The sequence below is a fragment of the Larus michahellis genome, chromosome 1 (assembly GCF_964199755.1).
Source record: "Larus michahellis chromosome 1, bLarMic1.1, whole genome shotgun sequence".
In the NCBI taxonomy this organism is placed as follows: domain Eukaryota; kingdom Metazoa; phylum Chordata; class Aves; order Charadriiformes; family Laridae; genus Larus; species Larus michahellis.
In genome coordinates this window covers 118,768,030-118,840,118 of record NC_133896.1, presented here as the reverse complement: position 1 = coordinate 118,840,118, position 72,089 = coordinate 118,768,030, and positions in this window count along the sequence as shown.

Sequence of the window (72,089 nt, the reverse complement as noted above, 5' to 3'; positions counted from 1 at the left end):
AATATAGTTTGGACACATACCTCAGTAAGACAGCTGAGTATCAAGTTCAGAAATACTGATTGATAATTAACAACATATTTCTTCATTATTTCAATAGAAAAAATATCAATATCACTCATTGAGATACTCAGAAATAAAGTTTAGAATTAAAATTGAACAAATAGGACTTTCCATCATCAGTAAGGTTCCAAAAATTAATTTGATACTTTGCATAGGTTGTCTCATTTATGCAAAGTTCTATACGCTTATTGATTTTCACTGAGTAGGACTGCTAATATCAGTGCTAAGCATCTGCATGAATCTTTTTATAATGAAACCTCAATTTTGAGTGTCAAGTCTTTCACAAGTTAATTTTCCTTGCCATAAATGACAAATATTCACTAACGTCACCAACAAAGTGAAAGACAAATATTTACAACACAAGAAGTTAAAAATCTAGGTTTCTTGATAAATTCACTGCCATTTGAGACAAACTGATACATTTTAGTTATTATGCTTTAGGGGAACTGGTTTTATTTTTTAGCAAAATCTTGAACCACTTTGTACCAATAAAACTATGACACCTTGCCCCACTTTCAGAGACACCAATAATTCTGCAAATGGGTTGTTAATTTCTTTTTTTCTGCATTTCAGTTTTATTATAAAAATAATGGATATTTTAAAATTATTTTTTAAGTCAACAAACTTGTTTACAGCTACTCCCACACTGTCTTTTATTATTATTGTCTGTCTGCTGTAGCCTTAGGCACCTATTTTTGTATTCATATTTAAAATCATAATGGATCTTATCTAACCGTTTTCTTAAGGAACTTTTACGTGGCATCTATTAGACTGGAACGCTCAAAAATACTTCTGAAAGAAGCTCCAACTCTTATCTAATGCCCCTACGGAATCTCTGGGGCACTTTTGAACATACCATCTGTGGATGCCATTTCCTGATATTTAGCTCTGCTCACTGTGCAGGTGAACACTTATGTATCTTTTGTTCTGAGACTCAAATTTTAAAGTGACTTACGTTGACTAATTTAGGTTGACTTCAGTGAGACTACCCTACACTTAAATTTATTCGTGAATTAACACACTTTCCAAAACTGGAAATTTGATTGGGGTGATTTCATTAAATTAAATATTTGCAGGCACAAGAGAAATTTGCTAATAAAACATTTTAAGTGGAACTTTTAAATAGTGAGTGAAACTAACAGCATCAGGCCAAATTTTTCTCCTTTGGACAACATAACAAAGTACACTCTCTGGATTTGGTATTTGTCTACTATTTGTTCAATATCAGACACGTTGAAAATAAAGCAATAAATGACAGTGTGTGATATAGAAAGAAAAAGCCTTTAGCATATTTCCTAATATTAGGAAATACAACTAAAATTGCAAATATCAAATGTAAATTAAGTCTAGACAGTCAAAGTAATAACAGAAGTAATAAATATAATAAGTTAATGTCTGCTAAAGTCAGCAAGACTGTAGTCTTAGAAACACAGAACTTAAAAATATTCACACTTTAGTCTCCCTTATTATATTCTGCACAGCAGCGTGCTGTACTACATGACAGCTGTATTAAGTGCTAATGGAACTTGAAAAAGAGTTCATCACTTTGCTGCTTCTTCATTAAAGCTCACTCAAATCAATTTTAATGCAGTATAAAGATTTGCAGGATGATATTCTGTCTGATAGCGAAGACAGAAAAGCAAGAAGAAGAGAAAAGGACTACAACGTGACATTTAAAAAGTGTAAAGAACTTTATAAAGTGATACCCAGAATCATTATGGGGAAAAAAGTAAAGGAGCAGACTTGTACTGGAGAGTATTCAACAAAATTTGTAAAGGCTTGGCTTTTAAAAAGTGTCTCTAAAGTACCAGAAATCAAAAGCAAAAGTGGCTAACAATGAAGGTTTTTGAAGTGTTCACCTTGTGCCATACTACTGGAAAATGCATTTAACAAATTCTGTAAATCAGTATAAATAAAAAAAAAAATCAATATTTTTTTGTTTTGTTTCAAATCACTTGTAAAGAATTTTGTGGATCCATTATTCACCTATAGCAGTATTATAGTATCCAAATATAAAAAGTGCAAATATTTCAGTGTTTTGAGTAGGTTTACACTTTTTTTTTTAAGCCAGGCACTTTTAATCATTTCTGAGCAATAAAAGTACTTCATTGAGATGCTCTGAGTCAGTTGATAATCAAATATTGTATCTATCTGCAACTATTCATTTTTCATATTTCAAAAATAATTGCTAGGTGTTCAAAAAGTAGAGTTACAAAACACAATATTGCACCATAAACAAAGTCCGTGTCTGTGGAAAACGGATAACCTTGGCTAGCTAAGTATTTTCTATTCAATTTGTGGCATTAGCCATCAATTTATCTTTTTATTTGCTGCTTATTTTTCATCCATAGCATCCTGACACTGTTCAAACAGACAAATCTTAAAACTGATGAAGTCTTTATGTTCGTCAAAAGCAGCACTTTTTATGTCACATAACACCTCATTTTCAATTGGCTCTTCTTGAATTTTTCAACTCCAAATGAGGAATATTCACCCCTCAAGAGTGTACAGACACCCCAGTAGTAGAATACCAGTATAGTAGAATACAGCCAGCACCAACCTGCATTCTCGCCCAGCTTTAAGAAATAACATCAGAGTTGCACTAAATTTGAAGTAGAGGAGAAAGTAAGGTGGCCTATATAATGTCCCAGATCTTTAAAAGCGGGGAACCAAACAGCTTTGTGCTGCTGACAGCTAACTTCCCCTTTGATTTAACATTTGCAAATTCAGTGTGATGTTACTTGTAAATGAAATAACATTCAAAAAGATGCCTCTTCAGATGACTCGTTGACTCGCTCTTCCAAGATACACATGTATATCAAGAGGTTTAAAACATCCAGTCTAAACAGGGACAGTGCTATTACTGGAGATTGCTGCGGTAGACAGAGAATGTTAGAGAGGCTCTTCAGTGACCAGCAGAGCTGACGGTGAATCCTGGTTAAATGTGGAAGTTAATATCCTATAAACGTGTAATAATATTAGTGTTCCTGCAGTGCCTGGGGGACCCATTTCCACATTGTTCTCCTTGAGGAGACACTGTCTGAACACAGTCTAGCGAGAAAATGGTTTTCTTATCCTACTGAAATCGTCCCGTATGAGATCAAACTTTGTTATCCTTAGGTGCCTTGGTATATTTTAAATTATCCTAATACTCATTCTAATCCAGTCTTCCATTACACTCTTCACTTTCAAAAATGACGAAGTTAGGTCTCTACCTTTATAGAGCCAGATATCTGCCCTTCTAGAACCATGTGCATTTATTTTATGTGGGTATATTTTATATAGATTTAAATTGCTGAACTAGAATGGGTTCACAAGAGGATACAGAAACAGTTTTTTGAACTAGTTTTGATTCACCTGGAATTTCACCACGTTTGCCTTAAGTGCACAGTTCAAAGAAAATTTCAGTGGTGCCTTCCAAATTTGCCTTGGGTGAGATCCAAAACCATAAATCCTTTGTCCTTTGTACAAATGTATTAGGGTACTCTCCTACGCTCTGCAAGGTGGTGCACTCAGAACTCAGCCCAGGTCTTTTGAAAGTTTGTTTGAAGCAAGGTCAAAATTTGGGGCTATAGTTAAACCAGAATTGAGGCAGGTTTGGCTGTAATTTGCATTTGATTGTGAATGATTTGCAGAATCCTAGAAGGTGCTATATAGGCCTTCTTTTTACTTTATTTACCAGCGTGCTTTAGCGGGAGATGTGAAGGAGGAAGTCACGTTGGTCTGATTCTCTCTGGTAGATGTAAATGCACTTTCTCCCAGGCATCTATACAATCTTCTTGGTGAAGTTTGTTTAGAGGAAAGGTTAGTCTTGCACAGAAAAAAGATGAACTTTGTTGCATCTACTTTTGAATTTAATAAGCAATATCAGAATATGAGTTAAGATAAAGCCCTGGAAATAAAGAATACATTTTCATGACTTTTTTCCTTATTCCCTATGCTTTTGATTTATTGTCAGAGCAATAAAACTCAGTATTCTTGAATACGTAAACATATGCTTTTGATTTTAGGTCACATCTTTGACCACCTCAGAATTAATGTTTTCATTGCTCCTGTACTATGAACTGTCTTTTTCTGTTTGTGTTTAGTACTCATATTATACAATTAGAGACAATTAAAGAAAGGAGATACTCTGTTCTGTAATACTTGCACTTTAGTGTTAGATTCAGCCACTTCTTACTGAATTGCCTTAACATATAGGTGTTCTTCTTGGACTACAGCCTTCCACTGACATAAATAAGGTAACATTCAGACGAAGAGTACCATTTCATCTACTGTATTCTTATGCAGCAAATATCCATTTTACTCATTTTAATTTCAGCACCAGGCAAGCATGCACATAATTTTTTACTGTATTAAATTTTAATTCTGATATAGCCAGTTTGAGTTAAAAGGTAGCTGGTCATTTTTTCCAGAACACTGATCCACATGCATGTTTTCTGCCTTAGCTTGTTTGAGCTTTCCATCACGAGAAAGCTCCATGGCAACTCAGTGTATGGAAACAGATGTGAGGTCACACAGTGCCTATGGAGTGAAACCTGAAGACAATGGAAAAAAATCTTTCAAGTCAATACACTCTGGCAATTTGCTCAGCTTAACAAATAAAAAAGCTTTAAAGATGTTTAATGCAAGAGTTCAGTACAGTTAAATAATCGCTAAAAGATTCAGTCAACCTTTTTTCATGTGAAAAGATAGCGTTTCAGAGTACACTCATCTTTCTTACCTTCCCTTCTTCGCCTCCCTCAGAGATCCTCTATTTCAAATGCATTTTAAGAATCTTCTTAGCATGGCTTCTTTAGGAAAACTGAAATGCTGGCTACAGAATATTGTCTCCACTTAAAAAAAACTAGTAAAATTTCAGAAGCAGTTAAGTCTTATTGACTATCAAAGAGATAACAGACCTCAAATCAGGTAAGTCACTTTTCTAAAGAAGCTGTGTGTTCTTTCATCATACAGGTACTTTGAAGATCTCTCTGCAAGATCTCTTACTATTCAGAATATTCAGAAATGTAAAGTGAGGTTTAATGTTACCACTCATTAAGTCTGTGAGTCAGCTTTCAGAACTTAGTTTATGTGCTACAAGGTAGATTCTTTGCAACTGGCCAACAAAACTCACTCCCACATGCAGTAGTATTTAATTTCCTAAAATCATATTTTTTACAGAAAGGTAATCTGAGTTTAAATTTACATTTCAGTTTTATGTACATTCTTGCGTTTATGTGTTAAATTGCCTGTACAGGAAAGATCAACATTTGCCTATCTAGTTTCCACATAAATATCAGTGATTTTATCTTTTTCCTGGGCTGCTTTGATACATGCTGAGGGTTTTTTTCACCCTGAGGTCACAGGTGTGTTTACATAATACTTATCTAACTTACATTTAGCGTTCTTAAAAACTTTTAGGCAAAACCAGACACCTGCTCTTCTTTAAACCAAGTGATGTGTCAATTGTATGAGTGGAGCCTTGCATTTCAGACAAAAAAAGACCATTGCAGGCCCTTGGGTCAATAAGGAAGTAATATTTGGATCTGGATGGAATTTATTTAGTGCAAAAGGACTGGGAAAAGTCTTTAAATTATTGAGATATCTCTTCTAAAGTGAAACCTCTTCTAAAGTGATCAGAAGTTTTCTGTTAATTCTGAAGCAGTAATGGACTATTAAAAGTAAAGGAATAACAGTGACAGCACCACTAGAAAACTGTATATTGTCTCAGAGGTGAAGACAATAAGGGGCCTGGGCCACTTATCCAGCCCAGAGGCAACCACAAAGGAGTGATACAGCTTTGGCTCCTATTTCTACAAGTAAGAGAGAATGCTTAGAGAGCCCTCAGAAAAGCCTAGAGCTAAGGAAATCAGTGATGTGCAAGTCAAAAACGTTTAGAGGAAGTGTGACTAAACAGATCAAAGGAAACTATGTAAAAACAGAACAAATATCCCTGATTTTTTTGTCTCTTTAGAGAGAGAAGCTGTTCTTATATCCCATCACTATTTGAACAAACTTACAGGCTATAGAAGCCTGGCAGAATAGCGTCTTAGAGAATTTCTGAGCACATAGAGAACAGGTAGGCAGAAACCTAGACAAACACATTTTCTGGTCAACTGTGCAATGTCGTAATAATATTTTTCCTAGTTTTCTGTATTTAGCAAGAAGTATTTCACCTTGACAGCATTTGAAGAGAAGAGCACTAAGAATATCCTTCTGAATAATTTGCCAATGGCATACCAGAAGCAGTGTGACAAATTATGTTGACATTTGTATATAAATAATGATCCCCAGGGCTTGCAATTTACTGAAGATCTTCGGGTAATTTAGAAATAAATAAAACAAAGCTGCTTCCCTTGAGCCTGTCTCCACATTTCAACGGGAGTTATTTTCTCTAGAAAGATAGTCTCTGAAGAGCCTCTCCCAGCAATGTTAGGTCTTCTAGAAAAGTGAGGCAGGCAAGTCATCTTCTGACACTTTGTCCTTTTTTCCTCTGCACAAGTCAGCATGAGCACAGTTTCAACTCTGTGTACCAAGTAGCATCTGAGGTAATGAAAAGGAACAGCTGATTTTCTAGAAATGTAAAGCTTCTGTACTAAACCTATGTTAAGCCTCAAAAACCTCTAAATTAGCTGCTGAATGTTTCAGAAATGTAGACATGTACATAATTTTGTCAGTCTCTAATGCTTATGAATAGAATTCCTAAAGTCTCAGCTGTTTATAGTTTTCATAAATGGCAAACAAATGTGCAACCTTGTAACACTGAGAAGTAAGTTAATTCTCCAGGCTGAGTTAAGCTGCTCAAGATGTGATGAGTAACAAACTGTGTGGGAAAGATGTGAAAATCCTGGGAATAGATGGAGAGATTCACTTCCTTGCAGAAAGGACCTCAAAATAGGAAAAGCAAAGTAAGCAAGATTCAGAAGTATCCCTATTCAGTGTTCAGAAAGAGATCAGGAAGACATAACTCTTAGTGTGCATCATCCACAGAGAACGGGGGGAAAACTTCAAAAAACAAGCTTATATTTGGGGAACACATTTTATCAGCAGTTGGAACAAATAGATTAACTTTCAGCCTTTATAGAGTGTGGGAAAGTGAATGTAGCTATCTCAATACTGGACCCCACAGGACTAGGGCAAACACTGAAGACTTTGGACAGCAAAAATAAAACAGAAGAGTTTTGCTTCTTTAAACATTGAGTTGCACTCTTTTTTCTTCTTCTTTTTGAAGAGAAATTGTAGATACCCTTGTAACTAGTGGGCCTGATAGTACTATCTGCTACAGAAATTGCCTTTTGCTTCCATTGTAAAACTTTGTCTTTGGCATTCATAACTTTGTTGAAATTCCATTTTCTGGTGTCTTATATCCAGGTTTCTATATAAAACTTGATTTTTTGTTTCACAGTGTTGATTTGTGGGGCAATACAGGAAAAAGGCTAATGTGTGGAATACAATTGCTAGAAGGAGAATAAAGAAAGTATCTCCTAACTTTACAAAAATATGTTGGCATATTTTTCATTGAGAAAAATTCTAGCCCTTTCTTGTTTAAGAATGGAAACTCAGAGTTTTACAAAGATGGACCATCTCTATGAGAGTTTTTTGTTGGTTGATTGGTTGGCTCGTTTGTTTTGCTATGCCTGTGCATGAAAATCGTGTTTCTTGTGATTTTCTTAGTTCCAAGAAATGGATGGGAATAGGGTGTACTTGCTGCCTATAAATCATTAGATCAGCAAAAAGAGAGCTTTGTGAGTTTGTAAACTCAGCTAGTCCAAGAAAGATGAGTCTACATTGACCCTGAGCTCATTCTACCAGAAAACAAGATAATTGCTAACCCAGTAAACGTGGTCAAGTTTCTGCAACCAAAATTATCAAATACAAACACAGTAACAAAGTCCAACTATAAAATAGAAAGCAGAAGCATTCTCACCATTCTTGAGAGGTTAGCAATGGCCTTATTTCTTCATCTGCCCTCCGTCTGGGACCAGAGAGCACCAACAGATGCAGTAGAGGCTTTGGGGAAAAAAAAAATTAAAATCATCATTCACCTTGTGCAAGCACAATAGGAACAGGAGCAGAGGAAACTTTCACTCCTGTCCCTCCCACCGAAAAGGCAGCAGGGCTATTTTCTCCTGTCCTTCCTGTGGAGGGCTGAGGTTAGGGAAAGGGGGAAATGCCCCTTTTATGCCTTGGAGTGCAGATCTGCTGCATTCTTGGCAGATTAGGTAAAGTGACGGTGGGGTGTGAAGGGGCCACGGGATGGGGAGCACAGGAGAAGGAAGAAAACTGAGAGTGCTTACAGAGAACGGGGTTTTTAATAGAGTGAGGCTTCTCCGAGGAGAGGGTGATGCTGCAGGGAGCCTGTATTTTGTTTTACTCCTTTTTGCATTTACTCCATCAAAGCCTGGCAATTGGAGTGAGTTGGGAAACACTATTTCTGAACCACCATTTCCACGGGTACACTGGCTCTGTCTGCTGCCCTGTACCTATTTCTGAGAATGCTGGCATAGACATGAAGGGGCAGAGCAGGCTGGCTGCCCCCCAAAGAGTATGAAAATCTCTGCTGTGAACCATGCAGATAAATACAAACACACAGTGTGAGGCATGCAGTGACTCGCACCCCTGGTGAGTGACAGCCAAGAAGACCTGTGTGAACCTGAGCCCAAGAATTCCTCACATGAAGAAGTCAGTTCTCCTTAAGCTACGTCTAGCCTTTATTTATCAACTATATCCAGGCTTGAGCAAATCATAAATGGGCATTTTCCTATCTGCAGGGCTGGGAAGCGTCGATAGCAACCTGCCTACCCCACGCACCTCACAAGAGCATTGGACAGCTCTGTTGATTATTTTGTTAATAATCCATGGTCAATAAATCACAGAATTATCTTATAGAAATAGTTTTCACCTTGCATAGCAATGATTTGAAGAGCTCATGTCTTTCATTATTGTTCCTCTAATGATTTATTTGTAAAGGGTGAATGCAATTTTATACGTTGGAGTTGATTTGGATCCTAATATAGGATAATTTAGCTATATTTTTTCCCTATTAGATTTTGAAAACCATAGCAACTCTTAAGTGTCATCTGGATATAATACATTTTTACTACTTTTAGAAAGTCTTTTAGTATATAGAAGCAATATTATAATAAAACAATTTATTAATAAATGCTGAAAAATCTGATTTAACTAAACAAAGTTTCTTCCCCTTCTCTTCCAAGTATTATGTTTCTTATGAAGGCAGGCGTATAAGATGCTCATTGACATTGACAAGTTATGAACTTTGTTTCCAGTTTTGCAACACGTAATAAGCATATCTTTACTGACACACATGATGCTCTGTAGAGATAGCAAAGATAGCACTGAACAGGAACAAAAAAAGCTGGAAAACAAGTTTTTACTGAAAGCGGTTTTGTGTAACTCTACTTTCTGGTACTCAAACTAGCCAAAAAATAGAGCTAAATTTGGTATTTTGAAACTGCACCACAAGGAATAGCCTTTTAAAGATTCCTATAAAGCCTATTGGAGCCCATAGGCTGTTTCCTGATAATATGGTCTCTGAATCTTTATTTACTTAGTAAATGTGGAAAGACTGGGCATTTCAGGCACAACTGAAGAAACATTTCAGACTATGGGTCTATTATCCCTGTTGAGAAAAATATGTCAGGCATGTAGTTGTACACATAATGTATGTTAAACGCTTTCCTGAATTAGGATAGTTTCCTCAGGACAGGTCCTAATGGTAATTAAATGTTTCTTACTAAGACTGGAAAAGGGTAACTAAATACTTTCAAACTGAGACAATACATGTAATACATATTTGCTTTTTTCAAGTGAAAAGAACTGTTCTAAAAAGTTTGCTTGCTTTTTTCCTCTAGTTCTGTTACAGGCCTCTCCGTCGCGTGTAAATAATCACACAATTCACACTTAGAAATTAAAGAGGAGATTCATAGATTGTCCGTGTGGCACACAGGTCTGTTTATGCTGAGCTGCCCAGCCACAGCTACAGCTCAGCTCCTCGGAGAGACCCGTTCACCCGTCAGAGCCCATGTGCAGAACGCTTTGGAGCCATGGGCAAAGTTAGGATTCCTGGCAGCCACTGTGAGAATGTTTTTAATGTATGTATATACACAATTTTCATCTGTTCTACTTTTCAATATGTTACCTAATTGTAGGGGAGTTCATACTTTCCATTTTCTTCCTTTTCCATTATTTTGTTCCCATCATGCCTAATTCAATATACCAATGCTAATTCACCCCTGCTAGTTCCCATCATGCAATTCAATATCAATATAATTCTGATTTATGATGCCATGTATGTTAGAATTGCAAATTTATGGCACCTCTTTATAGGCAATAAAGAGTCATACTACTTATGATATTTTCCTTTTTAGTTTCCTCAGTATATCAACAGTCAGCCAAGAAATCAGAAGCCATGAAAATGGCAAAACAAGTAAATAATTTTGAGGTTGCATTGCTGAATCAAACTATATAATGTAAAAAAGTTTGAATGAAATTCTGACACATTTTGCATAATCTCAGCTAGGAGAGTTCCAGTAGAAATTGTTTTGTTTTGAATAATATCTGAAATTCCAATATGTAAACACCCTCTGATTTGATTAGCTGTTTTTTTTCCCCTGAAATTCTCAGGCTTTTTATCAATTCACAACTTCACAAAGCTGTTGAAAGAACAGGCAGTTGAATATATAAACTTATATCACAGAATCGTAGAATGGTTAGAGTTGGAAAGGACCTTAAAGATCGTCTAGTTCTAACCCCCCTGCCATGGGCAACTTCCACTAGACTCAAAGCCCCATCCAGCCTGTCCTTGAACACCTCCAGGGATGGGGCAGCCACAACTTCTCTGGGCAACCTGTTCCCGTGTCTCACCACCCTCATAATAACAAATTTCTTCCTAATAGCTAATCTAAACCTCCCCTCTTTTTGTTTGAAACCGCTACCCCTCATCCTATTGCTCCACTCTCTGATGAAGAGTCCGTCCCCAACCCTCCTGTAGGCACCCTTTAATACTGGAAGGCTGCTATATGGTCTCCCTGGAGCCTTCTCTTCTACAAGCTAAACCACCCCAACTCTTTCAGCCTGTCTTCATAAGGGAGGTGCTCCAGCTCTCTGATCATTTTCATGGCTCTCCTCTGGACTCCAACAGGTCCTTGTCCTTCTTATGCTGGGGGCCCCAGGGCTGGATGCAGTACTCCAGGTGGGGTCTCATGAGAGCAGAGTAGAGGGGCAGAATAACCTCCCTCATCCTGCTCTCCACGTTTCTTTTGATGCAGCCCAGGTTGCAAGCATGCATTGATGGGTCATTTTGAGCTTTCATCAACCAAGCCCTTCTCCCCAGGGCTGCTGTCTATCCATTCTCCACCCAGCCTGTATTTGTGCTTGGGATTGCCCTGACCATGTGCAGGACCCTGCCCTTGGCCTGGTTGAACTTCATGAGATTTTATATAATACATTTTTGAAAGGAGATGTGAGTGACATGAAATATGACTTGTGAGAAATTCCTCCTTTAAAGAGGAAATATATAGGTTGTCATGAATATTTTGACTAAGCTAAAGGCACTGCTGCTGAAAGGTTATTTTGTCACTGCATAAAGGAACTCCTTATTTTAGTGGCTCTCAAACGAGGTCTGTGAGGCCATCACAAGCAAACTATAGATCATTCACTTTTGTACTGTTTTCAGTTCTAGTCTTCAAAATGCGTGTTCATAGCTTGTGAAATGGTGAATAGTCATCTAAAATATTTGGGACCCACTGCTGTATTGCTCTTGGTGTTTCAGTATGTAAAAAGTTGTGTCTATAAGGTTCAAAAAGAACAAAACACTGATAGGTGGTAAACTGTCAGCATGGGGACTGATCTTATGAAAAGATAGCAGCAAAGAGTGAAGAATTATAAAAGAGTTAAATGTGAAAGCTTGTGGTATCTACAGTGGTAGTCTGTAAGGAAGCAAAGACACTTATCCTTAAACACATGGCAACACTTTGAATAATTTTTTTTCTTGTTCCAAAGAACAAACAGAAGAGTGGAAGGATGGTGCTTGTCTGGCACGGTATTCCCTGCCCTATGATTTTGTTGGCAGGCTAATTGCTGTGACTGACATCAGCAGCAAGTCAGGTAGCTTACAATAGAAGAGCACTGAATCTTGGCAGTCCACCCAGCAGTAAGGACACAGACATTTCTAGTTTAATTAGTGAAATAAAGTAGCAAACCACTCATTTTCCCCAGAGAACCTTGGAGTAAGTGACTCATCAGATCATTGTTGGAGCTTATGTCGTCATTCACAATTTGAAAGGTTGATGACCGCTATGCTTTTGTACGCCATGCTCTACTGCTGGGAACAGCAACTTAATTCCCCTAAGAACATTGTTGAAGTATTGTCACGGAAACACGCAAATAAAAGGGAACCGCTATCTTATGATTACAGAAAGGTTACAGGGAAGTCGTTCTGGAGATTCATTCCTAAAGAAAGCACAGAAAATTAAAAAAAAAAAACCCACACGCATGTACACTTCATTCTTCTCTTTGTTCTACCATTTTAATGTACTGATATTTAAGAGGAAGAGCTTTTACAGAACCAAAGGGCACTTGAAACTTTAGGTAATCTTGCTCAGCCTGATTTCTGCCAATTTGATTTTCTCCTTGCAGATGAGGAAAATAAAAAAGGAAAAAGGAGTTGCAATATGATTCTGATCACAGAAGCTACTTGTGGGTTGTAGTACTCTCTGTGCTTCTCTCAAACTGTTCAGTTTTATAAGGTTTTTTTTCTGAGAATTTGTAGGCTGATATCCATTTTATTGCTGCTTTTTTTTTTCCTGACAAATGACTGTGTCTCCCACATAGTGGATTTCCTGTAAGACATTACAGTTGTAGTGAGGTGATCTTTTGTTTCAGCTGATATTTCCCAGGTATATATTCACACAGTGAGAGAACTGGAGTAGACTTTTGAGTAAATACGAAATAAACCATATCATAAGACTCATGAAAAGTGTACAAATTTTGATTATAGCTGCTGTATTAATAGTTGAAGCAGATAATAAGATTTCTTTTACATTTGGAGGTCAATGAAGCAAAAGATGTAACAGTGCTACACATACTATTGTCTAGAGAACTAGGTCACTTTGCTAACAAAAAATTAATGAACTGCTACATTTGGTTGGCTGGCAGAAGTCGTGACAGTTATGCTGCTAGTGTAAACAAGTTGATAATTTTTTTTTACAAAACCATCATGTGGTGTTCTTAGAACCATTTTAGTTTAAAATACGAGTATCGTAAAACGATTAATCAGACCCATGGGTTTGCATCCGTAATGCAGTCATAAGCTGTTTCTTGTGAATCAGAGTCACTGAAGAGGTCAGGACACAGCAGCCAGTACCCAGAGTACCTGCCATGCTCTGTCAGGTCACCAGTCACCTGCAGATCTCAAGATGAGTGACACTGCTCCAGAGAAGGCTTGCCCACGTGTACATTTTTAATATAAACAGCTTTTCTGAGTATTGCCAGGTAGGAGGCTCTTGGTATGATCAGTATTATGTACATTGCTGGCTCCAAACATTGTGGTTAGCACATGGCAAGTGAGGTAAAAGGCAGTATGCCTGTCTCAGGGAATGTTTGCAGGAAGTCTCCAGGTGGCACCAGTAAGCAAATGTGTGCGGCAGATGATAAGTAGGGCCTAATCTGAGACACAATACAAGCAGTTGTATTAAACAAGGACTTGAATTCTCATTTTCACTGAGGAAGAATATAAACTGACGTAGCTGAGCCATGAATTAAGCAAAGATAGAGGAGAGAGAAGAAAAAGAAGAAGTATAGGTGCCAAGTATGAAAAAGCCAATATTTTCACATAAACTGCTGAATTATATTGCTTTGAAAAAGAAGTATGATAAATTACAATGGCAGTCTGTAGTGAGGATCAGATGTCGCCTGAGTGTCCCAGTGCACAAGTGGAATGATCCTGCAGTTGCAAAGTTGCAAAAAGTGTGTTCAGGCTGGTCGTCAGAGTACAAGTGGTAGAGTCATGGCTAAGAAAACAGAAAGGCCGCTTCACTTATAACTGAACACCACCTTTAATCTCCGTAATCCCTACAGTGAACTGATGTTTTGATTCAAGTTACTGGCTGCTGCGGCTTTGAGAGAGATGGGTTTATATGTCCCTAGTGTATTATTGCACAATGTGCATTTTATACACAAAGCTAAGAGAGCTGCAGTTACTCATCTGACAGATATGAAAATTACATTAGCATTCCTTCCCTACATGCCCTCAAACTCTGTCCTCTGTTTTTTACTAGAAAAGCCAATGTTTCACTAACAAAGTCATTCTGAGGTTACAGGTCAATGATTTAACTGTCTCCAAATCGCTCCCCCGGTGATCTCCGTGACTAGCTCCTGCTCACGTGAGACAGTTTAGAACCACAGGTTAAATTTTAATGAAACACCTCTAACTCGGTGTTTAACTTCAAATTGATGATATACTGCTTCTGTGGGAATAAAGCAAGGCGAGTGTCATCTGCAGCTTTATCTTCATTCTAGATAACAGCTGGAGACAAATAGACATATTTTTAAGTGGCAATGGAGTACCGTGAATGCCACTATCACTAAATACTGACAGCTTCCAGAGAGTTCACAGGAGAAGAAACATCTTTGTGCAGCTAAATGTAACTAAAATTATTTATGGCTCACCATCTCTGTCTGCATCCTGTGAGTGTGTGTGGAGACAGGCATGGAGTTGTAGAGAATGCAGAAACTGGGGAAAACTTTTGTTTTGCCTGATGTGACTGCATGTAAAAGATTCCTGGTTTGCATTTAGAGATCATACTCAGGGATGAGTACATTGTGCCTCTTTTCTCTGATTTGAGGAAGAAAACTTACCCCTCGATTTCCCTTGATTTTCAATTTGTGTGGCAAGAGTACTGCTTGAAGTAGTGACTCACTTTAACTACAGCTTGAATTGATTGTGGCCTGAGCTATATATTTAAAAAATGGATATATGAAGCATTGAAGAGTGCTACAATGTTTGTTACTTGTTCTTACCAGTAATTCGTCTATGGGGATACAATGAAGACACTGTGGTATCTGACTGCATTTAAATACAGGAGGAAGTCATCATCATTTTTAAGAACTGGAAGAACTAGGAAAACACCTCAGAGCTAATAATTTTAAGAGATACTTTTAGCACTGCTTTTGACAGTGAATGCCCAATGTGTGCAGAACCAGGTTTCTGCAGGGTACTTACTCTTTAAATTATTTGTCAAATACATTATGCAAATATATTTTGGTCGATTTGAGAGGTTCATTGTGACCATCAAAAATGTGAGGTTTTACAATTGAGTATGAATCACTTGTTGTTGCTTCTATTTCTTGATTGTATGAGAATAATTTTAACATTAAAATTCTCAGAACCAGTTCCAACCAAATCAATATTAAAATGTGAAAATATGAACCATCATTTTGGTAAAATGTCCAAGGATCAATTTTTGACTCATGTCAATACCACAAAAAAATAGGTGGTTTCCTGAAGTTTAACACCTGACCTTTAAAATATAAATGGGTTACCTTATTTCATTGGGATATTCGCCTAATGGAATGACTTTAAGCTAACCTATCAGAAAATGATTCATATGACATAGATGCAGCCTTTCCATCTTCTTCTGCAGCTTCTGTAACTCCCAGAGCACAGTCACTAATTTGTTGCAATATCTCTGAAAGAGAATTAGAAAGAGCAAACAGGTAGCAAAGAGCTCAACACTCACCAGCAAAGGCGACTCTCCATATGAGTGTGAAAAAATCTAAAGTCTGAAAGGAAAACCACAGATGAAGGCTAAGTCTGAGAATTCTTTACTGAATTCTGCAGCCCGTTCTTCAGACTTGGCGTAACTTCCATAATCAGGTATATGTGCTGGAATACCTGCGAAAAGGAAATCTGCACAGAGGAATATTTCTAACCTTCTCCACAGTTTATAACGCAATCACTTCAAAAACAATAAGCACAAAGCATAAAGGTTAGTTTATTTTAATATGAGAGACTAATACTCTGAGAAATGTGAATCTCAGGGTTCTTGGGCTACCAATTAAGTGAAATATGGGATATAAGATATTATAAACAAATTTCTAGAGTGACCAAGTATGCTAACAGAGTATTTGAGATGTTTAAATCATGTATTTTTGGATTTTCAAATAGATAACTCAAATGGCAAATTTCTCACAAGTGAAGGTTCATATCTGGTAGAATCTTAAAGTACCATAGTCAGACAGCAGCTCTGTGCATTAGCAAGTGTGTGATGCCTGTATGCTCTAAATCACAGTTATTTTGTAATACTAAAAGAGGATGAACAACTAACCCAAGACCAGTCATAGGTAGCAAATTCCCTTCAGATACAGCTACATAAGTTTTGTTGGTATGTATGTGTGTTGCTGTCAGGTAAAAACAAGTTGGCTAGCATTGCTCTGAAAGTTTTTCAAAGCAGAGAGTCCCCATTTTATCTTTCACTGTAGGTAGACCTTGAACCTTCAGTACTGAGGAGTTTTTAAGATCAGAAAATAGAGAAAAGTATCAACCTGGAATCTTTTCTCTGCTATGCAGAGCAGAGGAGAGGAGGGAATATTCGTAAAGCCTGGGCAAAGATATGAAACCAAATGGCCAACATTATCATCTGTGAACAATCTGTTTAACATGTTGTTCTCCAATGGGTAAGACAATTCTGATTGATAGAATTTTAAATTATATTAATAGCTACTATCTTTTCATACATCCTCTGCCTCATATCACGCAAAGAAGTGAGGAATTGCTATGACCAACTATTTAATCTTTTATTTTCTTTTTGGTTGCTTATAGTATGCCATCAGGGTTGGGGTTTTTTTGTTTGAAGTTTTTTTCCCAAGGCTACTTTTAATTAAAAAAAAAAATATATATATTTAAAACATTTTACAAGTAAGATTTTATTTTTATAGTATTCTACCTCTTACTCCACCTTCATCTCACTGCTATTCTTACTATCCGGGTTCCACTTCTCCAGTTGTTGGGTTGAACTTGACCAGTAATGTTCTGCCAGATTATGCCTGTTATCAGAATCCAAATGTGTGATGGGAACCTGCCCATCCTGAAGTACTGGTGCTCTGAGACTTACAGCTTCATAGTTTTTGCTTCATGGACTATTGCATGATCTTCCCCTAGGCTGCTGCCAGCTCTTCAGCAGATCACAGACTAGTTACTGGTGTTTCCTGAAGTCTCAGGATCATGTTTCCATGGACAAATCAGAGGTGAGGCTTGCAAGACTGCTGTAGTATTAGGACATTGAAACAATTACCTATAGAAACTTCAAAATGTGTTACAAAAATGCCCTATCATTAAATATTTTGATGGAAGTTCTGATTACAAAAAAAGTTATTCCACTTGTTTCCTATATTTTCTTATTTTTTCTCAGTCTCACAGCCTTAAAAATCCTAGTCTAACTGATCACAGGATTCACTGATCTAATCTTCACTCTTAGACGGTTGCCTTTCTCCTCCTCCCTTCAACTATTTGATAGATAGCTCATTTGTGCCCTCTTCCCACATTTGTTCTTAGCCTTAGTCTTCCTGAATCTCAGTTTCTCCCCATGCACTACTTACTAGTTGCCCACATCCTACTTCCTGTCTCCAATACAAGCTGTGTTTTGGTTTGTGCCTGGTTTACCTGTTTCTTTTCCTCCCTAATGCCAACTCTTGCTTCTAGTCTTTCCAGATCACATTCTTTGTCCCACCTGTAGTTTCAGATCCTCTAAAAAATTCTTGTCTTTCTAAAATTGCTTTTATTCCAACCTGTTGAAACAAGTGACATACATAGAAACTGAAAAGATGGAAGAGTCTGAACTTCAGTTATGGTTCAGTGCCCAGATGCAACACAGACTGGTAGTGCAAAACTCAGAGAGAAGTCTGCATTACAGTCACCTAAGATATTTTTCCTAGGCATGAACAAACTTTTTAAAAAAGTAAGTCTTTGCCACAATGGGGACATTTTCGGGGGCTAGTAGAATATAGATCTTTGACAAATAGCTTATCTTCCTTTGTCATTTCACAATTCTGCTCCAAACCACTGAGGAGTCTGAGCTTTCAGGAAAGAGGGTGGGTTAAAAAGGGGGAAACTCAATGGATTTCTCAGAAAAAATTGAATCATATGGTTTGCATTTCCCAAGGCATTCAGAAACCTGCTATGGAAATATCTTTCCAAATGTTTTGGTAAAAAGCTTGAGACATGAAAGTGGGGTCTTCTCTTGGGAAGTATTAGCTGATCTAAAAAAGAAGAGATGCCACTAGCTTCACCTACAATTAGTCAGAGGAAGGTTTTACTTATGAAGCCACTTGTCATAGTTTGTCCTTGACAGAATGCTATGGTGGAATTATTACCCCATAATTTACCAGTAAAGTGCTAGTACATGATTAGTAACTGTGGATTGTGTTTCTTCGAAACTATCATCTCCCTCCACACATGCATAAAAACCAAAGCTAACTAGGAAATGCAAGATCAAACATCTGTGAACCATATTTTATGCTGCATTCTACTCAGTTCTGTTTTGTTCTAGCATTAACTATACCACATGAATTCAATGTTATGTAACCTCATAAAATGCAAGAAATAACACATATCACCCATGTGTAAGTGGTGGTAAGCATCAATTAAATCTCTGTTTAATGGATGTTCAAATCATTGTGCTAGCTGTTAAGAATCTGGTCTGCGTTACATCATTTACTTAGTGACAATAAATTAAGTTGTCTGCAAGGTGACACTTTTAAAGGTTTATTAGACCATTCTTCAGGGACCTATTTCAGTTTGGTCTTAAATAACTCAAATCAATGCTCATCAGGCTAGTGAAACAAATAGGTTTTCCTCATTGGCCAACTTCCAAATTCCTATTCCCTTCATCCTCTGAATCTTCTGAAATATGTCTCAGATCTAGAGAAAGATTTTTATGACAGGATGCCAAGAGTAACTATGAAGGAAGACAACAGACTACTTTAACTTGTCCACTGAAGAGAAAGGGAAAGGTTCTTGTTATTTCCATGCAAAATGTTTGCCAAGGAGCATGAATCATTAGGATTATGAATTGAGAGAACTAGAGTTGTTGGAAGTCATCTAAACTGCAACAGAATTTTTCAAGTCTCATTTAGTCTCACCGACACGTATAATGCATAATTATGGGTATCATGTCAACTGAATACGACTACATTCCAAGAATCTGATGAAGATGCAAGGAATAACACATATACAGCAGCAAGGACTACAAAAGGGTCAGTAGGTTTGATTTGTGTGACAGATGGCATTTTCAAGGATGAACTGACAGCTGGACTAAGTATCTTTGACAAAATAATTTAGGGGAAAGTATAAGTTTGAGAGCCTTGAGAAGTATCTAGGGAAAAAAAATCAAAGCACACAGCCATGTCTCTATGTTACATTAATGAGTTCATTCATCTGATGGTGAAATTGCCCATGGGGACATGTCTATGTAAAATGGTTGTTATCTTTTTAAATGTTGCCAAAGACTGGGAAAAAAAGCTATGTGAGGAATGCAATTAAGAAGGAACAACTGTTCGGATTATCATCACAGAACTTGATGTTTTACTCTGTTAAGAAAGATATTAATGACTTTGAGTCACCAAGAATATCATCATCTTGTTTTGGAAGGCTAGAGACCACCTCCTGCAAACAGTCAAATGATAGACCACAGAAATGAACTGAATAAATGTGCTTAAAGCAGTCTATCTGTAGAGAGGCTAGAAAGGAATCAGGAGAGTTGGACCCACAGCATCCTTTTGTCTAGTGGCAGTAGCTAGCAGCTAACTACTTCAGTGTCTGAAGTAGTTAGCTGTGGCTGAATCAGAAGTGATGACAAGAAGCTTCAAAAGGCATGCAGCATCAAATCCAGTCTGAGGGATAGTTGGTAATTTTGTTCATGTTGGCTGCAGGAGGAAACTCTTCCTACCCACCAATGAGTTATTTTAAACTTTTCCTCCACTTTGAGGTAGCCTTTGTCTCAGGACTAGAGACATGTCTCTATGTCTCAATTTTTCAGGAACCTCTGAAAGGCACTCTACCCATTTAAATGCCTTACTGTATAGACATTTTCCTTGAATTGCAAATGCATAATGATTGTTTGTATAGCTGCTGGGTAGGAAACAGACATCAGGAGCATTATTTTGTACAGGATATTGCTTGTAGCTCATGCAAATAAAGAGGAGTTTCACCAGAAAAGGGGAGAGCAACACAGTGACTTTGGAGATATACACATGAAAACATACAACTTCTATTGGGAATTTTTCATGGAAATCTTTAATAAGCTTCTGTGTTCTAAGTAGTAAAGGGAATTCCCTGCCTCCCCGCAAATGCAGAAGCACACAGAAGTTTAACATCTCTGCCTGAAGGACAGAAAGGTTAAATGGTTTAAACAGACAGATGTTAGAAGGACAGATGTTAGAGAGAACAGACAAAAGAACAAGAAGGGAGAGAAGGCACAAACAGATATAGGGAGAAAAGAAACATAAATAAAAAAGAAGATAAGGAAAAGATTTATGGACATTGCTATGGCAAGGAGTAAAATAGGCTAGAACCAGGATAGCAATAGTATGTCTGGGTAACTAATGCATGACATCCAATCAAAGGAAAAAGAATGACTGAAAGAATTAAAGGTGCATGAAGAGGAAATTAAGAATTTCTTGGCTTAGTGTCAGTGCAGCATGCATGCAAGATGATAAAACCCCCTAAGATTTATCACTTTTAAGCAGCACTAATATGCCTATCATACTGTATGTGATGATAATGAAAATTCCAAGCGATAAAGCTGATTTGTATTTTTGTTTTACTGTACTACCAGCCAATTAAGATTTTCTAACTTTTGGCACAGCTCAGCTGACTTGTCTTCTCTGATTATATGCACTGCATATTAAAATAAAAGTATATCTATCCTGAAAACATGCAAAAAAAAAGTATAGTTCTTTAGTCATAACACTTTTCACCATATGGCTATTGGCATTTATTTACTTCATTAAATATACTTAACAACAACAACATCAAAAAAAAATCACCCAGTACAGTATCTCAAAAAATATGTGATATCCTCCGTTCATCGTGCTGGATTGTTCTCAAAAATACAGGGATAATTGTTAATTAACATTAATTGCACATTATTTGCAGGCTTATTCCACTTCCTTAAACTACCCTTCAGCCAGCTTTGCCTTTCACAGTGTATTTATGGCACACCAATCAAGTATTTTGAATTACCAGTCTGTGCACATGCAAGACTAACATGGAGAATATTTTATCTCTAAAATAAACCCAAGTAATATTAAGTTAAGTAATTACTACTAGCCTCTAGTGTTAGTCTTTTCAACTTTTAACATAATATAATTTCTTACAGAAGATGCAAAAATCAGGGACCTCACCACATCCTTTGTTGCTTTTACACTTCAAGAAAAAGAGATACTTGAAGACACTCTTTTAAGTGATCTGCCTTGCCTAGTCACACCTGGCCTGTTCCCCTGAGAAGTCCAGATTTTTCTTAGTAACAGTAGTGAAACTCAGACAGTACTAATCACAATAATTTCATTTCTCTTTCACCTTTGGTAATTACCTTTCCAACAAAACTATTCAGAAGAACTGATTTGGAGAGTCAACTATGTATATAATATCATACAGCAGAAGCTTTTCAAACTACACATAGTTAAACGCTTAAATAATATTCCCTCTGGAGTAATATTTTGACTCCTAATAAAAGTAAGACGAATAAAACTGAATTTCCTCCAGACATTCTGGTATTAGCTGGACCTGGGTTGAGAAATTTAAATATTTATATGTAGAATTATGCAATCAGTCAGGCTGGAAGGGACCTCAGGAGGTCTCTAGTCCAAAATCCTGTCCAAAACAGGGTCAAAACTGAATTCAGACCAGGTTGCTCAGGGCGTTGTCAGTCAAGCCTTGAAAATGTCCAAAATCAGAGTTTGCACAAACTTTCAGTAGGGAAAACATCCTCCTGATGAAAACTTTTTACTTAGAACCTGTAATAATTTCCCATTTCAGTTTATGACCAGTGTCTGCCGTTCTCCCACCATGCACCACTGAGAAGAACTCCACTTCCTGGATGAAATCTCTGTAAGTGCTAGAAGGATGGGCAGAAAGTTCCCCTGCAGCAGTTTCTTCTTCGGGCTAACACACCTTTCCTCACTAAGCAAGTGCTGCAACCCCAGCTGTCTTGGTGGCCCTCTGTTGAACTTGCTCCAGTTTATTGATGCCTTCATATATTGCAGATTGGACACAAAACTGAGTGTGGTATTCCACATTAAAGAGGAATAATCATATTGCTTGATCTGCTGGCTGTGCTCCTATTAAAACAGCCCAGGATGCTGTTGGCTGTCTTAGCTAATAGTGCACTTCTAATTCATGTCTAGCTTCCTGTTCACAAGGACCTCTGGTGCCTCTTCAGACTCTACCCAGGTCCTAGCCTGTACCATTGTAGGGCAGGACTTTGCATCTGTCCCAGATGAATTTGATAAAGTTCCTGTTGGCCCATCCCTTCAGCTTGCCAAGGTCCCCCTATCCCTGCCCTTGGGCATGTCATCTATTACCCCCACCTTGGACTTGTCAACCAATTCAATGGGGACAAATGCCTTCTCCTCCTCTATATCACTGGCAAAGTTATAAAGCAGAACAGGTCCAAGGACTGACCCTTGAAGAACTCCACATGTAATGAGCCTCCAGGTGGAGGACTAGTCTTTAATCCCCTACACTTTGAGACCAACAATCCAATCAATTTTTCACTATTATGTTTCATGCCCCATCCCTGGAATTTTTTAAGACCAGGCTGGATGGGCCTCTGAGCAACCTGGTCTAGTCGGAGGTTTCCCTGCCCATGGCAGGGGGGATGGAACTAGATGATCTTTAAGGTCCCTTCCAACCCTAACAATTCCATGATTCTATGATTCTATGATGTCTAGAAGATGTTACTAGGTTCATCTTGGTTAAAAAAAAAAAACAAAAAAACAAACAAAAAAAAAAAAAAACAGAAAAAAAATCAAAAAAGGGGGAAAACCCCTAGAAATCACTTGTGGCGTAACTGTGTTTGGAAAGGATACTAGGCACACAGTGCTGATAAATTATGTTAATGAAATGCAATACAATACATTTAATGTTAGAGTAAAATGAAGCTAATGCATGACTTCAAATATTTAGTATTAAAAGAGAAAATATTTTGTTCCTTGTCACTCTTCCCTGGTACTAGGTGATGTACCATTACTACTTTATCTACGATTTTACAGGAACAATCTTAACAAGATCAAAGATTTAGCAGGTAGGCAACAGTTCGGTGCTGTTAATGAGTACTGCCTTTCCTGCGAGGAAAACTTCCTGAGATACATAAGCACTAGAAACAAATCTGCAAAATACAGGAAACCCAGATGTGACACCAGCACACCTAGTTTTGTTCAAGTAGAAGCCAGATGTACCTAAACAGACAGTGGCCAAGCATACCGAGATTTACCAGTGTTTTGCAGTTTCAGCCATAACTCATGTACTTGTTGGGTTACTGAGATTAAAGGACTCGCCATGTGAAAAGGATAAACAGTACTGTACTGTTGGGACTTTGCTCCAAGACTTAAATAATAACAGTGCAGGGAGGGCTATGCTATATGCTTAGCTCCAGAAGTTGAGATATTTCATGAAAAACCTAGTTTTCTTTTTAATAGAAAAAAATGGAAAAAAAGAGCCAACACTTATGCTTTTGATTTGTGTAGTGACACAAAAAAAAAAGAGTCTAAAATAATGACCAGATGGTACTTTATCATCTCAGAAATAACAACACAAAGAAAAAAGAGACCACAACATACCTTTTTAAAATTCTATTTATTTTTCTTTTTAGCATTCAGGACTTTTAAGACAGGATTTTGATTATTTTGTGGCTTCATTTGTGATTTTCAATGCTTATGGTTGTCAATTTTTGTGAACTGATTGAAGATAGAGAATGAAAACCCAGATATAAAGTCAAATTTGAATATGGGTTAACCTACCAACATCACTGTCAAAATCTAGCGATGGTTGAATAAGTTCTGATACATCTGAACTTTGTTCCATATATCAAACTTGAAATTAACCTTTTGTGGAGGAATTTTATTACAATGTTTGGTTCTTTTTTTTATTATTAAATTCATATTCATTTACATTTTCCAGTTAGAGCCAGGTCTGAAGGAGAATTGCCAAAATACATAAAAGTATGGGTTCTTATGGTATTTTTGGCCTCATTTGTCCTATTTTGGCACGTTAGATCGGCTGTAATGGATTTATATTTCTGTCCTTTAACATTTCTGTGGTTTTACTCCCAATTTGCAATTCTTCTACAGATGCCTTTTGGACCACTTGTCCTCTCTCAGGATTTGTCCATTTCTGATTGGCTTGCTTGCCACAGTAGCTCACGTTACCTGCGGCGTGAACATATAATAAATATTAATTCATTTACAAAAATAGATACAAGGGAAAAAAAATCATTTTTGCCATAGTTTCCTGACTTCTCTACCCTGTGTCCCCTTGATGACTCTCACCTCCTCAGCAGCTCGGATCTGATGAAGCACTTTCACAGAAGTACTCCTTTTAAAACCCAGCTGTTTATTTTGGCACTTTGCAGAAACAGCAATCTGGTTCTTAGGAGAGGAAAGACTAACCACATCACAGAGCTGATCAGAAGGACTGCCAGCTGCACCGCGGGGCAGGCCTGTAAGCCAATCCCCACGCTTGCCTCCACTTGTGCACACAGTTTACCTGCAAACTCTCTTGGAGGCAAGGTTAAGGAAAAGCATTAAGAACAGAAGAAAAAAAATAAAGAAGGAAGAATAGCTTCTTATTAACGATATCCTGAAGATTTTATGAAAGACCGAGGAAGAATACATTTAGAAAGTTTTATACTTTAAGTGACCTCAACTCACAATCAAAACACTTTCTAGTGTGGTCTATGCTGAAGCATTTTTGTAGGTCAGCACACTAGATTCTGTATTTTTCATATAAAGTAGACAGGGAATTTTATTTTTTGTTATTTTGATAGTATGCTTTAGAATTTCAAGACAGAATTAAAGAGAAGAAGGCAGTGGAAGTGTTGGTAATATTGTTCTTTCAAATTCTCCACATCTTCAATTTATAGTATTTTAGTGTGTTTATAGATCATATATAGATATGCACATAAAGAACTACTTATGCTGATTGCATAACAAAACTGGATTAAAGAAATAAAAATTTGTTTTAGAAGCACTCCTGAGAGTAACCTAGATCTTATAAATTATTCCCATTATAATTTTGATTCAAAGGCCTTTGTTGCAAAATTGCGAGTGACTCCAACCCCTTACAGCATACGATACGTATCAGGTTATCCAGGTTGGGGTGGGACCAATGATACCATGAGGCAAGCACTAGAAATATTTACACAGAAATGCAATTGATCTTAAAACACAATTTAAGGTTAATTTTTCAGTTATTTCCTTCAGCTACGCCAGTGGTAGTGCCATATTTAAACAAAATTGTCCCAGGTACACAGAAGTTTTTGGACTCAGTGCCTTTTCCTCAGTCCTCTATATTCCTCTATTTACTTCCCACCACAGGGTATACTTGCCAGGGCAGACAAGGAAATGGTGTAATCATGGAAGTTTGATACCCCATTTCTAACCATGACTGGGGTACAGCCTGGAAGCTTGATTTGTTCCCTTAATGATCTGATCTTTTCTTAAAGACCGACGTAACTCATTTGGGTCTTGAGAACACCATTTCCAGTTGTGTTTTTGCAATGATAATCTTCTAAAAGACAGAGATCCAAATCATTGCCTGGCACAGTTTGCCACCTCAGGTAAAGTGTAGGATGCTTAATGTGCACAAAGCGGACACGCAGTGTTTGAAAAGAAGCTCTAAACTTGAGTAGACAAATGCAGTCATGGCATTTGCATACAGCTAACCAAAACAAATCAGGGACATATTCTGGAAAGTGAGAGATTTTGGTTCGGGACTGTACTAAACACTCATTTTGCTGGATTCTATTCATTTTAAATAGTGAAACTGCTTCATAGTTTATTTAGCAATTTCTGTTATCCTTGTACAACATGTGTTCATACTAATGTTGAGGCAGCAGTATTGCATTTCGTTTTAATAGCCAACTGTTTTTCTAAGTCTTGTTTTAACATACATGGCGTACTCACACACGCTATTCATTGCCTTGCCTCTCTGCTTCTCAATAAGAGAAACTGGTTCTCACAGACTCTACAGATTATCACGTCTGTTTTTATGTCACATAAAGAACAGTCTTTAGAGGATTTTGAATCCAGAGGGATCTTGACTTTTCAGCCTTCCTAACGCTATTACTCAGCTAGCTTTGTCATACACTGCCACAAATGCAACAGAAACAAATACCCTACCTGGTATGGATGACAACTGACACCTGAAACACTTTGCAAAGATTTAATTTAACAAGAGCATTTTCTGAATTTACCTCTGTCAAATCTATGAACATATCTAAAGGAGATAACGGGGGTTTATCAGTGGTTTTTTTTATATTATTATTTCTGTAGTTGATTTTTTTATTTATCTCAATATTCTTCTTGTGTGGCTCCAACTTGTTGACTGGGGACTTGTGTCAAATTTAGATTTTTAGCTGAACTAATTTGGGAAACAAATGGAAAACTAATCTTCAACAGCCTCATAAAGTGTTGCTTAAGTGAGGTGAATAAGCAGTAATGAGTAGTGAATGTTAGCAGAGGTGGGGGAAGAGAAACATTACTAGCCTATAATTCCGACTTCTGAAAGTGAGTCGGAAGCATGCAAATCAGAGTTTTGGGGACCAGCCATGGAAATATTGACATTTTATTAATGACTGTACATTAAAAGAACAAAAGCACATCCTATTTTATTTAAATCTGACAGTCAGTCAGCAGGATCATTAAAGTTCTTGAGCCCTGTGACATTTTGCATCTAAGAGAGGTGCCTGTGGGTGTGGGATCTTGCCTAAAGCACCAAGTACGCAAACTTTTTAAGACATGGAACAATTCCAGGAAAAACATGAGTCTAGCCAATGGAAGAATCATGCTTTCCTGCTCAACCATCTCAGAGTATCCTAGGTACAAGCGAGGTTACCAAAGATGAGGAAACAGATTAGGCATACTTGACACCCACAAATCCATGGGCCCTGATAGGATGCACGCACAAGCGCTGAGGGAGCTGGCACACATTATTGTGAAGCCACTCTCCATCATCTTTGAAAGGTCATGGAGAACAGAGAAAGTGCCTGAGGACTGGAGGAAAGCCATTGTCACTCCAGTCTTCAAAAAGGGCGAGAAGGAAACAACAGGCCAGTCAGCCTTACCTCCATCCCTGAAAAGGTGACGGAACAGCTCATTCTGGATGTCATCACCAAGCATGTAGAGGAAAAGAAGATTATTGGGAGTGGTCAACGTGGATTCACCAATGGGAATCATGCTTGACCAACATGATAGATGAGGGGAGAGCAGTGGACATTGTCTATCTTGACTTCAGTAAGGCTTTTGACACTGTCTCCTGTAACATCCTCATAGGTAAGCTTAGGAAGTGTGGGTTAAATGAGTGGACAACGAGGCAGATGATTGAGAACTGACAGAATGGCAGAGGTCAGAGGGTTGTGAAGAGCAGCACAGTCTAGTTGGAGGCCTGTAACTAGTGGTGTTCCCCTGGAGTCAGTACTGGGTCCAGTCTTGTTCAACATATTCATCAATGACCTGGATGAGAGGGTTGAGTACACCCTCATCAAGTTTGCTGGTGACACAAAGCTGGGAGGAGTGGCTCACACACCAGAAGGCTGTGCTGCCATACAGCAAGACACGGACCTGCTAAAGAGTTTGGTGAAGAGGAACCTAATGAAGTTCAATAAAGGCAAGTGTAGGGTCTTTCACCTGGGAGGAATAACCCCATACACGAGTACAGGTTTGGGGCTGACCAGCTGGAAAGCAGCTCTGCAGAGAAGGACCTGGGAGTCCTGGTAGACAACAAGTTGACCATGAGGCAGCAATATGCCCTCGTGGCCAAGAAGGCCAGTGGTATCCATGGGGTGCATTAAAAAGAGCAATTAATTAAAAAGAGGTTATCCTCCCCCTCTACTCTGCCCTGGTGAGGCCACATCTGAAGTACTGTGTCCAGTTCTGGGCTCCCAAGTTCAAGAAAGACAAGGAACTACTGGAGAGAGTCCAGTGGAGGGCTACAAAGATGATCAAGGAATCGGAGCATCTCTCTTACGACGAAAGGCTGAGAGCCCTGGCTCTGTTTAGCCTGGAGAAGGGAAGACTGAGAGGGGATCTCATCAATGCTTATAAATATCTAAAGGGTGTGTGTCAAGAAGATGGGGCCAGACTCTTTTCAGTGGTGCCCAGAGACAGGACAAGAGGCAATGGGCATAAACTGGAACACAGGAAATTGCATCTCAACATGAGGAAAAACTTCTTTACTTTGAGGATGACAGAGCACTGGAACAGGCTGCCCAGAGAAGCTGTGGAGTCTCCTTCTCTGGAGATATTCAAAATCCACCTGGATATGATTCTGTCCAACCTGCTCTAGGTGAACCTGCTTTGGCAGGGAGGTTGGAGTAGATGATCTCCAAAGGTCCCTTCCAACTCCTACCATTCTGTGATTCTGTGAAATACTTCATTAAGGCACTCTAACTTCCTCAGAGATATTCTTCAAAGGGCAGTGCTAATGGTTTAACTGTAGTTCTGCTTGGTAGTCATCCTACTTGGTGATGCATTAGGTATCTTAAATTCTATATATATATGTCTCATATATTAAACACCAAGTATGTAGAATAGCAAGAATATCTGTTTCCTGTGTTCTAAAATGATAAAACCCCCCTCTGGCTTGTATTCTAAAATGTGTATCTACTACACAAACTACAGACTTTTCATTGCCCCAGGTTGCACTCATACCCAGGGAGATGAGGACTTACAGGTCTAGACGTCAGGAACAGGAAAATAACAAATGGACACACACACTCGCATGCACAAACATGCATGACACAAACATACATGTATATTATTCCTGAGAATCTTTACTTTACTGTGGTCATGTGGAGACAGATGATACATTATATCAAGATTTCTATGCCTAACCATAAAGTTTGTAAGTCTTAAGATTTTCTGGGAAACAGAAGGCTAGAGGAAGAAGACTGAGTCAAGACCACCCAGTTACAAAGATGGGTATTCCACTGTAATAATGGAACGTGACTGAGGGCTGGACAGAGGGCAATTTTATTTCGCTCAGCTGCTGATTCTAATCAGGAATAACTCCAAAAATGCTTTTTTGCAAACATCCCTTCTCCACCCTCTCCTTCCTATTTTGAAGTCCTCTTTCAACTAGCAAAAGAGACTAATTTTTAACTGCCACAAGTTTTCCGTGATAATAAAATGTCTACTTTCAACCCTACAACTTTAGAAAATTCTAATGTGATTCAAATGTTAAATCCCAAATTTTACTGCCATGAAATATACAACAATAAATATAGAGATCAGACCACATGCCTACCTACTTTGTTGCCTGGTTTGTTGTGAGACTTTTTAAGTGCTGACTTATTTCGAAAGAGTACGTGGTAAGCAAGAAACTGTGTATATTCCACATAGGACTATGTTCTGGAATTGATAGTATTGCCAACTCTGAAGACTGATGCAGTTCAAAAAAGTAATGATCTTTAAAATTAACAAAAAACTTTCACTTGCTTCTGATGTCAACAACTAAATCTAGCAGCATAAAGGCTATTGCTGAAATTAAGTCATTGTCAGATATGCTGACCAGTCTCCCTTGCCTGTACAATCTGTGGTATGTATTCAGCCTGTTTGTCCTGTTCCTAAATTTTAAGGAACTTTGGATCTCCTTTTCAACTTTATTTTTAACAGCACCTAGCACAATGAGGCCCAAGTCCATAACTAGGGTTCGTGGGCACCTTGATAAAATTCAAGTGGTAGTAATAATAATAAATTACACATTTTCAGTGTTGGTGAAAAAATAGCTGACATAAGGAAAGCATATGTGTTCCAGGCCACAGCAAAATGTTTAATACGTAGTCACTATAAATCCCAGAAGCGATCAATTTATAATGAGAAATGTTTGTATATATGAGTAGTGCTGCCATGCCACTGAAATGTAACACAATGATTCAGTATGCGCACAGAACTGCAGTGGACAAATGCGTACAGATTTGCTCCACGCTGTACAGACATTTTTACACAAATTTTCTTAATTGCTAACAGAAATAACACCGTCTACTGTAGCTTGATTTTCTTTAGCTAAGTTCCTTGTGTCAGTAACACATTTGCAGCAGCAGACTTCATCCAAGTTCTCGCCTTGTTGATTTTTGATCTTTGAAATTTATTCTGATGCTCCTAGCCTAAGTGCTTTCTTTTGCAGAAAACAAAGTAATCAGATTTCATGAGAGCTGGGTTATTGCACACTTGTATGTAGCTCTTGGAGGAAGCTCCTAAAGGAAATAAAAGTCTGGAACATGCTCCAAATTCCCTTCAGGGCCTCTGGTTCTTTGATTTAATCTTGAAACAGTCAAGACTTTTAGCCATTCTTCAGACACAAATAGGCTGTGGCTTCAAATTCACTTTAAGGAAGCACATTGTGACTTTGTACTGATCTCTGGTATAGCTAAATATGTTTTCTCCCACCTTTTATAAGCTTCCACTCATATCATCAGTACTGAAAATTTAATTTAACAGAAGTGATAGCTGATACTTTTAAGAAATTGGAGGAAAAATCTAAATGAAATATTACACTCTCAATGAGGCATTTTGTTCTGAACCTCCCTATATTTGAGATTTACTTTTAAATGGATAAAATGAAAGAAATCTGTTGGTAACTTGGTCTGCTTGGTAATTTTTGATTATTGATTAAATAGAACATGCTCCTAGATATCATGAAAACTCTATTTTGCTTTTAAAACAAACAACCCATTTTGCAAATTACCAACAGACATATGTTTGCATTTTTTCATTATGCAGAGGGAAGACACATTAAATTCAGGCCATATTTTTGTCTGAAAAAAAAAAGCATCAATACGTTTTGGGGGTTTTTTTGTTCTGTTTTGGTTTGTTTTTTCCTTTAAGAATAGTTCTTCAGCATTAGCGTGTTATGTAAGTTTCATATGTCCTTAAGACCTGTTCCCTGGAGGTTACCAGCGGGGTGGCATCTTTCAGTAGTTCCCAGGATTACTTAGATAAAGGGAAAGACTACTTTTTCCTCCTACCCCCAAGGTGTATACATAGGAACCTTAAACAGGACACACTTAGATGATAATACTCGTGAGATATACTTGAGATGTATGGCTGTGTGTTTGTATGTATGCATGTATGCATGTTTTCCAGCATACTGAGCTTGCACACAAGACCAGATTTCACATACAAAGTGTTTGGGGTTTTTTTTCTCAGGCACCATCATGCTGATAAAGGTGTCTAATTAAAACATCATGTCATGCTCCACACTCCTAATGCATTCCTGCTATCCTCAGTACTCATGCTTGGTAACTTCACAGTGTGGAGAGCTAAGGAAGGGTTTTCTCTTACTGCAACAAACTCACATTAAAATCATTTAATGATGTGCAGCTTACCACAGGGCTCTTCTCAACACACTTTGTACCTTTTTAGAGACTGAAAGTAAGAAGATGAAACAAGAGATAGAGAGAGGATAGAAGAGTTTTTTGTACTAACATTTACAACGTAGTTACAGGTTTTCCTTAAATGAAGTGCCTATAACCAGGATGTCATTAAGTATTGATTGGTATTGGAACAGGGCAAGATATTTATAATTCTATTCTTATTCTCTCATTTTTAGTCTTCTCTTCCAGGATTTTTCCACTTATAGAGATATACAATTTCACCACCCTTTTTTGTATGTTCCCCCCAAATTCATACATTCGATTGCTTCAGGACAATCTGGTCCCATTTGTGGATTGCTTGGAAAGTTTGCTTCAGGTGTTCTAGGTGATTGTGGGTCATTTATCTAGGCCACGTGGCATGAGTCTGCTCCCTGAGTAGGTAATGCCTGGGGCACTGCAGGGGTCTCACAGGGAAACTGAAAATGCTAAAAAAGCCATTGTGGAAGAAATTCAGTGAGCTGAGAATAATGGTTGAAGATTCTGCTCCCTCCCCAGCCCTGCTTTAGAACAATTTTTTTGCTGCTATTTTTTATGTGCTGAGCTCTGACTACAAAACTTGGGTATTATGCTTAGAAATAGAATAGTGACAGAAACCTGGGAAAGAAATGATAATTTGAATTCCTGTTTCCTTTATAATCAACCAGAATAAACTAGGCTACTTGTTTATTAAACTATGCTACTACTACTACATACAGATATCTTTCTGGAGATGTGTTCTTCATGTATGTTGGAACAGTTCAGTCAGGTTTATGTTGAGTTCATATTAAGACACGAGCCATATGGTCTGATATAAAGCCCATCAAAACTGAAAGGAGTTTTCACTTTAATCTCAGGGATCTTTAAGTGAGAGTCACAGGATCCCTTGAGTTCCAGGGGCCACAAATCGTTTCAGAATTAACAAAGTACAAACATTTTGTTTCTGGTCTTTAGAGTCTCAGAACAGAAGCTTGAAACACTGATTCATAGAGGTGGCTTCTGCAGGGAACAAAAGAAAGTACTGGAGATATGACTATCAATTTTTCTGGAGACATGGCTGTCCACTCTTAGGGACCTATGCTGCATCAAGTTTGTAATGTGGGGCAAGTGGGGAGTGTGGAGGGGTGGTATAGGAAATTTCTGAGCAGAAGGAGTATGAGAAAGCTTAAGACTCCAGGACTCTTAATTTAAATCTGCGTGTGCTCAGTAGGAGCTATCCAGTAGTAAATGGCACATTGGAAAGGGCTTGAAGATGAACTATCAACTTCTTATTCTAAAAGTTTCATCTGTATGAATACAGTGAAGAAATTAACAATTGCAAGTCTGAGATAATGGCACTTGTTGGAGCTCTGTAAATCATCTTATTTAAAGGCATGATTCAAATCCCAGTTTTTACTGGGATTTACTTGAAGCCCTTCAGGGACTGAGTCTTACCTGATTTACTCCTGTGTACATTAAAGAGCACTCTGTTGTCAGTTGGAGATTCACAACTGTTAAATTTGTCAGAACAGAAATTACTCCTATCACTCTGTGGCAAATTTTAATTAGATTTATCATGGACTCATCAGACATCCTCTGATGGTTCTTTTATCCACATTGATAAGTTTATTTCTTTCTAAATCAGAAGACAAAAAATATTCAAAGTCCAGCAGGTGGGAGAATCTGTGATTTTTATATTCATTTTAGCTGAAAGTTTTATTAAAAGTAAGATAATGCAGAGTTCAAAAGCCAAAGTCATTTGTCATGTTACTAAAATACCAAGGAATTGGGTTTTTTGAACTCAGTGCTTCCTTCTGCAAAGGTGGGATGAAAAAAAAATTAATAAAAATAGGTGTTTTTAATGGATGGAAAAATTGGCATGCATTACTCTGTTTTTATTATGAACATATGATGTAAGTACTAGTAAGACAGAGGAGCGCAATGCATCTTCCATTTCTTTATATAAAGGTACTTCCTTTGAAATAAGCATTTTTCCTGGTTACAAGAAATAATCTGCAAAATAACTATCAGAAAACATACATATATTATCACTGCAGAGTGCCAGAACTGGTTTAACCTGGACGCTTTTCCAATTTTTTCAGAATATATTCATCAAACTAAATTTAAAAGCTGTGCTTTTAAATCGGTCATAACAGTAACCACCATATGCAATGTACAGTTGTAAATAATAGTGCTTAATCAAATGTTGTGGCTTATAAAAGATTAATATTTATCTGTCCCCTGAATTTCCACATCCATAACTACTTTGTTAAAAACAGACATATTAGTTTGCTTCTTCTGAAGTCTTTGTATATAATGTGCACTTAACAAATAGAAGCTTATTATTTTCCACTTTGTTCTACATATATCTGTATATAAATTAGACTATATATTTGTCTCAGAGATCTCATATATATTGAAACATAGAATCATAGAATCATAGAACCATAGAATCATATAATGTGTTGGGTTGGAAGGGACCTTTAAAGGTCATCTAGTCCAACCCCCCTGCAGTAAGCAGGGACATCTTTAACTAGATCAGGTTGCTCAGGGCCTCATCAAGCCTGGCCTTGAATGTCTCCAGGGATGGGGCCTCCACCACCTCTCTGGGCAACCTGTTCCAGTGTCTCACCACCCACATTTTAATGAACTTCTTCATAAAATCTAATCTAAATCTACCCTCTTTCAGTTTAAAACTCTTACCCCTTGTCCTATCACTCCACTTCCTGACAAAGAGTCCCTCCCCATCTTTCCTACAGGCCCACTTGAGGTACTGGAAGGCTGCTATAAGGTCTCCCTGGAGCCTTCTCTTCTCCAGGCTGGACAACCCCAACTCTCTCAGCCTGTCTTCACAGGAGAGGTGCTCCAGCCCTCTGATCATCTTCATGGCCCTCAGTTGCTGAGAACTTTACATACCTTGTACTGTATAGGAATCCTTTTCTCATCTTTATGTATTAGGTATACAAGAATCAGATTTCCAAATTTGCGTAGGTAAAGTACTCCAAGCTCAGAAATCAAAGACTCCGTTTTTTTTTAATATTCAAAGTAATTCAGGATCATAGATCTGGTAGGTCGCAGGTCACAGCTCAAATTGACCACAAATCCAGGAACTCAAGAATTGTGGCAAATAAATATATATCAATCTGTAGTAAAACTAATAAATAGATGTAAGCTATGGATTGTTTAAAATAATTCCTTTTAAAACATTTTACTGCTATCATGATCAAACTCATAAAATGTCTCAGCTCACTGGATAAAAAGATGAAACACAAAAGGCGAGCAGATAAGCCGGAGTTCAAAAAACAAAAGCTCTAATTTGACATACCTAATGCTATCCTAAAACAAATGAATTATTCCGGTTGAGAAGTTCACAAAAGGTTAATATTTTTGTTTTCCTAATATACCAGATTTGTGCATTCAATTGTTGCTGCAAAATTTAGAAGTATTTTGTTTCTTCTACGTAAATTCAAACTCATTTTTTATTCTCAAACTTCTTCTCAAAGTATTTTTAAAGAAAAAAGAAAAACACATAAGGGCTACACTCTAATAACATCTGTCAAAAGAAAGGATGTTTTATGGGAAGGTGTTCATAAACTTTTTTTTCTGTGATGATCAATTCATCATGACGGAGGTTCAAATGAAGACCACATTGGTTAATATATGCCAAATCTTTTCTTTTTTTCTTTTTTTTGTATTTTTGTATTTTTTATAGCTGCTCTAAGTACTTGTCTAAGTTTATTCATAGTCAGTACCAATTGGGAATTTCATTTGAAGGTTCAGCAGAAAAAGCCAGAAAAAACCCAAGTCAGAGAGAGAACTGAGCTCTCTTAGGAATGACTCTTCCCATGCAAGCAGAGCTGATGACCTCAATCCTTGATCACAATTTTCAGTGCATTTTGACCTTAATATATGCTCAGGAGCTGAGTGCAGTAAAGGAGAGTTTCTCGTTGGAGCCAAGTAAAATGTTTTGGGCTAAAGTTTTCTGATGTGACAGATCTGAGAGACTTTAGTTTTTGAATGTTGCTTGAAAGCTTCACCTACCTTTGATGCCAGTGCTACCAACTCTCTTGCTAGGTATTGAAGGCACTAAAAAATACCCCAAAGAATCAGGGAGTTAACCATAACATTTTGTTCTTAGTTTTTTCCCATTGTTTCCACATTTGGCAGTATATTTAGAAATGATTAAATATAGGCTCTTTGATAGCACTTGCAAAGTATTAAGATAAGAGGTAACTATAATTTATGGCCCAAGAGGTAATCTGTAAGTTTAGACTGTTCAAGCTCCATGAATGTCACTTAGTAAATGCTGTCAGATTTTACAGAAAGTGCTGTAAAAATAACATTTTCTTATTTGGGAAATAAGAACACTACACTTCTCGGAAGCAAAGCACTGAAATCATAGCTTGAGAGACAGGGAGGCTCAGATATCTTTAAGTCCCCTTTCCCATTCTGATCCTCTGTAGGTGTTGGAAATGGTCTAGTGCAAAACAAGGAGCTCTTCTCCATTGCAGATCTGTCCTCACAGATGCTAAACACCCATCCTACAGCCTCCAGCAACTGTGGATTCATGGAAGTTCACAGAGAGCTTGCTCCCAACCTCACTTCCCCCAAAACCTTTCTTTCTAACAAGGCAGAAACTCCACTTTGCTACTACCCTGAAGATAATTCAAGCCATTCCATAACCATTCCTCCACTTCCCTTTCTACACCACGAAGGTACATCTGAGAGTACTGGAACAACACAGAGTTGAAATTTTCAAGTGCTCGACTGAGTGGGATACTCCTGATCTTATTTTTTCTGGTGCATAAAATAACTGCTCCTCAAAACTCAGTGTAAAATGAAAACAGCATGACATACAACAAAGCAGTTTTGGTCTTGGTGTACATGTAAAATTCTTCTGCAGCATGCATTTTAGTTAAAAGCTGTTGTCTAAAATCCTGTGATTCTGACATTCCCACATCACATCTTCTAACAAGCTATTTCTAAAGTATTGACAAAGCAAATGCTTCTCATAAGGGATTTATTCTCACAGTATTACTAGGCAAGAGCTTTGCTGCTTGATAAGTAAGAGCTATTTCATTCATTTAGTTTTCTTTTAGTACTGCAAATGGGTATGAACCTATTAAAACCTGAGCATCTGCTTAGCTTCACCTTAGGAGTGCCTTACTAAGTTCAGCGGAACCCAACGGTTATCTGTGTTTCAAGTGCAAATATAGCTACGTGATTTGTTGCACAAGGAAATGTTAAGGGCGTGAAGTCAATAACTGATGATTGTGCACTTCCTTTCAGAGAGTACTAAACAATGTTGAATTAGGCCTTTATGTATGTAGTGACATTCCTTTATAATAGAGTGAGCTAAAATATGCCTTGATGCTGAGGTCTGTGTAATGAATAACTTATTCTGCATACGTAGAGTCTGCCTTTCTTCACCCAGTACCTGTGGGCAAGTTGTGATTTCCTCAGATTAATTTTATGTTATTTTGTTCAGGTTTTCGAAATGTTACGGTTTGAACTTGAATCCCTTTCTCCGTGATTAGTAGGAAGTGTGTCAGTAGATGAGTAAACAGAATTCCTTCATATTCATTGGAGAAATTCAGCAGTATTTTTGACATGAATACTTTTGGGCGTAAACATTAAAGGTATTTTGGTAATTAAATAAGTCATCAAGATAGAATTACTTTTCCACACTCATTCATGACAATAAGACAAGATCATTGCAAAGTTTGCAATAATTAAATGCACTATGTAACTGAAAACATTTAATTCCAAATGATATTTACAAAAAAATATTTTTAACTTCTGAATTAGCCAGCAGTTTTGTTCATTTTTCTATGCAAGTGAGTTCAAAGCCTTAGGCTCCGTGAGGCACTATGTTTCATTATGAAGAGTCATTGATCCTAGACTATTGGAAAGAAATACATACGAAGGATCAATTTAACACCTGAAACATTTAGAGATCAAAAATCAAGAGAGAAAGATATCTCTTAAAAACCTATCCCACTCAACATCTCATAAAGATTTTTCTGATACTTTCCAAAAGGTCAAATCTATGAAAACATTCACTTTTTGTATGTTTAATTCTAGTTAATTTTCATGATCACGTTAAGTTACCTACTGTTTTTTAAGGCTTAACTGACTACTTCAAAGGATCATCCCTCACAGTAGATCAAATTTTTGCTTTACCTATGCTGAGACAAAAAGTGGGATAAAGAAACCTTTCCTTCTTCTTTTCTTGTGGTAAGTTTGCCTACTGTTGTTTGAGAAGTAGCTTTGGGCAAAGGCTCAAGAAAGCTGGTGAACAGACTTTGTATTTTTAGACTGTGAGTGTTAATGTAACTGCAAAACAATGCACTATACAACTAACTAAATAGGACACAGACATTGGAATACACAAATTACCCAAAAAGGGGACCAAGGAGATCAAAAATGAATTTTACAGATTACTCTGGAGAGGAAATGAAGTATTTTAGTAAGACAAAAATAGAACAGAATAAGCATTTGGAAACAGTGAAACTACTACGGTATTTGCTTGCAATTTCCCTGCAGTGCTTCCATGTGATGGATCAGTGTTTGTCTTTCTATCTGTTCTGAACCACTGCATATAACTGTTTCTTCAGGCTTGCAAACTTGCAGGTCAGGTGAGACCAGGTTCAGGTAACTTCCTACATGATATGAACAACACAGAAAATATATGGCTCTTAGGTGTTTTGCTCATGAAACTTGTAAGACCGTAAGAAAGCTTTCAGCTCCATCACATCAACCTAGAAGCCAGTCCTTTGTTTTGATTTAGATTTTACAGTGTTCTAAGATGCGTGTGTATGTATGTACATGCAAATGGTGACTTGAATATACAGGGTAAAAATAGCCTATAATAAAACCGCATTTGGTATTGGTGAATCAGATTGTAGAGCATACAGTTTTATTTCGCATAAAGTACCTACTTTGTGAGCCAGTTTTCTTAGGATGGTAATAATGAGAAGGAGGCTTTGATGCCTAGGTGACTACGGTTCAGGTGTGAGCCAGATGAAGAATACCTTCTTCATACGTGGATTATGCTTCTTTTTTTATGATACCTGTTGAGCCTAGATAACTGCTAGAGGCTGAAAAAAATGAATAAAAAGACAGCTAAGATCTTTGTTTGCCAGTAAAATTATCCAGATATAAATTACCAGGTAAAACAAACAGGTATGAGAAAACAGTCAGATTATTTGTGGAATTACTTAGACACACATTCATTTTAAGCCATAAATGGGAATTTTGCAATAACTATGAGAATACATGACAAAGCTCAGAAATTTAATCTGCTTGGAACTTCTTGTGTCTTCTTTTCAGTTATTCTAGTGTCAACAGGAATTCCATTGGTCTGTTTTTAGTGTATTGGTCTCTTTTTAAAAAGGGTCACCCATTTTTGAAAAGGGAAAAAAGAAAGACCTAGGGAACTACAGGCCAGTCAATTTCACCACTGTGCCGAGCAGGATCATGGAGCGGGTCCTCCTGGAAACTATACTTAGGCACATGTAAAATAAGGAGGGGATTGGTGACAGCCAACATGGCTTCAGTAACGACAAATCATGCCTGACAAATTTGGTGGCCTTCTACAACAGGGTTACAGCGTTGGCGGATGAGGGAAGAGCAACAGACATCATCCACCTGGACCTGTGCAAAGCATTCAACACTGTCCCTCAAGACATCCTTGTTTCTAAATTGGAGAGATGTGGATTTGACAGATGGACTACTCAGTGGATAAGGAATTGGCTGGATGGTTTCACTCAAAAGGTTGTGGTCAACAGCTCAATGTCCAAGTGGAGACCAGTGACGAGTGGCATACCTCAGGGGTCAGTATTGGGACTGGTGTTGTTTAACATCTTAATTGGCGACATGGACAGTGGGATTGAGTGCACCCTCAGCAAGTTTGCCGATAACACAAAGTTGTGTGGTGTGGCAACACACTGGAGGGAAGGGATGCCATCCAGAAGGACCTGGATAAACTTGAGAAGTAGGCCCGTGCAAACCTCATGAAGATCAACCAGGCCAGCTGCAAGGTCCTGCACCTGGGTCACAGCAACACAGGCTGGGTGGAGAATGGGCTGAGAGCAGCCCCGAGGAAAAGGACTTGGGGGTGCTGATTGACAAGAAGCTCAACATGAGCGAGCAATGTGTGCTTGCAGCCCAGAAAGCCAACCATATCCTGGGCTGCATCAAAAGCAGCATGGCCAGCAGGTCGAGGGAGATGATTCTGCCCCTCTGCTCCGCTCTCGTGATACCCCACCTGGAGTACCGTGTCCAGCTCTGGACTCCCAACATAGGAAGGATATGGAACTGCTGGAAAAGGTCCAGAGGAGGGATGGAGCACCTCTCCATCTCCAAGATGGTCAGAGGGCTGGAGCACCTCTCCTGTGAAGACAGGCTGAGAGAGTTGGGGTTGTTCAGCCTGGAGAAGAGAAGGCTCCAGGGAGACCTCATAGTGACCTTCCAGTACCTCAAGTGGGCCTGTAGGAAAGATGGGGAGGGACTCTTTATCAGGGAGTGGAGCGATAGGATGAGGGGTAATGGCTTTAAAGGGAAAGAGGGTAGATTTAGATTAGATATTAGGAAGAAATTCTTTATTGTGAGGGTGGTGAGACACTGGAACAGGTTGCCCAGAGAAGTAGTGGCTGCCCCATATCTGGAAGCGTTCAAGGCCAGGCTGGATGGGGCTTTGAGCAGCCTGGTCTAGGGGGAGGTGTCCCTGCCTGTGGCAGGGGGTTGGAACTAGGTGATCCTTAAGGTCCCTTCCAATCCAAACCATTCTGTGATTCTGTGATTCTGTGATTCTATGATTTTGATGATCTTACAGTGGAGCAATTATAGAAGTTTTGGGTCCATTAGTCACCTTTAGCTGCAAATGTATTTGGTTTTCTACAAGTCACATCCGCGTGCATTGAATAACCATAGACATCTGTAGAATTCACTTGTGCTTTCCTGTATATAAGAAAAAAAGTAAATATTTGAAGAAAAAAAAAGAGTAATGTTAAAAAAGAAAGGCATAAAAAATTAAATGCTGCTTTAGAGTAAACATTTAGACAATGAGGAAGCTATACTCTGCTAAAGTATAGGAAAGAAATAGCACGGGAAAGGGATGGGATCAGGATGTTTTAAATGGCATTTCATTTATCTGAATTCTCTTAACTATGAGTTTTAAGAGGGACCCAAATTTAATTTTAGAAATTAAATACTATAACTAGAGTCGCTTGAGGATTGGAGGAAGGAGGGCTGCAGAGGGGGAGGAAAGAAGAGGGAATTTCTCCTTGAGCGCACTGTAAATAGCTTTTGAATCAACGGTATGGTAACAATTAGATGGTGGTCCTTTTTTATTTTGCTGGATTTTGAAAATCATAAAAATAGATTATGAATAAGCCTCTTGTAAGCCAAAAGTTACGTTGAGACAGCTGCACTATCCTACCAATACATGCTAATTTTATCAGATCTATTCACAACTTGCTGCTAATATCTCACAGGTGGTAAGAACACATCTCAGATTCCTCCTTTAGGGATGAATTCTTCAGCGATATTTTCAGCTTCCTTTCACCTTTTATTTCACACATTTACATCTTAATGGCCGGAAAGTTGTATGGAAGCAATTACTTTAACAAAGCAATAAATTAAGGCCTAGTACACATATGATTTCCTTTATTGTTTCAAGATATATGGAGCTTTCCTAGCCCTTTGAAAACAAAGTCTTCATCATGGGATTTTCTTAGGAATTTTGGATTTGTTACACAATTGTAAGCAGTACAGCTCTCCTACAAAAAGCAATCCCCAATGCTTACATTTTTTTATGAAATGTGTCTTCAGAAGGCCTATCCTTGCAACTTTTACAATTGTTTACTTTTTAGCAACGTTAACAGGTAGACTGTTCATGACCAGCCTATTGAAACGGCACCTAGTCTGCCTACATGTTAAATGCTTAGCGTTGAACTTCAGTATAATGTCCAACCCCTCATCACGTTTGGGGGTTTTTGTTGGGTTTTTTTCTTTTGTAAACCTGATCTATGTTTGGTCTATATTTTTAATGTAAAATAAATGCCTATGGAAACAATTTAAAATGTTAAATAGCGGAATAGAATTAATATTTGGAATGCAAAAGAAAAGAACTCTAGGGTATTTCATTTGGTGTACATAGGAATAAAATCAGTTTTCTTATTAGCTATTTGGAAAATAAAACCATTAACATTAAAGTCTCTTAAAATAGAATTATTATGTTTTCTTAAGATGGCATGATTTGGAGCTTATTTTAAGTAGCATATATCTGTGAGATGAGTTCTTCCATTTTCCATTATTTAATCATTGAATTTGGATTACTCTCTATTGATTTCCTCTTTAGATTAAACTTGTACTTGGAAGACCTTTTTATTCACAAAATTAAAATGTCTAGTCTATTCCAAATAAGACACTGTAAAGTTGGACTAGAAGCAGAATGCAAACTATTTTAAATAAATAATTATGATTGGAAAGGTATAAGTAGTTTCAAACAAATTCCCTAGGTAAGCATAGATCAACATATAGCCCAAAAGAACCTTATTCTCCAGCTGTGGCTCAATTGTTGTTATGCTGCAGAGAAGAAATGCCACTTTTTATATCAAGAACTTCCAATATGCGAGTGCTGCCTTGAAGGATAGAAACAGAGGCTGACTGCCCATGCCGGTAAGAGGCCAAAGTAGGCAGTCTGTCCTCTTGAAAATGGTAATTTCTTGGGGAGCCAAAAATTATAAAATACTATTACAGTTGAGGAAGTTAGAAAACTATTTCTCCTCACCTTGGACATGTGAACACACAGCCTCAGACATGGCACTTTCTGTACCTACATGAGTCTTATAAGAAAAGTAACATTTTATCTCCTTTATGCTTCATCAAGTCTTCTAAGTGTCTAGGTATAACACTAGATGCAAAATCATAGAATTATAGAACTATTTAGGTTGAAAAAGTCCTTTAAGACCACCAAGTCCAACTGTTAACCTAACACTGACAAGTCTACTACTAAACCATGTCCCTAACCACCCCATCTACAAGTCTTTTAAGTACCTCCAAGGATAGTGACTCAACTACTTTCCTGGGCAGCCTGTTCCAATGCTTGACAACCCTTTCGTTGGAGAAATTTTTCCAAATATCCAATCTAAACATTCCCTGGCACAACTTGATACAGTTTCCTCTCATCCTATTGGGAGAAGAGACCAACCCCTGCCTCACTCCTTTTGTTGCTAATGTATTTATAGAAACTTTTTTTATCGTCTTTTACGGCAGTAGCCAGATTAAGTTCTAGTTGGTCTTTGGCCCTTCTAATTTTCCTCCTGCATAACCTCACAACATCCTTGTACTCCTTATGAGCGGCCTGCCCCTTCTTCCAAAGGTCAAAAACTCTCTTTTTTTCCCCTGATTTCCAGCCAAAGTTCTCTGTTCAGCCAGGCCGCTCTTTTTCCTCACTGGCTTTTGGCACATGGGGATGGCCTGCTCCTGCACCTTTAAGATTTCCTTCTTGTAGAATGTTCAACCTTTCTGAACACCTTTGACCTTCAGGACTGCCTCCCAAGGGACTCTGGTGACCAAGATCCTAAACAGGCCAAAGTCTGCCCTCTGAAAGTCCAAGGTAGCAATTCTGCTAACCTCCCCTCCTTACCTCTCTGAGAAGTGAAAATTCTGTCACTTTATGATCGCTATGCCCAAGACAGCCTCCAACCAAGAACACCAAGTTCACTCTGTCACTCACACTGTCTTCATAGACGGAGGAGGAGGAGGAAGATTAGCATACACATGAACCTGTAACACTGGTTTCTGCTTGGGAAAAGGAAGAACAACATCATCCTCCTCTTGGAGCAGGGAGAAAGTTAGGCTTTCTCTTTCCTGAGGAAGATGTTCAGCTACTCTCTGTCCCATCCAGGGCAGAAAAAGAAGACACTTCTTAACAGATAAAAGTCAATATTGGATGAAATTTCACAGGTGACTGGTTCTCATTTTATACATTACACACATATACATACATAACACAAACAGCCTCACAGCCATCATAAACCTGTCACGGGTATTCTTCCATGTACCTAATTAATATAGTGGTTTGTTTGCAGGTTTTTTTGGGGGATTGGTTGAACTTTTTTTTTCTTTCCTAAGGAACTGTGGGACCAAAGGTTTTTTTATACATTTTCTTATTTAAATAGAAGGGAGATTTTTTTCGAAGGATATAGTTGGTACCTGCAATTCCAGTTCAAGCACTTTGTCAAGGTTCCAACATTCTTGATGAGTTGCAAAAGGGAGAGGGAACCCTTGAAACAAATCTGTAGCCTATGATATAATTCACTCAAGACAGCCTTCTGGAAACTTTTTTTGTTGCTCCTATTCAGCTGTTTCATAAGCACGTGGGCCAAACATTTTGTTTGATAGAAGACATTTAGGAATGAGTAGATCACTTTAGTGTAGGTCTTCCTCTTTTATAAGGACAACTCTTGCATTACATCTTTGTCTAATTAGTAAAGCTGGGTATAGCTGAAACCCTTAAAAGAACAAGTATTCAAAAGCATGTGTCTAAGGAGAGAGCAGAATTTTCGGAATTCTGGGGAAATACATGACCGATGAAAATTGATGCCCAGCTCTTTGCCCTAGGCTTGAGGGGTGGGCATGCACATGCTGTGTAGGCAAAGGCTTGAAAGGTTATGAGGAACATTACGGCTGTAGCAGTTATCAAAAACCGTGTGTCAGAGTCTGTGTGCATTTTCAGGGCAGACTTCTTTAACAGACAGATGTGCCAGTTTGCAGTGTGCTAACAGACTCTCTGGCAAAGCTGAGTCCTTGCTACATTTTTTTATGGTAAATGTTATTAACATTGGTTAATTATTATGTTATGGTTACTTTATTAGCAATGTACAGCAGAAAAGTAAGAACAATTACATTGAAACAATTCAGTGTACCCTTGTGGCAAATATAATTGCTTTCTCTAGTTTAGAGAAATTTACTAAGACCATATCTGTAGTAAGGACAAGGCTGCTGAGGGAACTGGTTATGCCTTTGTTTCCTTTTGAATATACTGATGTTTTTCATTTTCATCACATAGCTGTTCACTTTCTCCCCTCTGTATTCTTGTCTGTGAGAATCCAGTGAATGAAGTTCTGGCTAGAATTTTATTTCTCCAGGCAGACCTTCTATACTGAGTGTTGTCTATCCAAACCTTTGTTGTTCACAGTCTCTGATTTTCAGTTCATAATGTTAAGTACCTCCATGAGGAAATTTGGCAACTTGAATAGTCAGTTGAACCTCAGTTACAGAGACCTCAGAGTCCCATGAAGGCTTCTTTGGTTATATGCTCAGCCTTTGCTCCTCATTAAAGAAGCCAGAGGTGCCAGTCTCAGTGTTCCCTGCTGTCTCAGAGAAATTAATTCTCAGCCTAGTTGTCTAAGGCTTGTGAGATAGTTTAATAAAATCTAGCACAAAGTCTGTATGATAGTGTCTCCTTAAAAGAAGTCTACATGAACTTGGATGGGAATTACTTGTTTGCTTTCTCTATGGAAAGGCATAAAAAATTTGAATTTTATGTCATCCACAAAGCTATTAGGTCTGTACAACGAAGCCAGCCTAGGAGACAGCAGTCTTACCATTCATCCTGATGGGAAAAGACAAGTAATGTTGACCTCCAGCAACTAGTCTCATCCTTAGACATGAAGTTACTGTAACATTGTCTTCAAGGCAGCTGATGTGTAAACTAGGACAGGAACAGGTCCAATCAGACAAGGAAGTTGTGTACGCACATTGTAGGCAAGAGCTGTGGTGTTGGAAGAGTAAAAACGCCTTAAATTCCTGGGGTAGCTGCAAAATTTTTAGGAATTTGTTAGAGACATTTGTGGAGAGACATGGAGAGCAGATTTATCCTGCATTACTTCATAAGAGATTGTCATGGTTTTGGCCAAATTGGCCAATGGCCGGCGCCAGATGCTCTCCTCCAGCCTCTTATGCACGGAGAGGAGGAGGAGAGATAAAGACAGATTTATGAGAAGAAACTAAACTACTTTAATGAAATAGTAATAATAAGATAGAAATGAAAATAATGAAATAGATACAGTATATACAAAACCGTATCAAGCTCCCAGGATGACGTCACTGTCAGGCACTGGGGAAGTCCCACGCTGGACTCAGCAATGGGTGGAAACCGGGTTCCAGAGTTGGAGTCAGGGACACACGGATCGGGATCAAAGGCAGATGAACAGACAGGGTCCTTCTCAGATGTCGGCCACTGAAGAGAGAAAGTGACCTTTTGATCCCTCAGCTTTTATACTGAGCATGTGGCAGGTGGGATGGAATACCCTGTTGGTCAGTTTTGGGTCACGTGTCCTGTCCGCTCCTCCCTGCAGGTGGGACCCCTCCACGCTTTTCCACTTCTGACCCTCTAAGGGGGCAAATAATGAAATTAGCTGACCTCGGTTGTTACAGCAATAAGTACAAGCAAGAGCCTCTCTGCATACCATTCCTTGGGACAAAATGGCTTATCACTCTGAACCAACTGCTTTAGACACAACGTGCTGTTAATTTCAGAGAGTTACAAGGGGCCTAGCTAAGAAATAAAATTACTGAACAGAAAGTTGGTTCTGTTTTACCTCAAACCAGGACAGAGATATTAGTGAAGCACCTCATATTCATATTGTGTAGATACTTCTTGAACACTTTAGTGATTTTTAAAACATTACAACCTGCTAAACTGAATAATCAACATATTCAAGTACATAAGGCCCCACTGAAAAGTGTGTATCATTTTAACTCTGAAGATTTGTGTCTGCTTGCTGGAAAACCTGTTAATGTACATGAAGACACAGGTACCAGGTACATGTGTAACATTATCACTGAAAAAAACATTAATGAGCGACACATAATTACTGGTGAGCATAAATATCTACTGAAGTTCTAGAAAGAACTAAATTTTTGCTACACCAAACACCAGAAGGAGCTTTTCAGTTCTTCTTACAACTGGCACAGTCCTTGGTCTGTCTCATGTTCTTTCCCATTTTAAAGAGTTTTTTATTTGTCGTTTCTGATGTGTTACAGTTTCCAGACTCTATTCAAAATACCATTTGCACATTTAAATCTATTTCAACAACTGCTTGTAGACAGACTGAAGGAAAGAGTGCAACAGGAAAAACAATTCCTTCTGTCATCAGAAAACCTTTCCAAAACTGTGAGAAACAACAGAGATCTTGCTGGAAATGAAGGTGCTCTGCTTGAAATGTAATCAGTTTTCCCCTTCAGCTTTTACTTTTTACTTTTTTTTTTTTTCTTTATAGACAGTTACCTCCACTCCACCTTCAGTCAACACTTAGTCTATATGAAATTAATTCACTTCTAATGGATTTGTACAAAACCAGTGGGGAAAAAACATGGAAACAGGAAGATGACATTTAGGCCAGTATATTCTATTAAGTTTCTTAAACATTGTAATTATTTTTGTCTACAGAACCCTTCCAGCCTCTCCAATCTGTGAAGACTTTATTTGACCTGCAATAGCAGGCTAGTAGGCTTATTCTTTTACTTGCTGCAGTCAGGAGTGGCAAACCATACTTATAGCTGCAGATCACTATTGGCAGTACAAAGAAATAGCTTGCTTAAACTCTGCCTGGAATGTAGAGTGTGAGTGAATTTCTCCAGCAGTGGGAGCTTAGGTTTGGGAAAATCAGACCTAGAAAAATAAATCCCTCAGCAGTCAGAAGATATCTGAATTTGCGTCTCTTCTCATGCTGAAGTTGATATGTTTCTACTGCTTTTCCAAGATTCAGAAGGCAATAGAATTTAAAAGAACACTCAGAACACAGTTAGAAGTACATGTGTCAAGATGTTAACCGGCCTACAAACACAAGGATTAACCTAAGTGTTTCTGAGTGCCATCTATGGAAACTTGGAGGTCAAAATTGGAACAGCACCTCAATTTATCCATGATATAAGATTTAAAATAATACAGTTTGAGTAAGATATCAAGAGAAATATCTATGCAAGTTCTATCTACGCATGTTTTTGTAGGCAAATTAAAGTCACATATTTGTCTTAGGTGACACCATCTCTAAGCTAATATACTTCACACTCTCATGAGAAATTCTTAGCTTGGACTTGGCACAGAGTTAATTCCAGCTATATGGCTTTTGGCTGGCTCAGTGTATGGGCAGAACAAGATTGCAATGGCCTGCAAAAATCTTGCAGTCGTGCCCTTCAAATTAGAGTTTGATATATAGTGAAAATGTTAGAACTTAATCTGAGCAGTACTATTCATGAAAATTGATGTGACCTGTCAGCCCTGTGCTTGGTGGAGAAACTGCCAGAAGGTAGAAGTTCCTTCTCTCTGGGAAAGAGGACAACTAAAGCTTACATGTCTGCATCGCTAAGAGAGGGGCAGTGTGAAGGATTTGTGCATGCATATCAGAGAAGGGTTATTTCTGCTTTTGATGTCAAACCTGCGTCTTGGCAGAAAGTCCTACCAAATGAAGGGACTTGACACCAATATGTTATATGAGGCTGGCAGCATGGTCCAGCACGGGTCTGAAGATGGGATACACCTGATGTTTTTTTGATGACTGAGCTCTAGAGTTTTTAATTTTTAACACTTAGTAAATCAAGGTTTCTCCCTTTAATCATAGCTTTGCTGGTTTACAAGGAAACAGTAGTCCATACTTCATCAAGCAGCTCTGAAGCAAACATAAATTCTCACTTCGTACAGTCTCATTTCTTGCACCATTAACCTATTGGCTCTCAAGGGACTTCTCCTCATGAATGCTTTTTCACTCACCTGGCGTGAATTAAGAACAACTACACAGCCTCATTCACACATGCTCTTTGTGGAGCACACAGACTTTTCTGAGCCAGCGCTGTTGTAAGGGAATTTCTATGCTTACGGGACAGAGTGTCAGTCCTGTAGTGGAAAAAGGTTGTGAAAGATTTTTTGTTCTGTACAAGATTTTTACAAGGCTCAAAGGTTTTGGGGCTCTTGTTTTAGTATTTTACTCTTTTTTGAGGCCAATTTGAAAGTTCAAAAGTGATAAATGGAGGCTTCTGACTGACCTTAAAACAAGGAATTGAAGTAGTTTATAGTACAAGCTAAACCAGATAATAGACCTTACAGATTAGGATAAAGGCATAGGTTCTCCTTTTCTTTGCAAACTATCCCCTGCTAACTTTTCACGTCTAATGTGAGGGACTAAGAATATTAAAGAAAGTGCTGCTGATCCTTGTCTGTCCCTGGTGACTTCCATCATAGAGAAAAGGTCTTCTGACTGCAGAACTCATCAATTTTTCAACCATGGATTGGATGTTTTAAAAGAACCAAAATCTGACATTAGCTTGGGAAACAAATCTCTGCATTCCATTTAGGTCTTCAGCTGACAGGTCATGGAAGCTGACAGGTTTATTTTCTTTCTGGAGTTTCATGGTCAGCAGACCTTTCTGCTGAATGAACTAATCACTTGAACACTTATTGCCTGCAAGGTAGGATACTGCAGATATTCTGTAACTCACTGAAAAGTTATGCCCAGAAGAAACTATGCAAGTGACATCGGGTTTCCTCTCTGGCACTGAATGGAATTAAGTTTCAGTGCAGTAGATCACTGTAGATTCATTCCAATGTATTTTTTTCACTGTTGAGTAAAGCCATTTACATGAGACGGATTTTCAGTACTTTTCGGGTTTTATTTGTTGTTTGAACTTGTCATGCAAAACATGGCATAAAACCTAACAAAGGGAACAGACTATTTATGACTGTAATTTTGTTTATTGCTGGTCTAACGTTGATTTTGATTTATTTTGTGTAACAAAAATAGCAGTTTTCTACCCTAGAGACAATTAGTTTTATGCTCTGGAAAATTTGGTGCATTTTTGCAACATCTGAATCCATTTCACAGTAACAAATTCAAATGTCACAAAGTCAAAAGTTACCACATAAAGAGTAAAACCATAAATATCAAGTGCATGTCTGTGACTTCTCTTATCTATGTTAGCATTCCAGAAGACTTCACAAACTTAAGCATCTACTAGCAAGAGCTTTTTCTTTTCTCCCTTTTCTTGCTAAAAGCAGCATTTTATATCTTCAACTACACAATGTTAAAAAAAAAAACCCAACACACCCTGAAATGCCCCACTGGGTTGACAGCTGGAGTTTTTCACAGACTTGATCTGGGAAAGCAAAATGAGATCTTTTTCACTTGTCCCATATGGATACTATTTTTCTCTTTAGTTCTTGGTGTTGTAAATTAAAATAATGTTAATGATCTGAATGAAAACTTATGGCAGCTGGGAACTCCTCTAATTTTCTATGGCTAAATCCTTACAGTTAACTCATCTCATTGTATTTTAACTTGCCTCTAATAATCAGGGGTTCAGTTGTTGGATATCTCTGTGGCTCCTATTAATTCAGGAGGATTGGTGTAGAGTCTAGCAGAGAAATTGTTGAGATAGTATATACAGACGTGTTGACACTGTACATAGATACTTCCACATATGCAGACGTGTTGCAATGCCAGCCAAAACTCAGAGCAAATTATCTCATTATTGAGAGTCTGATCTTTCAGATTTCCTTATTAAAATGCTCGTGCAAGTTCAGTTTGCACAATAAGTAGTATCTGCCTTCGGAGGACATGCAACATAATGGTAGGACGACTTCAAAAATCACCTTCAGCTAAATCATAAAGAGTATTCAACAAAGTGACCATTATTTGGGATGTCAAAACTTGTGTTCAGACCTATGGGGAAAACAAAATCAATTTGCTTCCCTTTTCCTCCTCTGTCTCATCGTGTATTGTAGTATTGCTCATTTAGCTACAGCGATGCAAAAGATCTTGAACCTCGGTGACTCTGACAGACACCTGAAGAATACAATTGCCCTAAAGAGAAGGTGTTACCTATCCTCAACAGAAAAAAAAAAACAAAAAAAAAACCAAAAAAAACCAAACACAAACAAAAAAACAGTTCTTAAAAAAAGTAATTAGTTTATGTCTTGCAGCAGAATTATCCCTTGGAAAACTACTTGAATTTCCATAGTCCCTCACTGTCTTCCTGAAAGGACTTCCTCTTCAGACGTCTGCTCGTAGGGAGTGGTTTTACAAAAAGTCTTGAAAACTTACACATTTCTAAACTACTATGCTACAGCATAATATGTTTTGCATGATGTTTAACATTAATGGCTTGAATTAAAAAACTCCTGTCAGGAATTCCTCTGATGTTGTGAAGCTTAAATCTTATAACTAACTCTTCTCGTTGAATTTGGGTTTAATATTCAAGTGTTTAATTCTTCCATATCTCTATATGGTTCCCATTATGATGGCAGGATGTACATAATGGCACTTGATTGATTAACAATAATAATATAAAGATTCATATTAAATTTTCTGAGAAATATTGACTGTTATATATAATGATAATTTTTAAAAATGATAAATAGTTGTTTCAGTCTGGGTACAGCTTTGTGATCACTAGGTTTTTCTGCATCACAATGCTGGTGCATCTTACACCATGATTTCTCAGCATGATGCTGGAATGTTTAAAATTTTGCTGGAGGAATGCTATAGAAACTAAAGAATTATCACAACAGAAGAAGGGAAAGTGGGAGTTGCTCCACACATTTTGAAAAGTTTTCACTGATCGCACACTATTCATTCTAACACTTTGTTGCAGCAACATACAGGATCAACAAACACACTTTGATTGAAAGTCACTTTGCTTGAAAAGAAGGCCTCAGGAAGAACACAGTGTATTCTCAGGACACATCAAGTTTCTGAAATGGTCAACATTTTGCTAGAGTAAAGCACATGTCAGCAAGTGAGCAGCAAAGACTTACAGCATAAAAATGGAAAAATATATATTCTTCCTGATTATCTTTTCGTTTTCCAAATCATACATCATGCCAGCACTGGCCCAGCACCTTTCCTAGCAGGATAAGAAGAAAAGGAGCGAAAAAATTCCATTATACTTTCACTTTTGCTGTAACCTAAGAATTTTCTGCGAGCTGTAGATTTGTTTACAGTTTCACCAAAACCAAATCACAAATTGCAGCCCCTCAAAAACAAATTATTTGGATCACTTTTAAAGATTAATTAGAATTCAACTTGTTGTCTCAGAGGTGATTGCTTTATTGATATACTGTCAAACAAAAGTCTTTCTTCAGATTCAAAAATTAAAATCTCAAACCATGAATTTGACAGGATGTTTTTTGCCTTCATAGTTTTCTGTAATAAAACATTCTATCAGCAGCATGAACTGGGAACTCAAATGTATATAATTAAATGCTCATATTGCATTCAATATCTTGTTTGCCATATTTTTCTAATCCAATTATACTTAACATGGGAGTCTTTGTAGAAAGTAAATGTTGAACTCATTTTTTATTTTTTCCTAGATCATTATTCTGACTGTAACTACACTTGAAACAAATGTTTATCAGTGAGATTTTTCTCTTAAAAAAGTATGGAAAGCAAACACTGTTGTACAAAGACACAGCAGATGTAAAACATCTGTGTTTTGTGTTCTTTGGTCATTGACAACCATGTAACTATGAGCATTTGAAGGGCATGCTGCTTCAGACCTTTGATTACCCATAATGACTTCAAGTAACTGGCTGGTTGTGGTAAAACCCTGTTAGCTAGAAACTGGCATCCAGTGTTTGTGAGTCAGGAATGAGGTACCACTTTGTTCTGGTGGTGCTCAGTGATATGAAACATTTCGCTTTTCAAGCAGATGCAAGTACCTGGGAGACTGTGGACATTGCATTCTGTTCATCTTTCTGTTTCTGTTGGCATAGGTCTTATACAAATCATCACTTCTGATAGGGAGTCCAGGCATTCCAACATGGCTTGGACAATCCTACACTGTCTCAGATTTCCAAAACAGGTCTCTGGAAGATATTTTATCTTGGATATAATCTGAAAAACAATATTACTCCCAATATTCTTCAAGAATCATAGAACCACAGAATGGTTTGGGTTAGAAGGGACCTTAAAGATCTTCTAGTTCCAACCCCCCTGCCATGGGCAGGGACACCTCCCACTAGACCAGGCTGCTCAAAGCCTCATCCAGCCTGGCCTTGAACACTTCCAGGGATGGGACATCCACTGCTTCTCTGGGCAACCTGTTCCAGTGTCTCACCACCCTCACAGGAAAGAATTTCTTCCTAATATCTAATCTGAATCTACCCTCTTTCAGTTTGAAGCCGTTACGCCTTGTCCTATCATTGCACTCCCTGATCAAGAGTCCCTCCTCATCTTTCCTGTAGGCCCCCTTTAGGTACTGGAAGGCTGCTATAAGGTCTCCCTGGAGCCTTCTCTTCTCCAGGCTGAACAACCCCAGCTCCCTCAGCCTGTCTTCACAGGAGAGGTCCTCCAGCCCTATGGTCATCTTTGTGGCCTTCTGCTGGACCCATTCCAACAGGTCCATGTCCTTCCTGTGCTGAGGATACCATCGCTGGACGCAGTATTCCAGGTTGGGTCTCACCAAAGTGAAAGAAGGAAAACATGGACCAGGAAATTCTCTCAGTGGTAATACTGCAGGACTAATCAGAACTGCAGATTCTGGCCTTTCATTAGGTCATGCAATCCAGCATGTTGGGAATGGGAATGAAGCTAGTAGTTTCATTCCTAATATTGAACATGAACAAGGTCATGGCTTGAACAGGCTTTACAGTGATCATAATTATAAGCATGCTTTATTTGTAACACATAAATATATATAAACTTTTCCTAAATTTATGTTCCGAGAAAATTTTATAAAATTACGATTACTGCAGAACCCTTTGAAAATGTAATGCTGATGAGAAATCAGCTGTTTTCTAACAGACTGTAGTGTTCACTGGCTCCTAGGTTATGAATCAACTGCTTTGCACCAGCATCTTAAGGGAACCCAGAACAGATGAATCCAGTCTACAAAGGTTCTTCCCAATGCTTGGACAGTATCCAAAGGTATACACACTTTAGCTGATCCTTCAACTGTTCTCAGGTGGGGTTCTCTTACTACTCCAAATGCTGACAGGTAATCCCAAATTGTAGCTTCAAATTCCATCTGCAAATGTGAATGAATTGATATCTTCTAGTCGAAGTCCAATTTTTATTTTCAAAAAGTCTTGACACTATCTGATAGAACTATTGTCAAATTGAGATTGTCTGCTTCCATTCAGTCAATGCTCTGGCTCCTTAACGTGAGTCAAAGGTTTTAAATCACTTCTTTATTTAGCAGATATTCTTCTTTATTTAGACAGTCCTTGAAAATAATAGCTTGTATGCATAATACCTAAGAATTCCAGTATAATTTATTGGTGGTTCTTTTTTTCTGAACAAGATGAAGACATAGACAACGACACTTTTGTAAGTTCTCAACTGACTTTTAAACATCATTACATAAGCAATTCCCATTTATGCTCCTTCTGAGGTAAAGGACAGGTCAAGTGTGTCCTTGAGCTAGTTTTTCAACAAGACAGCCTGGATGCTTTCAACATAGACTTCACAGTCTATGCTTAGCTGCAATGCTGGCTAAGTACTTAAGAGTTTTCTACCTCAGTTATGCTTCACTCAGAACCTAGAGGTGAAATTAATACTAACTTGGGTTTGCACATCTACTTGCGTGACAACTAGCTATTTGCATGTAGAGTAGACAGGCTTATTCTTCGAGGTAATTAAGGATGAGTCAGCACAGAATCCAGAGATTAAGCAATGATCAGGTGAAGTAAAGAAGAAACATATTGCTATTGTATAATATAACTACTTAAGTGTTTATTGGTGCTTTTCATGTTGCTCTCTAAATTATTTGATGTCATCTACTATTGAAGGCAGGTTAACTGATGAAAGGAGCTACTGACCTTTTCTAATATCATGATGGTTATGTTTCTTCATCCAGTGTAAGTTACAGGTTTTAAGAGGTTTGTGAGTCCATGTGAATCAATAATGACTATCAGTTTGCTGCATAATTGTCAAATAGTGCAGGAAATAAAGTATTGCAGCACACAGAGTACTTGCATCTATGAAGCCCTTGGATGAAATCTGGAAAGGGAGCTTTTCATTGATGATGTCCTGTCATTGCATTACAAATCAATATTTTTAGACAGTTTCAATGTGAGGTCTTGTTTTTGGAAGAGTCATCTGTGAACAAAACTTTGGCTTTGTCTGTATGGAGCCAGAAGTGGTTTTAAACACCTGAGTCAAGAACTGTGCCTTAACTTGTCTCTTTGCACTCCACACGTCAAAGTCTATGAAAATGAACCTGGGAAAGTAGACCAGACAGGAGCTGTGGTATGCTCCACTCAGAAAAACTTGTCAAGTAAAGTTGACAAGTGGGGAACAGAGTGTGGTGAGTCCTTACTCCTCGGTTCAGAGCCAGCCTTTGAGAAATCTTCATACGGAAAGCACTTCCAAACACAGTCTTATTCTGTAGAGCTCTTCATCAAAATAAAATAGTTGTCTAAGCTCATTTGTGAAGGTTTTTGAAAGGGGGTGGAAAAAAAAAAGAGCCCCTATAGAATTTCCTGTTTAGTGTTAGGTTTTGGGCATTATCAGGAGCTGCCTTGGCAAATAGCAAGTTCCGTTCAGCAACCTGGATAAGAGTGATTTACAAGCATTTGGATTTCTTCATTGAGGCTGATAATATTGAATTAAAATAACAGTAGAACCTAGTGTTTTGGATGAATTGAGTGAACTGATTTAGTAGTTTCCTAGCTTAAAGGAGAAATACTTTGCTGATGCTGCCCATGCATAAGAAAGACATGGTGGCTACTATTTTTAAACCCAAAGCATGAAGAGCATGAATGCCGCATTAAAGCTGGAGAAAGCAGAAGAAAGAAAAAGGTTTTTTTTCCTATGCAGTATTGGTTTTATCTGTTTATTTGTTTTAGATGACTGAGCTGACAAAGGGAAACAAATCCTAGCTGCTGAGTGCTGATATCCTAATGGTTCTCTGCAGTCTAGTTGCAGAGAGCCTATTGCTCTTTTCATGCACCTTCTGTCAAAAAGTGGCAACTATAAATGGCAACTACGCCCCAGGAGAAAAACACAGGTAGCTGGCCAGTATCTGCAGCTGTACTTATCCTTTTGGTGGGAATGCATGCATGGGGTCATGGAAACACGTACCCATGATTAGTAATATTAGATTCATGCTGGGAAGAGCACAGACTCAGAAAGAAATCACCAAAGAAGCTACCAGGTAGTAGCAGATGAACTGCAGTTTGCATTGTGCATCTTCCTAGCCTCAGATCTGAGTTATTCCACAGGTCCCAGATCAAAACCTGCAATTTCTTCCCATATAGTCCCTGTACGAACTGAATTTCTGTGTAAAGGCTGAGTGACCACACCATCTGGCTGTGTTCTTATCACAAACCACAAGATTATAACATTGTCATCCATGCTGACTTCTGCCTGACTTCTTTGATGTTCTTGCCGTTTGTAGGTCAGATCACAAAACAAAGTACTAGGCAGTGCTGGTAAAGATACCAGAAGTAGGTCTGTTGTGAAACTGTAGCCGCAGCAATTTAATTTATGCAAACTTCTTTAGAAACATAATTGCATTGAAGATTGTCATAATCCATTGCAACAGGAGGATTGCTTAGTAGGGAGATTCCGACCAACAGGCAGCCAGTCATCACCATCACTCGTCATCACTAGAGTGATGACTGCATCACCTAGCTACGCATGGTTCTAAAACTGACCACAGTTTTTCTTAACTGGAGCAGGGCAAAACCCATAATGCAGCAGAATTTTATCTACGTGGAACAGGTTTTGCCAAACAGCTCTTACGCCACAGTTGCAAAGCCAGCTGCCTAGAAATTACATGAAATGAAATGACATAATGGAACACTTTTTCCTTAAAATTACATAATTCAGTCAGAAGAACTGTCTATAGAGTTCGTCACCTACCTGTCTTTTGAATATATGCCTGTTCCAAAACTGCATGGTTTAAAGAACAGAAATCGTCTTTACTCAAATATGCAACTTGATATGAACTCTGTTCCAAGAGTGAATTACCACATCTGCTAGTCTTTCCACCTCACGCAGCAGCTCCATCCCAGCGAGTATCTCTCCACAGGGCTGGACGTTCCAGGCATGACATCACTGGAAATGGTGCCAGATTAAATTACACATGGGCAGATGGATAATGCAGTATTCAGCAGATTCTTGACGTGAACAAAGTCTTTGCCTTTTGCATCTATGGATTTAAAGCTGCATTTTGAACTATATTTGCAAGCAGTTATTCTCACATGCAAGGAATCTTCCACTTAGGGTTGCATATCTACCAGAGGAAAAGATAGGGAGCCAAAGGCACCCAAGAAAAGCTGTCTATTTCAGATCAGGGCTCCATCCATCCTTAACTGTGTATGAAAACACAGCCCCTAAAATGTTCACTACACGCTTTTTTTCAGGAGAATGTCTTCTTTATCTTCTGACATAGGGGCCCCTTTTGCTCCCCTGTAAGCAAGAGTATCAAGAAAGTCATTAAAAAGTGTTTCATGGCAATCTCTTTTCCTAATGCTGCTGAGTTTTCAATCAAACTTTCAGTAAAAAGTTTGGACTTTCAGTAACACCTTAGACTTCATTATTAGGTTGTGTTAGGGAAGGGGAGGTGACAGGATTCTTGTTGCAGTAAGGTGCCTGAAAGAATGATTTCCAAAATTACAAGCAGCTTCACAAGGAGATTCTGCTTCTATTAACTTTTAAAATGCTAAAACACATGGTCAGTCTCTCCTAACAGTACTAGCCAGCACAGAGGCACAGGCATAACTGAACCTCCACCCAGCTGCTCCCCACATTGGAAGATTAGGGCTGGTGCTAAATCGGAGCAGATGATTATTTCTACGGGGAGCAAAGAATATGATCCTAGTTAGCACTTTTGCAAGGCAATGTGAGTCAGGAAAACACTTTGCACTGCCTTCATCTCTGCCCTACAGAAGTACCCGAATGGGACATGACCACATCTGGCCTTAAGCTTTGAAAGTCAATAGTTACCTTTTTTTTTTCTTTTTTTCCCTCTTCTTAAAAAAATTAAATCTACACATACTCAAACAACTAGAGAGAAGGAATCGGGCATCCAGCCAACATAACATCCCAGTAGGAAAACAATTGTGGAGCTGCCACATTATCCTTGTACAGTGCAGATGATGAGAAACCTGGGATTCAGAGTTGTTATTTCTTCCAGAAAAAATAATCAGTTTTGCACTGTTAGCTTTCTTAGCAGTAAAGTGAAGCAAAATATATGAGCAAGATTACTAATTATGCTGTGTCAAGCAAGTTCTATCACTTAATAGCTCCACTGGAATGGCATGTCAAAGCAAAATATTGTAGACGCATGTTGCACATTCTGTGTCTGTGGCCATTACTGTTACAAGAAACATAAACATTTACAGAACAGCTGAGCATTTTGACAAGTGTAAGTCAACTTTTCAGAAGAGGTAAAATGTTATGCGCTCACCATAAATAACAACTCTGCACAGTGAAGTTGAGTCTTCAGACCTGCAAATAGGAGAGCTGTGAACAGGAGTCTATACTGGATAAAGTCTAATTGCCTTCGTCTCTGTGCAAGGACTTCAGTACAACACTAATTCTGGTAACAAGGAAAGAGATTCAATCATTTCCTCCATGAAACTGACGACACTTGACTTTGGAAATCTTGTTCCTGGTGACCTTAGGGGAGAGGATAGGGATGAAAAGTAACCCAGCCTCCTACAACTCCCATGCCCCTGGAAATCAGATACTCTGCAGCCAGTTAGCAACCAGACTTTTATAGGAAGTTTCGCAACCAGCCTTGGGAATGTTGTCTGATAGCACCTAGAAAAAATTTACAAATCAACCATTTGTGCTGCAGGAGTAATCACACCTCAATACTCAAAGGTGGTCTGATTCATTCTAAGACACTATACCACAGGAAAGCTGATCTTAAAATAAATATATTGGAGTAAAAATACAAACCAAAACAAACAACAAACAAACAAACAAACGCAAAAAAACCCAAACAAACCAACACTATCTCAAAACCTAATAGCAAGCCCTTAAATTTTTTTACATGCTCACTGACATGGAAATAAAGTTTTGCCACAAAAGCAACTTTTTTGGATTTCTTTATGTGTAGTTGTCAGTGTGCCGATGCAATTAGAGAAAGGAATCCAGAATATTAAAAAGCTTTGGCTTCAATTTTTAAGTCCAAGTTAAAAGCAACCGATTATAGCTTTCCTCTTCTTTCAAGCCCAGAGTTAATTTAGTAATAACAAATAAGGGTGAGCCTAGTGCAAGCTAAGTAACTCAAATGCTGTTTCCTTACCTAATGTTGACTTTACTTTCCTATCCCCATCCAGATTCAGATTTCTAAATAAGTTTTTAAAATAAATGGGGACAGCTTGGTGGTTTGGCAATAGACAGAAAGACAGTGAAGAAAGACTGCTTTACTCAGTAGTAGAGCCATTATCGTTTTACTCTTTGGTAATTCCTTTTCTTTAGAAAGGAGCAACTGTGAGAATTCCCACAGACACTGATGCAACAAAGCAAAGGTTTCCAAACATTGACCCAGCTGTAGTTTGCATACCTTTGTGGATAATTCCTACTCTGAAACTCATGAAAAAGTAAAGAATAATAGTTAAAAGACTGATGGTGAGAGAAAAGTGCGGTCTGCAAGTAATGCTAAGAGCTGGCAGTGGTCTGTTGGGCCAACAAAAAGTTTTAAAAACACTAAAATGAAGTAGCCTGCAGGATACTCTTGATGACACTTCCCAACGCAGTGTCCAAGGCAAATCTTCACTAAGAAAGGCACATTTCTGTCTGTTTCTCTTTGCTTTTCTGGTTTACGGTTAGCTTAAACTTAATTATGTAACAGCATATCTAGAATAGTCAAAGTTTTTGTCTTCCTCCTATCTGAAGCTTGTTGCAGAATATCTTTTTCCCTTTGCCAAATACGAATCTATCTAGCAAGATTTGCAGTATTTTGTCTGTATAGGTATAAAGCCATGGAATGCCCCCAGAAGCTTTCCCAGTTGTTTCCCACACTCAGAATCTTGTGACTGGACATCTCTTTGAATTTTCACCTCCCACTCTCTCTTAAGATGACTTTTTACTGTGAGAAATCTATCACTCTAGGTGGATTTTTCTGACCTGTCAAAAGCAGTCTAGTTGTCATCTTCAGAATATTTTTTCTGTCTCCAGAGGTAGCCTTGAATGGTATTATAGTCTGTCATTTCCCCTCATGTTTGTTGATAACCTCTCTTCCCCATGGCAAGAAAAAAGCTTCTAGCTTCTTCTAGCTTTTTAAATGATAAATCAGATCAACTGCAAATCTCGTCTTCTTAATATGTGCTGCCCGATACTATTCTTCTCATTTCTGAAGAATTTTTTTATCACACTTCAGTTACCTATCAGTTACCCATCAGTTACCCAGGTAAACTAAATAATAAAATTGACACACACATGAGAATATTTTTGGCAAAGTTATCCAGCAATCATATCCTACTTCTGTTCTTCCTATAAAAGGAGGCCAATGAAGTCAGCTGAGCCAAGCGTGAGCTCCATGAAATGATGCAACCAAGTGGGTATTTTCAAGTGCAATTGGGATATGAGCCAGTATCTGCTGTTTCATACTTGGGCTGAACCAGAGGACAGGATATCACAACCTGTTACATCTCTGAGTAAGAATATTCTGAGTGGGTTTTTTCCTTTTTTCTTAATTTATCACATTGCTTCAGTTCAGTTCTGTGTAATTTAAGCATGCTATTACCTGGATAACTTTGTGAGTTAATACCTTAGTTCTCTCTTCTTTTTTTTTTCCCCTCTGAAATCTGTTTACTTGCCTCCTCCCAAAAGTAAAAATTGAAACGAGCCCAGAGTTTTCAGGAGAGGCTTTCAGCAGATGTGAACTTATACGGGTCTATAAAAGTCTATGACAATTTCCTCTAGTTGAACATGAGCACCCAAATATGGCAATACTGCTCATTAAAGAAGTTAATGACTTCACACTTCTGCTTCATGACTTTGTTGCAAGAGTAGTCTAGTCTTGTTTTGCCTTTTTAGTTGCTATTTCTCTTTGCTTACTAATGAGTAATTTGCCTTTTTTATGTCTGAAGACATTTTTAGCGTCCTTTGCTGTTCCCATTCAGTTGTGTGTGTTTTAGATTATGCTAACACATAGCACTCTCTCACTTTAGCTGAATATAAAATTGAATCACCCTGGCTGGGAAATATGGGTTTTAATTAAAGGAAAAATATTTCACAAGTTAAAACAAGCTTTGTGAACCCTAAAGAAGTTCCAGAGTTTCACAAGCATTAAACCACATTGGATTCTACTTGTCTTTGATCCTGATTTTAAGATATATTAGGGATATTTTGATGTCTTTGAAGGCTGAAGGCCAGATGCTAGTCATCCCATGTGGAAGAATGAAAGATAGAAGCACCAGGCCCAATGTTCTGTTGCCTTTCTTTATTTGAAATATCACCTCTTGGTTTTTAAGTGGTAATGTCTGCAGATTCAAGGCATGGCCGTGCCAGTTTCCAAGGAGGCAGCTTTTTGCAGAAGCGAAATGCTGCATCTCAAGTCACCAGGGTTTTCTGCCTCACAGCTCTAGGTCCTCCTGCAGGAAGATCCTTCAGTACACAGCCATTCTTGCAGTTGTCAAAGCACACAATAAGTACATTTGATAGCCATATGACACATATCGTAGAAGGAAAACGTGGATTTGTGGAGTATGTAACTAAAAACTAACCTAAAATTAAACCTATCAGTGCGCAGTTCCTCAATACTATCTTCTTTTTTTTGTCTGGCAGATTAAAATCTCCTTTCCCATTAGTGAGCACTTCATTTTGCAGACTGACTTCAGCCAGCATGCAAATAATGGATCCCCTTCTAAATACAGCTCAACAGTACTGCTTGCTGTCCTCACTGCTGCTGACAACTTCCAGATCTGCCAAATCCAGATGAGTAAAGGAATTCTATGCCGAGGAAGCCGAGCCTACCAAGAACAATTTTAATTCCTATTTTTCCAATCCACTCCAAATATTTTAGAGTTAGCTTCAATGGCCTGATGTGAATACTCAGGAGGCCAAGTTAAACATCAAGACTCCTACAGGTTTCACAGTAAGTTAAGAAGAATGACAGTTGCTAAAATTAAAAAAGAACAGGACATATTTCAAAGTAGGTATACATCGCTAATATGACTTCCACAATAGAAATCTATTTGACCTGCATGTATATCTGATTTTCATTTGACTTATACTCGGCTCTCCTGGGTATTACTAGTAACCCGAAAGGCTTATGTCAGTAGAAAGCTGCAGTATATAAACAACACACGGGTAAGTCCCCACAAACTTCGTACAGTCTCTATTATCACAAGGTTACTTTTAGGTAAACCTTCTTCCTGAGCTAGTATCTAAAGCCCAGATCTACAAAACAAAGCAAGTATCGGATTAAATTCCATTAAGAAATAAATTGATATGAGCATGATGTAAACTGAATCGCACTCAAGTATTCTGTCTATGATCATATTGTTGGTTAATAATTAGCAAGCATATTTAGAATGAAACAATTAAGGAACATAAGAATGGCAGAATAATGCCCAAATACACACGAAGTAAAATATAGGATTCAGTGCTGAGGTCCTTATGGCCTTTTTTAAACAAGCAAAAATCTCAGTGAAGCCTGTTTCTGTCATATCAGAAGAGAGCACTGCTGTCAAAAATCAGACTTTATCCATGCTTGTTTACCACCAAGTTGTTTTTCTCATATGGAGAAATATTTCACTCTTTTTCACTCTGATTTTTTAGTATAATAGTATTATTGAGAACCATTCTACTTTTTTTATCTCTCACAAAGTATACTGTAAGGATAATGCATTAAACCACACTTCCTCACTTGGTTTATCCTATTGTTTTCATAAATAGAGTTAGCAGAACAAGTTATCCTTCCAAACATTATTTTTGTGTCCTATGTGTAAGCACAAGTTTTACCAATGGTAATAGAGGAGTGCCTGCTTGTACTGATTGAAGCCAAAGGAGGTGCGACTGACAGAGTTCATCAAAACGAGGAGTGTTTTGACAAATATTTACTCTTAAGAACTCTCATATGAAAACCAGCCTCGCTGACTTAGGTGGGGCTGTCCCTGGAGCTGCACCTTGTGGTACATAAAGGTTTATGTCCTTTGGCTTTAATTCTCTAATAAGCTCAGCATAGAGGAAAGCATGTTCCCACAAAAAAAGGTCCCTCTAGATTCACTAAGGTCGTTTGATGTGCATAAGGTGGCTGGCATTTCCCCCAAGCCGACCATCATTTCCTTAAGCAACTTTTCTTGAGTTAAATCCCACCTCAGAAGATAATTGTGAAAAGCAGGTATGAATTGCCTGTATTTCTTTGGGGAAGTGACTAGCGGGTCTCAGTGGCTTTGATGGTGTCAGCAGCGTCCAGTAGGTAGTCAACCACTAGAAATCCCACCGAGCCCAAGTGGTATTTGCACTGTCTTTCTCCCACCGCCTTAAAAAGCAAATTCTCTCCACATCAAAAGTGTCTCCATTGAGCAATTACTGCGTGTCAGCACTCTTCAGCCGTAAGTTGTTTGCTGGTTTCTGAAACATGAAAAACACAAGATGTCACAAAATGAAAACAGTGTCTGTTTCCATTCTGTTGATTTAGGAGGCAAAGCAGAGAAATAAAACAAACACGGTCCAAAAACCTAAGAGTGCAATCAGGATAACTGAAGAAGGAAAAGCTACACATTTTGGTATGCGGTTCCTCTGAAACCTTTGCTTTGTTCACATGACTTTTTCTCTTAGATTAGCAAGGTAAACAGCAAAGTCACAACTGTTACCAAGCCAGGAAAACATATTTTTATAACTTAAGTAGGATAATGGACCTGAGATACCACCACATAATTTCAGTTATGCACATATAAGCCCTTAAATTAGAGGGGAAATGCAATGATGAATGAGTCCCATTTGTTCTAATCACTGTGAAAGATCCCCTTGCATTTCTTAGTTTCCTGCAATTGTGCAGCTTGTGATCTTCTTCCCATAATTTCTATTAAATCCTTGATGATGATTGAGTATGTGATTGCAATGCTTCCTATCTTCTCCTCTTAGCTCAAAATGACAGTCTTTCCACCGTGTTTCTCATTTTAAGAGTTGGATCTGCTTATAGAGATAATGATTGATGAAAGGTTGGTACAAGTTTGAAAAGGTTAATTTAGCTGGACTCCAGTGTGAGACTTGCACCTTTCTAAGCTACTTTTTGGAAGTGGCCAGTTGCCACATGGTTTTTGGCAGAAGTGTTGAGTTCAGATATCAAAAATACATGCCATGTTTTGCATATTGCTTCTCTTTATTGTGATAAACAGAATACTAAAAATGTTTTGAGTGGTTTAGACCACTGAGGTTGCTAGCCAAACTGGAGCAATAACTTTCTAGATTAGCAAAAGCAGACAGATGCAAGCTATTAAATGTTAGATGTCACAATTTTGAACTCTGCATATCTACGCAGAAAAGCAAGATAAAAGCCAGGAACATGACGAGCTGACCTAAGAACACTAAAATCATGTCAGTAAATCACTTGGTTTTCCATTTTCCAGGCTCTCAGGTCCTCAGAGTTTAAAATGCATCAAACCAAAATGTGGAATGCAGTATGCTTGTATATCTAATATGATCAAAGGAGGAAACCAAAGGAAAACTTGAACAAAAGACATTAAACCAATTTCTTAAAAACTATTTTTTCCCTTCTCATTTATGTGTTTCCTTGTATTACTAATGCTTATATCCTTCTCTTTTGCATATACATGCAGATTTTGAATATCCAGTGGAAAATATATATAAACATTTTATGCAATATTCTCTGTATTTAAGTATTAAAAGGACATTGTAAATACAGACACTGAATAATTTCAGGAATAGCTCTTTATAATTTTGTAGACCTTTACTGCTCATAATCACATAAACTGTTCTTAACAGAAATTAAATTTGATTGAGTCAATCATACTCTTCTATTTCACAAAACCAAACAATTGTAATTTAACATTATTGTAAAAGTGGTTTCCAAAAAGCAACATTTGGCTAAAGACAGAGGACTAAATTTGTGCAGAGCAGTTTTGAGAATATGACTAAACTTACAATTAAAGGAGTACCTTGTCAGAGCTAGAACTCCGTTGCTTCCCTGTGCACTCCCTCTAAGTGAACAAGGAGCGTGCAATGCAGTCTGTCTCAAAAGAGGTCAACTGCATTGCAGGACACACCTGAAACGGTCACAGGGCTGTGCCTTTGAAGTTAGTTTGCAGAGCCTAGATGAGACAGGTTTGACTCAGTGCAACAACTGCTCATGGATCAGCATGATTTAAGGGAAGTGAAAACAGCCGATAGAAGTGTGAGACTTTGGTTAGAGTCAATCTATTTGAGGAGACAGCTATGATGAAGAGAGCACCTTGCTTCAGTTGAATCAAAGTGGGGGCTCTAGTTGGTTGACCCTGGCCAGCAGCCAAGCACCCACACAGCCACTCCTGTGCCCCAGTGGAAAGGTAGAGAGAATAGGAATACCAAAAACAAGAAACCTATTGGTCAAGATAAAGACAGTTTAATAAGTAAGCCAAAAGCTGAGGATGAAAGCAGAGCAAATAGGAATTTATTCTCTGCTTCCCATTGACAGGCAGATGCTTGGCCACTTCCCGGAAAGCAGGGCCTAAGCACATGTTATGGTTACTTGGGAAGACAAACACCAATACCACAAACATCCCTGCTTCATCCTCCTTTCCTTGAGCTTTTTTTTCTGAGCATGATATCATACGGTATTAGAAAACCTCTTTGGTCATTTCAGGTTGCTGCCCTGCCTATGTCTGCTACCAGCCTCTTTTCCCACACCCAGCCTACAGCCCACTCGCTGCAGGAGCAAAGCGGGAAAGAGGGAAAACCTTGATGTGCGCAAGCCCTGCTCAGTCATTGCCAAAACACTGGTGTGTTATCAACACTGCTTTAGTCACAAATCCAAACCAAAGCACCATATAGGCTGCTATGAAGAAAGTTAATTCCATCCTAGCTAGACCCAGTACAAGATTTAGTCTGTGTGTTACCACCAACACTAACTATGCAGACATCATGATGCAGATCTCAGCCATTAGTAGTAGCTCAAAGTAGAGATTTCTAAAATAAGAATTTGTAAACTATTCTCCTTTTTCTCATAATGTTCAGATGCTTACAGCTCATATTTTAAAAGGTTGCTTTCTCCCTGTTGCAACCGAGAGGAAGGGAACTTCTCTTTTAAAAATCTATGATTCACATTGGTTTAGTAATTAAGGAAACAGTCAGATTTTGAAAGCTAAATAGCATGAGTTTAAACACTAAAAAGAACGTCCTAGAATGGTGGCTTCATTTATAGTATTATCAACTGGATGAACTGATGAGAACCCCAGGAGAAATGAGACTCTCTGGAATTAGGGTATTCAGGGACTCATACAGAATTCATTTCTTAATTTGATTAAGGCATAACACACTTAGGAATTCATGTTTTGAGCGGAAAAGTGTCCTATTTATTTAGCCTCAGTCTGACCTTCCTCATGAACTGCCAAGGGGTATCCCTTTTTCCTGTATTTATACACAAGTTTTTCCATACCAGGTGTATTTGTTTTTATTTCTGGCAAGACAGAGAAAAAATGAAGTGTACTGAGAAAGAGACACAAACCTTTTGCAAGGAAAAAGTTATTTGGAAATGAGCAACACCCGTTACTACTCTTTTTTTGAGAACAGAGTCTAGTCCTACTATGATCCGGAAGTTCTACTCCTCTTTGATTTCTTCAGGATAATTTCATGAAAACCGTGGAGAGAAGAAGTTGAGTTTGCCTTTACATAGATAGGAGAGCAAAAGAGCAAAAGCAAGGGATTAATTAAAATGCAAGCAAATTTTATAAAAGATTAGGACAGTTGCATGGGCTTAGACTTTTTTTCCTTCATATGTCTTTGGAAAAAAAAAAAAAAAACAAAACAAAATCTCCAGCCTCTTTACTGATTAATAAGCAATGACCATAAATGATCCAAATGCCCCTCAGTAGTTGAGTTGTGGAGGCTCCAGGTTCCTTAATAATAAAATCAGCTTCCTAAATTGTAAAGTTGACTGCAGATTATATCTAAATTTTCTTTTGGCTATAAGTGTTTTGTCAGAAAGTGTATTCTGCAGAAAGTTATGAAAACTACCAACTAAAATTTTAGTTTAGACATTTGTGTCCCTTTAAAGCCAATTGTATTTAAAACCACAAAAACTGGTGGTTTCAAACTCACTTCATGTGAACTCCATGATATGTTCTGCCTACAACTGCTGGATGAGCTACAGCATGTCTCGCAGAAATATATCTTGATTTTAATGCTTCAAGTAAGACAAAATGAACTATGTCCTTAGTAAAATTGTTCTAATGGATTAATTGCCCTCAGGATTAAAAAACAACACTTTCTTTGGGTTGGTTGGTTGGGTTTTTTTATTGTCTCTGACTTTGGTAATGTCTTCCCTACAGAGATTTTTCTCACCTCATTTTGTCATTTGAAGGTATTTAGTAGGAATCCTATTTAGCTTATAATTACAAAAGGTATGTACAACTATTCAGGCCCACATCCTATATTTTTTTGTTAATGAGCCTTTAACCTTGTGTTTAAAACACATAATGAGGAAAACCAGGCAAAACGTCAAGTAAGTAATGCTGATGTGTTTCAGCTGATTTCTTTGGCCAACCTTGAAGAACACAAGGTTTCCTACAGCTGCAAAGCCCTGGTAATTTAGGAGTCTGGCCTGCAGTAGCAAATTAACTTACATGCAGCTCGTATTAGAGACTATTTGAACTACTTCACATAGAGCTCAGTAGAGAAACATTCTCTGTTTTCAAAACAAGTACTAGTTGTGAGTATCCACTTGTGATTCATGGCAAAGACATTTGAGGCAAAAGAGTAACTCTTTTCCAAGAGGTGAACTACAGTTAACTGGATTCAAGTTGGAAACACCCTGAGGAACTTGAAGTAATGCTAGATGGTGTGCGTTTAGTCTGATGGCTGGTTAAAGCTGTATTCTGCAGTAATCTAGCAAAGGGAAAAAAAATATTTTTTTCTGTGAGGCAGTGCTATTCTTTGAGCATCCAATGGGGGTAACTTATTTACCTTTTGGAAGCGCCCAAATGGTCCTTTTCTGCTTTGTGTGGAATACTGAATATGGGGTTGAAAATAGGACTGATCGTAATTTTAATGTGATGCCACAGAAAAAATTTGCTGAGTGACAGATAGCTATGGATGATACATGCCTGTTTTATTGTAATTATGCAAGATTTTATGTAGAATTGCTGCTTGGAAGCACATGCATCAGGACTTGTCTGTCATCTTCTTTAACAATCAGCTGCTCCTTTATATAACTTGCCACTGTACTAAATCACTTTTGGAGTTAATTCTATTAAAACAGATTAGATTCAGAGAAGGGTGTGCAGAAAGTGAAATCTGAGGGAGGAATATCTTATTATGTACTGTGACATACAGTGGGTGTCAATATTTAATCAGAACTTCAAAGGAGTTGGACAAACACACAGATAATGTCTGTGCCTCCAAAAAGGATGTTGGATGATAGTAAAATGCTTCCGTTTCAGGAAAGAAAGAAGTGGTTCCATAGATCTACCAAAAAAAATCAATGGAAACAAAACTGATTCTATAGCTTTGGTGTAGTAGCCACTGAACAGTAATATCTGCCTAGAGTCTACATCAGAAAGAATTTATATTGAAATTTTATAAGGTTTTTTTTTTCCATGTGGTGAAATTTATTGTCATCACCAATTTCTTTAATTTTCTCTTATATGTTCGTACCATAAGTTTCTCTAAAAGGGAATAACTGACTCTGGTATTTGAAATTTAGCCCATAGTATCAGTTAGCTGATATTTCTTTACTCATCTTCAACTCTTTGATGGATGACCAGAAAAGTTTCCATAATATTTACTCTAAAAGCCATGATCTTAACTGTTCAGGAATAAACTGTAGCATACATGGAGGATTTTAACATGTTTTGCTAATGCATTTTAGTGAAATACGAGAGCTGAGAAGTAAAGGAAAAGGTTTATTGTCCAGTGAAATATTTCTAGAGCTTCAGTTGTAGCTGGAGGTCAGCCTAAAACATTCCTGGAAATAAACACCAAGGAAGAAGCCTCAAAGATTTAGTATCAAAATAGTACAACATAAGCTCAAGAGTAGAAGCCAGTCACTAGAGAGTTGTACTTTATAATCCCTGAAGAAACAAAGTCAGAAAGATTAATACTTCTTGTAAAGAGAAAAATTATTTAACTGCATAAACATTGTTTTCCTAAGGTGTGCAGTCACTTTTTCAAGTGTATAGAAAAAACTGGCCGTCCTTGCCCCCTGCCAGTTACCACAGCTAGTCATTTGCTAGCAGGGACACTTTATATTGTGTCAGAGTAAAATTGGGTCACAAACTGTCCCAGATCTGAGAAAATGTTATCCTTTTAAGAAATGTTTTTTTTTCCTTTATTTCTCTGAGTACATACACTATTAGTTCAAGGTAGGTCTCTGCTAATTCATACATAGGCAAAGAGTGCACAGGTACATCTCTTAGCCAGAAACTGCATTCACTAAAACTCCAGGGCATGTGTGTGCCTGGGTACGTTCAGATAGTCGTATCTACAACCCCTAACTGGTGGGCTCTGGCTATTGTCACTGTGCAGTGCTCCCAAAAGAGCAGATGCTGAAGGAAAAGGCCATCACGGCTATCTGGTTGCTGTACACTTTGTGTGCAAAACGTAGGCATCGTTTTGAGTCACGTGAGAGGAGGGAGATAAAGAAGCAATGATTGTAGTCTTCCTGATTGGTTTTGGAACGCCTACAAAAGCAGAGGTTGTGGCTTATGTGTCTATCTGTGTTGACTGCCTGTACACCTGTACACTGTTGTGCAAAGCCCTTCACAGAAAAGAAATTAGCATGGCTAACAAGCATCTCCTCTTAGAAGCCGTCAGTAAATGTAACTATGAATACAGGTAAAGAACCAGCAATACTGTCTCTTTAGGATGTTTTTAAAAAATGAAGGTAACACTTTCCTGCCAAACCTTAAAACATTTTATGATATTAAGCTATTACTGGTCACAGCTTTAGCAAGAGATGCCCAAGGCCAAATTAACATTGGAGTTAGAATGTCTGGTGGAAGTGTGCTCCATTAGCTGCCAATGGAGAAGTCAGTGTTATAACACAGTGGCGAGGATATTAGGATTTAAAATAGAGGATTATGTTCAAATGGGCTTGTATGATATAAAGAGTACAAGACTTGAAAGAAAGCTGACTTCAGAACAGGTGCAGATAGGTGAGACATGAGGCGCTTTGAATGGTCAAGAAATTATGGACAAAGTAGACTCTGACAACAGCCTCAAAACATGTCGCCTAAAGAACACTTTTCTGCCCCTCTGCCTTATTCTTGTAGCAGGTTTTGGTAATTAAATAGTTAATATATCAGGAATGAAGCTGAAACAGCTTTTAAATCTTTCTGAAAGATTTTCCCTCCTATTTATTTCGGATCACTCTTATGAATAGCAAAATAATTGCCAGACTCCTTAAAAGCTCATAAAAAAAAAAAAAAGTCAGTGTAGCCTTTGAAAAGGGGTGATCACTTTGATTTTATGTGGTAAAACAAATTCACAGAGAGCATAGAGATTTATGGACATATGCAGAAAATTAATTATTTCATAATTCAGTTGGTAAATATGTTTATAGATGCAGTATAAATGCTTAAATCTACTAATTTTTTTTCACTGTCCAGGAAGCATTTCCTTTCACCCAGTGAGTAGGCAGGAATGGAAGGTATTCAGGTGTTTCTGAGGCAGAGGATGTAATTTAGCTCTGCTTGCAAGTGGCTGAGGTGATTAATAAAGAAGCATGATGTGACATATCATTTATTTTTAAATGATCTCTTAATGCAGAAATTTCTTTAAGAAGACTGAAGTTCCAAGAATGTCAAAAAACAGAGGAGAGATTGGGGGCAGGGGGGCAGGGAGGAAGGAAGAAAGAATTACCAGTTCTTTTTTACACCTCCAGAGTTTGATTCATGTCTATATTTTTAAAAAAAGATGGCTGTGGGAGGGTGGTTAATTCATTCAAAACAAGGAGTTAATTGTAGATATCCTGTTCCTTTTGAAAACAGCATTAAAACTTACAAACACTGGAGACTCATCATAATCCTTTACCCATCCTTTACAGATGATTAATTGTTCCGAAAATGTTATCCTCTCTGGTCCTGTGTTCTCCAGCTGATGACACCATTCATTATAATAATCTGTATAATATTCTGCAGAGTTGTAGCAGTATTTTGAGAAAGACAACACGTATCTATTAAGGTAAGCCGCATAGGAAATCAGACTGATGCAAATTTTATTTTACTCAAAGAAATATCTCAGAACCTCTCCTCAAGGTTTATGAAAGAGTGTTTCTCTTGGAAGTCATCTGTTCTCTTTCGCAAGGCCAAATCCCATTGTGTAGGTAGCTACCGCAGCTTTTCTACTGGCTTCATTTGGACTACTATGTGTTAGTGATTGAAAAGTAAATATGTGGAGTAGAAAGCAACCTTGTCTATGAATATCTGTATCTGCTATTTTGCAATATCATTTATAGCTTTCCCTTTCTTTATACGACATATAAAATGATATGTATCGTCATTGTACTTTTTACTGGACAGATTATTTAAACCTGCTTGCTGTGATTCTTATTAAGTCATGGTCTTTTTTTTCTGCAAGGCATCAGTGTCTCCCATCTTCCAAAGCTGATTTCCATTTATTGGCATTTACATTCTTCTGCTAGCATGTGTATACCATGCTCTATACCAGAGCTGAAATATAGCTGGATTTAATCGTATCAAGACAATTCAAACAAATGCAGTCAAGAATTCAGTTAGAAGTACCTCAGAATTGTACTGTCCATCAAGACTGAAGACTTACTCTCCCTTCATGTTACTATTGCACACTATTATTTTTATACTGCTTCCTAAATTTTAGTTTTCTTTTTTCTCTGTTTCGTATTTATTTTTTCCATGTCTGGAATGGGTTTGGTTTGGTTTTCTTTTTTTTTTGGCTAATAGTTTCATTTTCTGAAATGATACCTATGGGTGGATTCAATCTACAATAATTCTGTGCTACAAAATGGGACTAAATATTTTCTACACTGCATGGAGCCATAGTTTAACTCCATTTAACTGCACTGAAAGCACACTCTACCTCCGTGAGAATCCTCTGAAGTGTGCTGCTCAGCTCTAGCTCAAGTTTGCACTCAGAGGAAATGTGTCAATAAAGCAATATATTATTATGCATTATGTGCATGTTGTGGGTGGTGTTTTGTGATTTAAATTGGCCATGAAAACATTCTGCATGGTTTCAGTTGAAAAATTATTCTTCTTTTTCATCCCAGTGCAATTGTATTGCCTTGCTCCTCCTTCCCATGGAGTTCTTGGGGTGTTTG